The sequence below is a fragment of the Anolis carolinensis genome, chromosome 2 (assembly GCF_035594765.1).
Source record: "Anolis carolinensis isolate JA03-04 chromosome 2, rAnoCar3.1.pri, whole genome shotgun sequence".
In the NCBI taxonomy this organism is placed as follows: Eukaryota; Metazoa; Chordata; class Lepidosauria; order Squamata; family Dactyloidae; genus Anolis; species Anolis carolinensis.
This window is the reverse complement of record NC_085842.1, coordinates 228,856,015-228,928,103: the sequence shown is the minus strand read 5'-3', so window position 1 is coordinate 228,928,103 and position 72,089 is coordinate 228,856,015. Positions and strand designations below refer to the sequence as shown.

Sequence of the window (72,089 nt, the reverse complement as noted above, 5' to 3'; positions counted from 1 at the left end):
AGGTGGTTGATGGGTCTTCATGGGCCAGCTAGAAAAAAGGAGGTGCCAGTAAATGAACAAAAAGTATTTAAGGCACAGTTACATATGGAGGATTCACAGAGGAGGTCAAGATAGGTGTTATAGATGAAGCAACGTGCCCAGGATGAAGTTTTAGATAAAATCAGATAAATTTGGGAAACCTTTCTGTCTCTTCATGAGAAAACCCATTATTTGCCCTGGGATTTTTCCAGGACAATGTGAGAGGGATTATAATAATTACGAAGCCATTCCTCAAGATCCTAAGGTGAACAGTAATGGGAAACATTATAAAATATTCCAAGGAGATTCATAAAAGGTTACTAGCAGACAAGGAAAGGCCCAATGCATGCTGGCAGTATATCTCAATAGAGCCACAGATAATATTTCATAATTTGTGATCCAAGGCTTTGATGACAAAGGGAAGAAAAAAATTGAAGACAATTCTACAGCTAGGAGACAATGTGATCCTCCCAAATCTCCAGTACTTCTTATCTTCTAGTGAATAAATAACATGGCAGCAATCTCCAGGCATGTGGAGGTGGGGTGGGTGTTGTGCATCAAGATTTTTTTTCATGTCAGGAGTAACTTGAGAAACTGCAAGTTGCTTCTCGTGTGAGAGAACTGGCCGTCTGCAAGGACGTTGCCCAGGAGACGCCCAGATGTTTGATGTTTTACCATCCTTGTGGGAGGCATCTCTCATGTCCCTGCATGGAGCTCGAGTTGATAGAGGGAGCTCACCCACTCTCCCCAGATTCAAACCGGCAACCTGCCAGTCAGCAGTCCTGCCAGCACAAGGGTTTAATCCGTTGTGCCACTGGGGGCTCCATGCATCAAGCTACTGAGTATCCCTTTCTGCAATATTCAGAATGGGACTGTATCATCAACAAAACAACCACCATTAAATTTAGGACTCATGGCTTGTGTAAAATTGTAATTTAACCTGCCATCAAGAAGCAAAGTTTCAACTTAAGGTGTAATTGGACTGACTTTGGCAAACAAAAAGATTGCAAGCCACAACACAAAAGAGAAATGATATATAATTTGAAATGATGTGGCCGACTTAGTCTTAAGGACGTCTTGAGTAGGGAATAGTTCATATCAAAGCCTAACAATACCAATATTAATAATAATGACAATGCAGTGGCAGCACAAGTGGCAGTTTAGTGGTCTTTGTCCAGCTTTATGTATGTAGATGTAGGCATACTATTATTTTGATTCCTGCATCTGACACAACAATTTAGAACTCCCATTAAAGTATAATGGAGTCCATAAGAGAAGCAAGGATGATACGTGAAATTCCTCTGAAAATATATTCCAACTAAGTTTGGACTGCAATTGTCTTTTAACTGTTCTATAGGAATTAGAGAAAAACATAGAAGAAGACTTCAGTGATAAAAAAAGAAATAGTAGGTAGATTAGACATAGGCTAAAACCTAGCATCAGGTTTTCTTATTTATGCTACTGTCATAACTAGAATGCAAAGTTGGCATACCTTATCACTGGGTTAGTACTCTGACATTATTTATCATCCAGTGTAGGCTTCATGGGATCCCATGGCCTTTTGTGATGAATCATGTAGTATAAGGCTGTAATCAAACCCTCCCCATGCAAGGATCTACTACAAGTTGAATTATATATGCATGCAGACTATTACCCAGCCAGGCACATGAAAGATGCATATCATAGTGGACATTTAGTTAATAGGATCTTAACAATAGAACAACAGGCTGGGATACATGTAATCAGCTCCTTCTCTGTTTCCAGTTTGGTTTGCAGGGGCTTCTGTTCACATCACCTAAAGCTGTGGTTTTCAACCTGGGATCCCCAGATGTTTTTGACCTACAACTCCCAGAAATCTCAGTTAATCAGCTGTTAGGATTTCTGGGAGTTGAAGGCCAAAATCATCTGGGGACCCCAGGTTGAGGACCACTGACCTAAAGAAATTAGAGTATGAGTGTTCCAGTTGTACTGGCCCTCATTCTTTTTGGAACTGCCAACAAAGAAAGGCTCAGCAAGCTAATATAAAGACTATTAGGATGCAAGAGGCAAGAGTTTGATAACAATTTCCTAAAGGTGCCAGGTCCAATTTGATTAGTTCTGCTTCTACTATGATGCATATCTATTGTGGAATTTCAGATACCCATAATATGCATGATGGTTTCAAAACAGGCTTTAGTATTTATCTGTAGATTTTCCACATTACCCCTTTATATCTATGGAAACATGAAATCAGTTAAGCACCTGGAATCCATAATTCATAGATTAATAAGGAGGTTAACCAGGAAAGAGTTTATCAAACACTGGTTTAGTGGTGGAATTGCCAAAAGGTGACATAAAATTGGACTTTTGGTTTCTCTTAGTGCACAGCAAACATTTTGAACTACAGTAGAGTTTCACTTATCCAAGCTAAATGGATAAGCGAATATCTTGGATAATAAGGAGGGATTAAGGAACAGCCTATTAAACATCAAATTAGGTTATGATTTTACAAATTAAGCACCAAAACATCATGTTATACAACAAATTTGACAGAAAAAGTAGTTCAATACGCAGTAATGTTATGTTGTAATTACTGTATTTACGAATCTAGCACCAAAATATCATGATATATTGAAAATATTGACTACAAAAATGGCTTGGATAATCCAGAAACTTGGATAAATGAGTATTGGATAAGTGAGACTCTACTGTACTTGTCTTCTCACTGGATGGTGATTACTACATGGACCAGTCACTCCTATGGGATGTTTGGCCTCACATTCTGCTTTTGGAAAATTCAGTGCACCATCCAACTACTTTACCTGGTTATGTATAGAAACTGATGATCATTTAACAATATTGCCATCTCACAAATGGAAAATTGTAGACCTGAGGGAAAGTCACTCTACAAGAGTTGCAAGAAATTGTTAGTTATTTTAATTTTGCATACCCCTAGTGGAGCTTTCCTGCATTGTTTTTGTGATGCAAGGGCAGAGTTGCAACACAGACTTAAGGTTGTAGCTGAAGTGAGAGCCAACATGGAGATTTAAAGTGAGTTTCTACTCCGTTTTAATGAAGCTTCAGAAGACCTTCATGTCACTGGTACCAAAGTTGTTTGGTCTCAAGTATGTGAGATAGCTATCCGATTTTTTTTTAATATGCTTACAATTTGATTTTGAACTAAAGTCATAATTTGTCAGTCTGTTCTTGGTTACAATATGACCCCAGTCAGTGCCATAAATTTGCTCATTTCGAGATCTCCTCCTGCCCTCATGCTATGTGCTTGGACCAAGCCTTCATGGTTAGTGATTTCAAGTATGTCATTTCTGTGAGGTGTACAATTGGGGGTAAGCAGTTATTCACAATCAAATGGAGAATCAAACTGCTGGCCTTAATGGTCCAGTTATACAATCTTGAAATAGGAGGTGTCTAAAGAAACCAGGATAGATACATGACTTTCAATTGAGTTTGGAGTGTGGTGGAGTCTCCTTCTCTAGGGATTTTTAAACAGAGGCTGGTTCAGGTTGCTTTCCTTTCTTCTCTTTTTAAGGCTCAACACAAATTAAATAGGTCAAGTAAAATACCCCTTATTTAATCCAATTTTCTGTGTCTGGTCTTATTATTCCATGGTCATTAAAGGGATGGTCAGTAGAGAAAGTCTTTGACAGGGGAGTGAGATATGGGATGCTTGATAAACATTATTATTATTATTATTATTATTATTATTATTATTATTATTGAAACAACAACATTGTATGACACAGCAAACAAGATAGATATGCTGGATTTCGTATCACAAAATCACAAGTCGAACACTTCCCAAGTGTTTAGGACTGTGTGATGTATTTTCGGATGATGCACACAGATCCCAGTAGGGTGGCCTTTTGCAGTTGACAGATTGTAACTTTGTCAATGCCTATTGTTTCCAAATGCTGGCTGCGATCTTTTGGCACGGCACCCAATGTGCCGATCACCACCGGGACCACCTGTACTGGTTTCTGCCAGAGTCTTTGAAGTTCAATCTTGAGGTCCTGATAGCGGCTGAGTTTTTCCTGTTGTTTTGCATCAATTCGACTGTCACCTGGTATGGCGACATCAATGATCCAAATCTTTATCTTTTCCACAACTGTGATGTCTGGTGTGTTGTGTTCCAGAACTTTGTCAGTCTGGATTCTGGATATGGGGGGATTATTATTATTATTATTATTATTAATATTATTATTATTATTATTATTAGCTATGTTTTAGTTGGCTTTTCAACTGCATGTAGAAGATGTCTACTATTTCTGGTAAATCTGCTACATGGGCAGTTACAAGACTTAGATACTAAGTTGGCCTAGCCTTTGAGAATGTTTAATACCAGGTAATCCAAAATGTTTGTAGGCCTAGTGTCATCCCTTGGAGGTCCTGCTTTTCTCCAACATTTGCAACTCTTCAAATTTTCCTTGGCTGTCTTAATTCCTTAATGGCCTTTGGGCATGATCAATATGTTCAGCCTGTAATAAATCCCTCAGATTGTCTCTCTAGACAATGCACAAGAGACATAGGTACTTGAAATATAAGGAGGAGGAGGAGGGGGGGGGGAATGGTTAAGTACTGAGAGACAACATTGTAAACAGCTTTGCCCAAGGTACTGCTGGCTAGTGTCTTCCATATCAGAAATACAGCAAACCTCTTCAGGGTTTTATTCTACATGTTAAATGAATTGTCCATGGTACTAAACTTTAGCCCAATATAGCTTTAATACCTTGGATAGCTCCAAAGGAAAACCTAGTAATAATTTATGCTGCCCCTTACATAGATGCACCTGCCTCAACTGAGGACAAAAAAGAATGAAACATCAAACATCTCTTTTCAAACTATAAGCATACATATCACAAGACAATGTTGTCTGATAAAGCAAAACAAGATCCTTCTTGACTCCAAACAGGAACAGTTAAGCTATATTACAAACCACATTTCAAACAATACACATGAAATAAAAACCCAAGAAACAAGATGAAGCAAGATGTGCAATTGTATACACAAATCTGGTTTCTGAATTATCCTTGTCCAAATATGTTGTAGTGCTATAAAAATTACTCAGTGAAACACTACACCTCATCTGTAGTCAATACACTACATACTAGGAGATGAAGGAGAGAGAGAAAAAATCCCCACTGCCTTTTCATATCAATCACTTCATTTCTAAATATGGGATGTGCTTTAAAGTAAAGCAGATAATGCGAGAACAATAGCTGACTATGTCAAAGAAGCTGACGAGAAACAGACTGCTTCTCACCTTTCATAGGCAGTGATAAAGTGCATAATTAAATAGAAATCCTTGCAATTAGCAAGGGCAGCATAAAAGTGCCTGAACGTATATATAGTTACTGTTAATTCAATTAGTCAATTCACACTTATGATTCTTCATCATTTGGAGGCAGATCTTTATTATTTAAAAATCAAATTTTTAATTCTTTGTTCATTTGAAAAGTCAAGTTACATAGCTACTAGTTAGCGAATTTGTCGAGCAAGGGAGTGGGGCTGCTGGGGAGAGGCCGAAACTATGAATAATAAAGAAGTCTCTAGCTCCTGGAAACTCTTGGAGATAGGCAGCTTAGCTTTTAATAGTACACATCTACTGAAGATTTGACTTTAAAAAACAATTAAAGTTGGGGTTCTGAATAATATAGAAGGTGTAATTGTGCTTGACAAATAAATAGATTTCCCTGATAGGCTATTAAAATATAGAATGAGGAAATCTCTGTATATAATATGTATATATTGATACAATGCTGCAAACATAATAATACTAATACTAAGGTCCTGACTACACTGGTCAAAAGAAAAAAGAAAAAGTAGAGAGTGGTGTCAGTGACACAGAGAAGCCAGTGGAGCCTATGTAATCCTGGCCTATCTGGACATTGATCCCAGATTCAGCAAGTGTGTGCTTAATTTGTGGCTGTTCCAGGACAGATTTACATCGGCGTAACCTTCCCAATGTAACCATGTCCTAAGACAAAAATAAATCTTGATGTAGTTCCAAATGTGGTCCTATAAAACACTCCACCAATGACATCTCATTTTACGATACTATCTAGTGATGACTACTAAGGATTTTAGATAAATTAATGGAGATCAAGGCCATAAATGGCTCAAAGGAACATTTACCAGGAGAGGGCTGTTATGTCCATCTAATAATCTTCTCACAGACATCTATCTGGCCATGCAGAGTTGATAACAATGTCTTACAATATAAGACAATGTAAAAAAACCAATATAAGATATACATCGATGTGGGGAAGACTGAAGTCCGATCCCACAAAAGTATTGAATATATAACTGGAGTACTCCCAATAAGAGTAGTTGTCCTAACTATGTATACTTGGATACACACATCCATTATTTCCAATAGCTTCTATTACCCAAGTGAATGTGCTTAGGATGGAACAGACTGGTTATATACTTGTTCAAATACAAGGCCCACTTAGTTCAATGGTACCTATTTTTGAAGTCAGTGTATGTAGAAAATTGTGTCCTTAGTCTGTTATAACCTTCACTCAGATGTAGCCTGTCATCTGAATCAAATCCATTGACAAGGTTATGGCTGAAGGTTGAGTGATAAACACTTCAGAAGGAGGAGCTCTCCTCTGCCACTGTCCTTTCCTGAATAAAAGCCAACTTAATTAATCTGGATAAATGTTCTCCCTTTCTCACACAATAAGGCCTGGCCATGACACAGAAGATGAAAAGTACTGAAACAGAAAAGCCGATAACAAGGCAAGGACTTCAGATTCATTTACTCCATATATTTGCTACTTTTGATAGCTGTAACTATAAAGGAAAAGAGATTGTGATCAAAAGCAAGGTACATTTATTTCTGTATGAGAATAAATGCATCAACTTCACTGTCCAGCATCAAAGGATTCCTTGAAATGAGTGTATCTCAACTTCACAAACTGTAGTGTGCTTGTGAAGAATTTGAACACTGAATAAAGGTTGCTCTCATATCAGTGAATCTGTTCCAGGTTTGAGCGATGGAAACTGGACTACTTGAGGGGGATAGGTTTCAGCACCTTGGACAGCTCCTCAGAACTTCTCCTGATATGGGACCCATCAACCACCATTGAATTTGAGGCACACCTCTAGCCAATGACTCAGCTAATGTGACTAATAAAGACTAGAGTATCTGTGGATCTGGATGGTACCCTTCATTAATTAAGAATAAGTCCTACTGCACTTCGCTCCTGTAGTCACATCATATTGAATGAGAGCGTTAATGGGACTAGTAGAGCTTTCCATTGGAGGAATTCACCACTAGTAATCTATGCCCTTTGTGCTAGATTCTAAGGAAAATGAATGGGAGGATATAATCTCATTGTCAGATCCCTGGCTGCTGGGCACCAATAACCTTACACGGAGGCCAATCTCTATCTAATATCTTTATTAAGGAAATATATAAAAGCAATAAAAACAAGTGAAGAATATAGTTCAGAAGCAGACCTTTCAAATGAGGTCAAATATAGTCCAAAAATGTATTGTCCAATAAATGATATTAGAGTTCAAAGTTTTAATCCACTTGACCGAAACACACACTTTTGCCAAGCAATAGTGTGGGGAAATGTCAGAGTCTTAGAAGTCCAATGAAGCTTGACAACAAGGCAGGAAATAAACTTGGTTCTTGACTAGGTCCGTGACTAGAAACAAGGCAAAACGTGAAGCGTGGAACAGGGTCCGTGGTTAAACAGCAAGGCTAGGCAAAGGCTTGAATGCTTGATCCGGGAAGCAAGGAACTGGGGTTACGAAGTCCACACACGATCTCTCTCCTGAAGCTGATCAATTGACTCCGCAAAGAATCTCCCACGTCAAACACCTATATTGGGTCTCGTTTTCCCGCCAACAGATCTCTTTCCCTAGAGAACAAGAAGCGAAACCCAACTCTGTCCAGATGCAAGACTCCTTAGAATTTCCCAAGGGAAGCAGGCCTAATCAGCCTGTTGTTTGGCAGCGATCCGTAAAATTTGCTTCTCTGACTCCTCTGTCTCTAGAATAAGATTCTTTCCTGGGAAACGGAGGGGAGTAATGCCCAAGGCCTGTTTTACTGAATTCTTGAGGGCAAACATCAACATCCGGCAGGTGAACGGACTCCGACTCTTGTTGAACCGGCGAAAACCCCATGTTTTCATCTTCATCTGCCACGATGGCACTAGGAACAGGACTACAAGGCCCATGAGGCATCACACTATCCCCTCTCCCAAGGCCCCCCTCATTCAGGGCCCGTCCCCGAGAGTCGCAGGGCCGCGGCTTGGAAGGGTAGGCCTGATGGAAGCGGCGGACCAAATCAGGGGCGTGGACTGTGGAAGCGTCTTCCCAGGAGCATTCTTCTGGGTCAAAACCTACCCAGTCAATGAGATACTGAAGGTGGCGGTGGTGGAAGCGAGAATCCAAAATGTCCTGAACCTCGAATTCCTCCTCTCCGTCCACTAAAACAGGGGCGGGGGGCGGTCGACTCGCGTCGGGGCGTACACCATCCGCCGGAAGGAGCAGGGAACGGTGGAACACTGGATGAATGCGCATGGAGCGCGGAAGTTGGAGTTTGAAAGTCACAGGGTTAAGTTGCGCCACCACTGTCTAGGGACCAATGAAACGGGCATCTAACTTCCGGCAGGGACGGTGGGAGGGCAAAAAGCGAGTAGACAACAGAACCCGATCTCCTACCTTGATCTCGGGGCCAGGCTGGCGATGGCTGTCAGCGTGGCGTTTGTAGTCCTCCTTGGCTTGATCAAGTTGCTGGTGCAAGAGTTCTTGCACCGCTGTGAGTTCCTGCAGCCAATCCTCCGCTGCAGGGACTTCTGAGGTCTCTATGACAGAAGGAAAGAAACGAGGATGGAAACCGTAGTTTGCAAAGAACGGGGTTTCCTTAGTTGAATTCTGGACACCATTGTTGTATGCAAACTCTGATAGAGGTAATAGGGAAGCCCAATTGTCCTGTTGGTAGTTTACATAACAGCGAAGGTATTGTTCCAAAGTGGCATTGGTGCGCTCGGTTTGTCCATCTGTTTGGGGATGGTGAGCTGAAGATAAACGAGAGTCTATGCCCAATAGTTTTTGCAGGGCTTTCCAAAAACGAGAGGTGAATTGAGATCTACGGTCAGTGACCAAACTCTTGGGCAATCCATGTAGTCGGAATACATGTTGAAGGAATAAATCTGCGGTCTCCTTGGCCGTGGGGAGGCCATCGCAGGGAATGAAATGGGCCAACTTGGTGAAAAGGTCCACCACTACTAGAATCGTGGTGAATCCAAGGGAGGGTGGTAGATCAGTGATAAAATCCGCGGAAATTATCTCTCATGGGTGAGAAGGAGTGGGAAGGGGATGCAGTAGCCCTGACGGCTTCTCCCTTCGTGTCTTGGAACGCTGGCATACAGGGCAGGTATTGACATAATTCTCCACATCCTTGCGGATCTTGGGCCACCAGAAATCTCGCAGGATCAAGTGCATGGTTTTAAATAGCCCGAAATGTCCTGCTGACTTGCTGTCATGGCACAAATGAAGTGCCTTTTCTCTGCCGGGACCTGGAGGGATGTAAACATGGTTCCTGTAGCATAATAGATCGTTCTTGAGTGAGAAAGGGAAACGTAGTCCTTGGCGGATCTGTTCTTGAGCCCAGGCATCTGTCTGTTGACTGGCCCTAATCTCTTGAGTGAAAAGGGATTCTGGGTTAGGAGGAGCTGGCTCAATTGAAGTGGATTTGGTGTTTCCCACTGTGAGTGTGGCAAAGTTCTCGGGTTGCAGCAATCGAGATTCTGAGGTGTCTCTGCGCCCTGCTGCATATTCTGGTTTCCGTGATAGGGCATCTGCTTGCTTGGTCTGAGCCGGAGTCACATAATGGATCCGGAAGTCAAAACGTTCAAAGAACAAAGCCCAGCGCTGCTGCCTTTGGTTTACCTTCCGTGCGGTCCTTAGATGCTCCAAATTTCGATGGTCAGTATGGACTTCGATGGGAAATTTGGCCCCTTCTAACCAATGCCTCCAATTTTCAAAGGCTGCCTTTATGGCTAAGAGTTCTTTTTCCCAAATGGTATAATTTCTCTCTGGGGCTGTTAGTTGTCGTGAGTAATAGGCACAAGGATGGAGATGTTCTCCCACTGGTTGCATGAGCACAGCCCCAATTGCCACATCGGAGGCGTCAGCCTGCGCAACAAAAGGGGTTTTAGGATCTGTAGGGTGCTGTAGAATTGGCTGAGTCGTGAATAATTGCTTTAGCTGGTGGAACCCTTTCTCAGCTTGTTCTGTCCAGCGGAAAGACTGTTTCCCTTGGATGCAGCTGGTGATTGGGTCAGACCAGCGAGCGAATTCTGGAATGAATTTGCGGTAGTAGTTTGCAAACCCCAAGAAGCGTTGTACTTCCTTTTTGTTAGTTGGCGCCCGCCATTCCAATACGGCCGAAACCTTTGCCAGGTCCATGGAGAGTCCTAGTGGCGAGACGCGGTATCCCAGGAAGTCTACCTCTTGCAAATCAAAGGCGCATTTTTCTAACTTGGCATATAGTCCATGATCCCGCAATCGTTGTAGCACCATTCTGACGTGCTGATCGTGTTCCGTTTGTGATTTCGAAAACACCAAAAAGTCGTCCAAATATATGATCAAGAACTGATCTAGATAGTCTTGGAAAATATCGTTGACAAAATGCTGGAATGTTGCGGGGGCTCCAGATAATCCGAAATTCATGACTAGGGACTCGAATAATCCGAATTTGGTCTGGAAGGCGGTTTTCCATTCGTCCCCTTCTCTTATGCGAACTAGATTGTAAGCCCCGCGAAGATCCAGTTTGGTGTAAACCTTGGCCCCTCGGAGTCGGTCCAATAGGTCTGAGATCAATGGCAATGGGTAGCGGTTCCGCTTCGTGATGTTGTTCAGTGCCCGATAGTCCACAACCAAGCGTAGGTCCCCTGACTTCTTTTTCACAAACATCACTGGGGAAGCGGCTGGGGATTGAGAGGGTCTGATGAACCCCTTGCGAAGGTTTGACTCTATAAACTCCCTGAGAGCTTCTTGCTCTGGTTCAGTCAGGGAGTAGAGATGTCCTCGCGGAATTGGGGCCCCCTCCACCAGGTCAATGGCACAGTCATAGGGTCTATGTGGGGGTAGTTTCTCGGCTTCCTTTTCATTGAAAACATCCCAGAAGTCCGAATATTTCTTGGGCAAGGTGATGATGGGTTCTGCGTCTGTGGCATGGCAGACCTTGGCTACTAGACAATGATTTTGGCAATACATTGAGGCGAACTGCAGTTCTCTGTTGGACCAGGAGATGTTTGGGTCGTGGAGTGTCAGCCACGGGATACCCAAAATCACGGGGAAATGGGGAACCTCGGTAACGAAGAAGGAGATTTCTTCCATGTGTTCTCTTATCCACATTCTGGTGGGCTCGGTCCATTGGCTTACTGGACCTGTCTTCAGGGGTCGGCCGTCTATGGCTTGCACCACCCGGGCATTCTTGAAATCATGATACTGTAGTCCCAGAGAGTCAGCATAGTCTCTATCGATGAAGTTGTTTGTTGCCCCTGAGTCTATCATGGCATGGATCATGACGGGTCCTTTTTTCACTGACCACAGCGTGACCACCAGGAGAAATAGGACCCCCATTTGCGGCTCTTGAGTGGAGTTTTTGACCGGGTTGGCGAGCCCTTCTACGCCCGGTCGCTGGCTTCCCCCGCTGGCTTTGTTCCAGCCGCCTCGGTTGCCTCCGCCTCTGCGGAGGACGCCGCCGCCAGATGGGCGGTGGGCTTCTTTTTGGCTGGACATTCTCTGGCGAAATGGCCCCCATTTCCGCAGTACCAACACAGATTCAAGCGTTGGCGGCGGGCCTTTTCAGCAACATCTAGCCTGGGGCGCACATTGCCCAACTGCATCGGCTCCTCCTCGCTTCCCATGGGATTAGGGGCTGGCGGTGGGGGTCTCCATACTGGACGAGGCTGGACACTGGTAGAAGTGGGAGGCTTTACTCCGGCTCTTCCACTCTAGCCCCGGAGCCACTGTTTCTTGTTGGCAAGTAAGACTTCAGCCCGCAAACACTGGGCGATGAGTCTTTCAAGAGTCCCAGGGGGATCCACCTTAGAGATTTCTTCCTGCATCTCGATGTTGAGGGCTTCACGAAACTGTCCTCTGAGGGCTATATCGTTCCAGCCGGTGTTTTGAGCCAGCACCCGGAACTCGGCTATGTATCGGGACAACGGTCTGTCCCCTTGGAAGAGGCGTCGGAGTTTATGGCCGGCCACCTCTTCGTCGTCCTCGATCCCCCAGGTTTTCCGAAGGTGGTTCAAGAATTGCTGCGCGGTGTTTAGGTGCATGGACCCCGCGTCGTACAATGCCGTCGCCCAAGTGGCCGCAGGCCCATCTAGGAGACTGAATATCCACGCCACCTTGACGTCTTCTTGGGCAAACTCGGCTTGACGGGCTTCTAAGTACGCCTGGCACTGGCGATGGAAGACATGAACCTTGGAGGCTTCTCCAGAAAACTTGGTTGGTAGCGCTAGAGCAGGGAGACGGGCGCCTCGTTCCTTCAAGCCCCGTATCTCTCCCTCCTGCTCTCGGAGTGTGTCCCGGATCCGATTGAATTCATCTTGAGAAATGGTGTAACTGAGTGGTTGAGCTGGGGCGGCCGCTCCGGCTCCTGGTGTTGACATATTGGCCTTAGGTTATTTGGTGCTGTGGGCGGCGGAGTCAAACTGTCAGATCCCTGGCTGCTGGGCACCAATAACCTTACACGGAGGCCAATCTCTATCTAATATCTTTATTAAGGAAATATATAAAAGCAATAAAAACAAGTGAAGAATATAGTTCAGAAGCAGACCTTTCAAATGAGGTCAAATATAGTCCAAAAATGTATTGTCCAATAAATGATATTAGAGTTCAAAGTTTTAATCCACTTGACCGAAACACACACTTTTGCCAAGCAATAGTGTGGGGAAATGTCAGAGTCTTAGAAGTCCAATGAAGCTTGACAACAAGGCAGGAAATAAACTTGGTTCTTGACTAGGTCCGTGATTAGAAACAAGGCAAAACGTGAAGCGTGGAACAGGGTCCGTGGTTAAACAGCAAGGCTAGGCAAAGGCTTGAATGCTTGATCCGGGAAGCAAGGAACTGGGGTTACGAAGTCCACACACGATCTCTCTCCTGAAGCTGATCAATTGACTCCGCAAAGAATCTCCCGCGTCAAACACCTATATTGGGTCTCGTTTTCCCGCCAACAGATCTCTTTCCCTAGAGAACAAGAAGCGAAACCCAACTCTGTCCAGATGCAAGACTCCTTAGAATTTCCCAAGGGAAGCAGGCCTAATCAGCCTGTTGTTTGGCAGCGATCCGTAAACTCCTCCGATTTGCTTCTCTGACTCCTCTGTCTCTAGAATAAGATTCTTTCCTGGGAAACGGAGGGGAGTAATGCCCAAGGCCTGTTTTACTGAATTCTTGAGGGCAAACATCAACATCCGGCAGGTGAACGGACTCCGGCTCTTGTTGAACCGGCGAAAACCCCATGTTTTCATCTTCATCTGCCATGATGGCACTAGGAACAGGACTACAAGGCCCATGAGGCATCACACTCATTCATAACCTACTTGTGGGCTTCTCATGGACATTTGTTTGGACACTGAATAGAATATTGAACTAGATAGGTATTTGGACTGACTTAGTGAAGTCCATTCAATCTTTGGAGCCACACAACGTCTAAAGGAACTCCAAGTTGAAAAGTGCTATTTAAAGAAGTATATAGAAATATAAATACAACTGAAAAACCACGAGAACTGTGAGATGTTTGAAACTTCATCATTTTGTTCATGTGGATACTATTGATGACATGTCCTGTATGTGGGCTCTCCATGCAAATCTGGCTGTTGTGGGTTATTATTGTTGTGTATCTTTAGGTTACCTACAGCTTATGACAACCCTGTTATGGGGTTTTCTTTACAAATTTGTTCATTGTTTTGCTTTTGCCTTCATCTTAGACTGAGAGAGTGTGACTTACTCAAGATCACTGACTGTGCTTCCATTACCAAGCAAGGATTTGAACCGTGTTATCCTAAGTCATAGTCCAAAACTCAAACCACCAACACAGCACTGGCTCCTTACTGTGGGTACTTAAATCCTATAACTAGTTCCAATATGACTCAATGTTAACTTGAGACCAGTGCTTATAAGTGGGTCAGTGGGTCAGTGAAGACTTGCAATTTGATTTAGGCGAGAATGTTGGACTAGAAAAGGCTTCAAGTTTGACCTGCCAGGACTCTTATTGTCAGGGGTGTGTATCGGGAAAAATTAGGACAAGAAGTGGTTAGAAGAAGGTGGCACACAGGGTCTGGTTTACTGACTGATGGAAAAGTAATATCTTTGATCTTTTTCTACCTCATCTTTGTTGTTGCTAGTGTCCCTGACTAGTTTTTCAATTTTAGCATCGAAAATGACATAGCAGCAGGGGCTCTGAGGTGGTATTTCAGAAAATAATGCAAATGCAATAAGTTTAGTGTTTTGATCTAGACTCCCTTTAAATTAATTGTTCCTCTCACAGATCTGGCTCCTGGCTTACCTTTGGGGAAATTTCCCCTCATCTCTCTCACAGCAGGACATTTCAATATTGTGTCACTGTGTAGGTGAAGGGGCACCTCAGATGGGACCATTTACTTATTACAGGCCTACCAGCTTAATTTTCTGATTTATTTTCCCATTATTGATTGTACACTGCCTCTCATCCTACAGCCAGCTTTTCCCAATTTCTCTGCCAAAGATGTTGCCATGGCAACATCTGTGAGTAAAAGAGCTAAAAAAAAATCAGTTGAATTTTGCATTGTGCCAATGTGACACCATTTCCAAGCAGAACTGTACACATAAAATTAGATTATAAAGCATTCTTATGACACAGGGAGAGACACTTGGATGATACAGGGAGAGATGTTGTGTTCTTGCCTGAAATCTATTTGCAAATGCCTCCTGGAGGATCTCTTTACCTCTGATGGAGTGTATTACTTCAATTTATCTGGAGAGCACATTATTACAATAATGAATTTATATACTGCAGGGCTGCAGAGGTAGAGGCATGGCAGCAACTCAATGATTCTTAATAACCCTCTGACTCACTTATACAGCTGAGTTTTGATTTCCTTCATTTGTTCCTTCTAATGGCTAACTCTGGTGGTGAGAACCATTGAGAATGTAAGCAAAACAGGATCACTGAGAACTAAGAAGACCATCAGTGTGTATGAAATGATCCCAGGATTTAGAGAAAATTAAAATTAAGTCTAAGGAGGACTTACTTTACTTACTTAGGTGATCCCTCATAGCTCGAGGATGATGGTCCTCCAAGTGTAGTGTCTTGGCAGTGGATGCGTAGGTGGCTATGGAGACTTATTCTTGACCCGCATGTTCTTCCGCAGTGAAGGCATCAGTTTCCAGATGGAAAGCAGTTCTGGTCAAGGTTGGTTTCCTCTTGGTACATTTCTCCCTTAAGCCCTCCATTCGTGCCTCTTTGAATTCTGCAGCATTGCTGATCACAGCTGACCTCCAGTTAGAGCGCTCAAGGGCCAGGGCTTCCCAGTTCTTGGTGTCTATGCCACAATTTTAAACCTTTAAAATTGTGGCATAGACACCAAGAACTGGGAAGCCCTGGCCCCTTGGCTTTGAGCCCATCGTTAAATCTCTTTTCCTGTCCACCAACATTACATTTTCCATTCTTGAGTTGGGAGTATAGTAACTGCTTTAGGGGATAGTGATCAGGCATTCAGACAATGTGGCCAGTCCAGCAGAGTTGATGGCATAGGAACATCGTTTCAATGCTGGTGGTCTTTGCTTCTTCCAGCATGTGACATTCGTCCGCCTATCTTCCCAAGAGATTTGCAAGATTTTTCGGAAGCAATGCTCATGGAATCTTTCCAGGAGTTGAGTGTGATGTCTGTAGATAGTCCATGTTTTGCAGGCATATAGCAGGGTTGGGAGGTCAATAGCTTTATAAACAAGCACCTTGGTATCCCTACGGATGTCCTGATCGTCAAACACTCTCTGCTTCATTCAGAGAAATGCTGCACTCGCAGAGCTCAGGCGATGTTGTATTTCAGCATCAATATTGACTTTTGTGAGAGGTGGCTGTCAAGGTAGCAGAAATTGTCAACATTTTCTAATGTTACACCATTAAGCTGTATTTCTGGCATTGCAGAGGGATTGGCTGATGACTGCTGGAAGAGCACTTTGGTTTTCTCAATGTTCAATGAGAGGTCGAGCTTCTTGTACGTTTCTGAAAAGGTGTTTAGAGTGGCTTATAGATCTTCTTCTGAATGCGCACAGACTATGTTATCATCAACATATTGGAGTTCTATAACAGTTGTTGTTGTGGCCTTGGTCTTTTCTTTCAGTCTACTGATGTTAAACAGCTTGCCATCTGTCCAAAAGATGATTTCCACTCCAGTGGGAAGCTTTCCATCAACAAGATGAAGTATCATAGCAATGAAGATGGAAAATAAGATTGGGGCAATAACACATCCCTGTTTCTAAGGAGGAAATGGGGCCTTATACGGTGTCAGTTCATTGGTTATGGAATCTTAGCATCATAGAGTTCGAGTCATCATAAGAGCCATCTACTCCAACCCACTGTCATGCAGGATGATGATGATTATCAGTGTACTTGGAAAGATATTGGAAAGTATATTTTTTGCTTTACATCCTTCTGAATTCCCAAGTTAGGATGGTTTGAAGGCTATAAATGTAACTAATTAATTAATCCATCAAGATCTACTAATAGTTGTATGGGTGATTTGCAATCGCTGCCTGGGGGTTTCAGAGAGTTTCAATATTTTAAGTAGAGTTGCAAGAGGAAAAAAATTACCATGTTCTACCTCATTGTAATTGGCTATCTCTATGTCTCCTGAGAGTAAGACACAATAGGAGTAGTATTTGGTTGAATGTTGTGTGAGAATCCATCACTCACAAATTGATTATATACCCCAGTATATTTCATAGGCAGAGATAGATAACTGACTTTGTCTTGAGTCTTTGAGGTGGGGAGATGGCTCTCTTTGGTAGATCTCAGTAGTGAGTGGGTGTAGATTTCATGTCATTCAAACAATGAATCCGCTCAGTCTTGTATTGTGTTGACTTCTAATTAAAGTGTTAAAAGAGCTATCCAAAGTGCTGAATACTGTGTCCAAGATAATGTCAGCACCTTTGACAGTTCTTTTAAAATATGTATTAAAATCTGGAAAAGATTCCCTGCTCCATCTGTATGGAAAACTCTGGCTTACTCTGAAAAGAATAAATATTGAGTCCTACCTAATATCTGGATATTAGGCTTGATTGATCCATGAAAAATTTGATTCTAAACTCGTTTCAAAACTAGAGGGGGCAGTTTTTCGTTTTTGTTGCTATTTACGAATTTTGTCCCCAAAATTTTTCAAAATTAACGAAAATTCGTTATTTTCGAAATTAATTCGTTAATGGCGGACGCGCATGCGCAATTCCCAAAAACAGCACAGAGGGAGAGGATTTTACAGGACTCTCCCACCCTCATTTTTTGAGTGATCTTCTTCCAACTTGGTACAGTGGTAGAACACATTTAACACTGATAGCTCACCAAAATTTGGAACGTTTCCCTTATCCTCTGATTTTTGGCGAATTTTCATAGCTTTTATAATAAACCATTTTTTAATAATTGCAGAAATCTGTTCCTGGTTTGAAAGTCTTATTTCCTGTTAAATTGGGTTGTCTTTACTGTGAAAGTCATTGTTCTACTTCAGAAACTTTGTTTTTGTGGCTGAAACTTTGTTAAATTGGTGTGTGTGTGATATATACTGTGTAATATATATATAGTCCCTGCATAATGTGTGTGTGTGTGTGTGTGTGTGTGTGTGTGTGTGTGTATAGGTAAAGGTAAAGGTATCCCTTGACGTTAAGTTCAGTCATGTCTGACTCTGGGGGTTGGTGCTCATCTCCATTTCTAAGCCCAAGAGCCAGTGTTGTCCATAGACACCTCCAAGGTCATGTGGCCGGCATGACTACATGGAGTGCCATTACCTTCCCGCCAGAGCGGTACCTATTGATCTACTCACATTGGCATGTTTTCAAGCTGCTAGGTTGGCAGAAGCTGGAGCTAACAGCGGGCACTCACTCTGCTCCCGGGATTTGAACCTGGGACCTTTCGGTCTGCAAGTTCAGCAGCTCAGTGCTTTAACACACTTCGCCATCGGGGCTCATGTATATATAATATACATACACATACACACAATGTGGAGAATATGTGGAAAGGTAGATAGATAAGTTGGGAGCCACAGCGAAGGCACCTTCCTGGGAGCAAGGTCTAATAATAATAATAATAATAATAATAATAATAATAATAATAATAATAATAATAATAATAAATCCCTTACAATATCCAAGATGGCTCACTGCTACAGAATCTTGGGAGGTTTAGTTTGATATGGTACCATTATTGGCAGAGAAAGCTAAGCTGTAGGAGTTGAAATCCGATCATTTATCCTCCCTATAGAATCAATTTTATATGCATTTTTAGCTACAGAAAAGCTAAAATCAGGACAGTAAAAGAACAACACCCAGAAAATGGGAATTCCAGACAGGAAACAATCAGGGCCAGCTAATACCTCCCAACAAAGGATTCCCCCAGGTAGGAAGCAGCCAGGCTTTGAAGCTGCAAGGCTATTCAATGCTAATCAAGGTGACCAATTGCAACATTCACACTTGCCTCCCACAGACAAGAGTTCTTTCTCCCACCCTGGACCTTCCACAGATTATTATTATTATTGCTAATTGAGAGACCATGAAGGCCAGTCATATAGAAAAGGAGGGTGACTTTGTTTTTGCCGTCCTTTTTCCCTTGGCGCCTGGCCAATGGCCTTTTCAACCGGTACCGTGGACTTCATCTCCCAGAATCCCTGGTCTTTGAACCATCCACGAGGGTTTCTGGGAGTTGGAGTCCCGAACGCCATCCATTGGCATTGCTGGAAACCGCTTGGGTCTTCAACTCCCAGAATTCATAGCCATTGAAGAAGCTTGCAAGCGTTTCTGGGAGTTGGAGTCCAGAATGTTTTGCTGGCTGAGGTCGGAGCACAGCCACAGAGGGTGGTTTTCCTCTGTCGCCATCCTGCTGCCTTGGGCTTCCGAGCGGCTGCCCTTTGCAGGAGGGAAAGGTGGAGGAAGGGTTTGGCTGGGCCTGCTGCCTGAGAAGGGAGGCGAGGCCTAGCCAGGCGCCAAGCACTGGCCTCACATAGGACGCCGTCCCAGGAAAGAGATGCCCTCCCGGGAAGGGGCGAGGAGGTAGCGGAGGAGGGCGGGTGTACATGGATATGGAGATGTGTGTGTGTGTGTGCGTGTGTATGTATGTCGGCTGTTGGGGAAGGGCGGAAATTGAGGCCTGGATGTGCAGCGGCCGCCTGGAGCCTCCGCGGCCTTTCCGGCTGCCGGGGAAGGCGGCAAAGTGTATGGGTCCGTGGGGGGCACCTGGAGGCCTGCAGAGAGTAGCCACCTTTCGGGTGGCTTTTTTTTTTTTGCAAAAGCTTTTTTTCCTAACGAAAAAAACGACGACATAACGAAAAACGGCCTCTCGCGATTCGAAACCGCGATATCCAGACGTGTGGACAACCAATGCTTCAAAATTGCTTCAAAACAAACGAAAATAACGAATTAATAACGGTTAACGGGAAAAACGAATTATTTGAGCAAGCCTACTGGATATACCAGGAAGTGATCATGTGATTATTTCAAATTCATCTCACACAGCATAGTTGTGAAGGTTATTTGTGTTATTTAGGAAAGAGAAAGAAAATACAGATGACTCTCATTTCCTTCATGAAAAGAGATTTGTAAAAGGTAGCATGCCTGACATTTCATTACTGCTGAGACTGCAAGATTACCAGCAATTGAGAATCACTGTTCAGATTGCAATAGCTTTGTTTTTCAATTTATCCTCCTTGCTTCCAACCCTGTCAATATCTTGATAGAGAAACCTATGCATCCCAACAGGGGAGGGAGAAAGTCAGCTTGGCTTATTGCATTGATTCTTAATCCTGAGAGGGAACATCTAAACATTTCCTTTGCTGTGTGCCTGTCACTCTTCTGGCAGGAGCTCCTGCATGGCTGAAGTACTTCTTAAATGACTTGGGCAGGGTCAACAGTAGGGACCTTTCCTTCAGTCACTATTTCCTGGCAAGATGTTGGTTTTATGATCAGGAGTTATATTTCAGACCATAGCCTTGAGTTATATACATGTTATTTTACGACATGGTTGTAAGTAAAGTAAAGATTTTCTGTATGCATTTCAGATTTCAATATTAATGTCAAAATATGTAGTATGATTTTACATAGGATTTGTGCTACATTAGAACAGTAAAGACAAATATCACTTAAGTAAAATAAACATTAAATATTAAATAACAAAAAAAAAAATAAGGTGTAAACACTAAGATAATCTGGGAATCTGTTATTGCAACACATCCAATTAAGTGGTTTAAAACCAGTATAAAAAAGATTAGGACTAAGTCTACTTGGAATACACAAAGCTCATTCCAGAAGCGTGTTTAAGATCTGGTCCAAGAGTCCAGAACAGCCTTGACTCCCAGTGTGACCATCATCCCATTTTCTTTGCTAGTTAACTTGCACCCAGTGTGCTTTATTATTATGCCAATTGTTTTCCTTAGATAGTTGAGCAAATAGTTTTCATGGTTGCCTCTTGCTAACATTGGGTAATATTTAAAGCCCTCTGCTCCTGTATGTGTATCTGCCTTCAAATTGGTTGTTGACTTAGGATGACACCATTAATTCAAGAGAGTTTCCTTAGGCAAGAAATGCCCAGAGGTGTTTTGGCCTGTTCCTTTCCCTGAAATATAGACCACAGTACCTCTTATTAACCATCGGTTCCCTTCCAAGTACTAATAGGGACTTACCCTGCTTAGCTTTCAACATCAGACAGGATCTAGTGCCTATATAGTTTCAGCTTCCCCACCCTTTTCTGGTTAATTTGCAATTTTATTTCAATATGGTGCTGTTCTGCTTTTGTATGATAACATTTTCTTTTCTTTTTAAAAATAGTTTTACAATATTTTCCAAAAGGAAAAAAAAAGAGACTACCGAGCATTATCCTCAACTTTACCTATAGCCCCACTCTACATTTGATGGTGCTAAATAAATGAGTAATAAACTTGCACCTTTTGTGTTTAACAGCCATTGGTACTGACTCTACAATATATAGGCATGCTTCAAGGGGATGTCACATAAAGTTCCACCAGGCAAAAAAAACCACACGACCTGTTTCTCTTTCCTGAAAATCCACTTTTTTGTAATCTCTCCCCACTCCCCACAACATGGCCGGTTGGTGGAAAATTTGGCTAAGTAGATATAGCCAGATGTCCATGAAAGATGCATATTATCTACCCAGCAATTGAATGTGTTAGAGGTCACACTTGTCAGAAAGCTAACAACATTTTATTTATATTTCTCCCATCTCCCCAAGGAGACTCAGAGCGGATTACATCATATAAACAGATACAGGCAAACATTCAATGCCTTGTTACAATGAAATACAATGAGACACAAATACACAGAGAAAGGCAAAGGCTTCTCCTTTCATTTCTGGCTCTGGAGGCAGTGCTCAACTGTGGCTCTGGGGGAGATACTCTTCTCCATTTCCAAGCCAAGGAGCCTGCATTGTCCATAGACACCTCCTGATCTGTGGATGATATGACTGCTTGGAGCATCTTTTGGCCTTTTTTCCACTGAAGCGGTACTTGTTTATCTACTCACATTTGCATGCTTTTGAACTGCTAGGTTGACAGGATCCTTTCTCCCTTCAAATAGCTCCTTAGACCAGGTACTTAGACCTCAAGGTAATCTCCATAGGGAGCAGTGAATGTGTTTTGTTCAGTTGATTCATGGTAGTGTTATGAATAACTTTTCAATAACTATAAAGCATAGGTTCTTTTTATTGCAATTTCAGCGTGAGAGGTATATCAGAACTTTTACAGAACAACAAAGAAAGAATTAGACATACAGACATACAGATTCACAAACAACCTACAGTTACATTGGCTAACAAACAAACAAAGGGGGGGGGGGTGTTACATTTTCAATCAGCATTCACACACAACATGCATCCATCTTCATGCATACAAATATTCCCATATCCTTTCTCCCTCCTTGGAGAAGCACTTGCTTAGGCCAGGCCCAGCTTCCACTGCAGCCTGCCAACACATAGTTCCAAAACGCCAAAACTTCAAAACTCCAAAATTCATTTTTTCCCCTAAGAACAATGCCAAGGATCAGACCCCTGTTTCCATACAGCAGAACTGACTCCCTGCAATGTAAAATGACTCCAAAAGCACTCTTTCCTCTTCCCTTGAGAAAAGAAGGCCCAGTGATCAGACTTTTGCCCTGCAAATCTGCCATTTTCCCATACACCATCTCCACTGAACATGGCGGGTGAACAGCATTGCTGTCTGTCACACTTTCTGGATCATCACAAGATCACTTATATAGCAATATTTTGCTGATGTTGTCCCAAAGTTATAAATGAATTATAGATGTCTTCCATCCCGGCTCCATCTCAGTTTCCTGGACCAGATATCGACTCTTCTGGATTACTAGTGTTAGCTTTGTGTTGACTTCCTTCTTAACAGTGGTAAACATTTCCTTAACTTGATTTAAACATTTCTCTTATCACTGTCACAGTTCTTATCACAGTTTACCAGGCAAGTCAACTATTTCAGGTCCCATTAGCAGGTTTTAATTACAATTCAGCAAGCAGGTAGTTTGTCATTCCAAACCTTAATATTTTTTAATGGTATCTCCAAAATTATTAGGCTTCATTCATTCATCTTCCATACAGTTCCATTCAAACCATATATCATATTTTTGTCACAGTAATAAGGGTGACTATGTTCTCTATCAAAACATATCCAAGCCAGCCAGACCCAGCTGGAAAAAGAATAAGCAAGTAAAAGTGTATTAAAACACAATTAGATCATACATGAACATTTGAGCTATATAATCCTTCACACTTCTTACAAACCCTCTTCAGTTCTTCGCCATGGCTGACTGTCCTATTTCTATTAACCCTTTTTATTTATCTATGTCATCATTTTTCTTCTCTCTCTGCAATCTTTTCCTTAGTTCTATGGCATATTTTCCTATTCTCCTTCTATGAGAAATAATCCTCAATTTTATATCCTTTCTTGCTCCTTAAGTCCCCTCACACAGCATTGCCTGAGCTGCGATTGGCTGGCACCAATTTCTGCAGAGGAGCTTCCCCTTGCGTTAACAGTGTATTTTTCACAAATACTGACATGTCTCTCCAAATAGTGGACATTGGGTGCATCTACACACTCAGATATATGATATGTATATATTTTAAACTGTTTGATATTTATACTGATGGGTATAACGGCTACAAGCTGTATTAACTGTTTAACTATGTTTATTGTTTTATCCTTAATTTATTTTGTTTTATTTTTGATTTACAACTTTTTGTTTGATATCATGTATATTGTTTTTGTGTTTTGAGCCTCCCCAAGTCCCTTTGGGGAGGGGGGATATTAATAAAGATGGTGGTGGTGGTGATGATGATGATGATGATGATGAATAAAACCCTCCTTCCCATAAAACTTCTTCTTTTTTTCTAGATAAATGTATAATCACATGTTTCTTCTGTATGCCTTCCAGCAAATACACTCTTCTCGGAAGTCTCAGTGCCTGTAATGAGCAGGATAAAGACGTCAGAGCTATTTTGGAACTAATTTTGTCCCTGCCTACTTGACATTTTAACCAAGGATTCCACAACACCAAAATGCCCACATAACAACCGACATTGTCACCTCCTCTGTCTTGAATAGCGGGGTGTTTAGCTGATGAAAAAGAGGATTATCTGAAGTGCTAGAATTGAAATCTTAGTTGTGGCATGCACATTAACCAATTAATTGTGATGTTTATATCAGTTGCATCTCATATGTGCTTCACTGAGTTATATCCTTGGCAATGTTTGCCTCAGTGAGGCTTGAACTTTGCGACATATATCCTCATTATCTTGACATTGTTTGAAGCATTTTTGAACGGAAAAGGAGAAAATTCTCAATACATTTGAGGGAAAAGTTGAAAATATAGTCAGATCACCACATTTGCAGGTTTGACTTTTGCAGATTTGGTTGTTCTTGGATTTGATTAAAATAATCTAACTAGGAATCTCTAGCTCCATTTTGATTCAATTGTCAACTTCTTTTGGTGGTTGACCATAGCATTGTACTTGAGGTCCTGGAGTTTTATAGAGAGGTGTTTTCTCAGGTAAAAAATAGGGCTTTTTATGAACAGTTTTTCCAGTTTCATTGTGGTCTTGTATCCATAACCCTAGTGAAAGAAGAGGGTCAGTCCCACCATTAGGCTTAAAGAGGTGTTTATTTCTGTTGGCTGATGCAAGGGGATATGGAGTGAACAACAGCAGCCTCTCAGCTGCCTATTTAATTCCCTTGGTGGTTAGAGCTTTGTGTTCAGATCTCTCTCTTGTGTGTCTCTATGCAGGACCATAGCCAGGAAAAAAATTGGGGAGGGGGGTTGAAACTTTTTTTTTAGCAAATCATGTAGAGTAGTTCCATAATGCAAAATAATTTAGAAATCAGACTCCATCAATAAACTTCAGTGGACACTCAAAACAGATAAACTTCAGTGGACACTCATGAGAATTTGGTTAATCAGTTAAAATTCATGAGTAAACCAGGTTTTTTTTAAAATCTGAAAAATTTCAGGGTGGGGGCTTGAACCCCTCAACCACCCACCCAGCCACAGCCCTGTCTACACATAAACTACAGTATCTGCAGAACTGTTATTCACAGTTTCATTTATCCATGTCTAACAATATATAATCTCTAGGCATTTTCTATCCTCTAGCATGATTCTTGAGACAGACTCCTTCATTTCAATAGGGTTGATAATTATCTGTGGTTCTGCATATCCACACAAAATCCAGGAAACATATCCCCCATGTATACAGGGGCTACACTATATGGAGTTTGGTCGTGTCCTCAGTTCTGAAGCAAGATTTCTGACTTCATCACAAAGGCTTCGCCAGCAGACAGAGGGGGGAGCAGGGTGAATCTGTTACCCTGCACAGCTCCCTCGCGACGACACAGTCCCCATCACATGTGGGAAGCGTCACCCTCCTGGAAAGGAGCCATCTCAACATGGACATATTCCCATGTTGGGAGAGAAGCATCCAAGGATGCTTTCACTCTGGTTGGGTGAAGGCCTCCGTCAGAAAGCACACAGCATTGTGTGATGGCCGGCGTGGGGCTCCATCCCCAAAACAAGGTAGAAGTGTCCTAGGATGCTAAAATTGCCCCATCTAATGAGGCCCCTAGCTCGGCTCCTAGTCTGAGCTAGGGGCATTCAGACAATGTGACCAGTCTAGCAGAGTTGATGGCATAGGAGCATCGTTTCAATGCTGGTGGTCTTTGCTTCTTCCAGCATGCTGACATTCGTCCGCCTATCTTCCCAAGAAATTTGCAAGATTTTTCTGAGGCAATGCTCATAGAATCTTTCCAGGAGTTAAGTGTGATGTCTGTAGAAAGTCCATGTTTTGCAGGCATATAGCAGGGTTGGGAGGTCAATAGCTTTATAAACAATCACTTTGGTATCCCTATGGATGTCCTGATCGTCAAACACTCTCTGCTTCATTCAGAGAAATGCTGCACTCGCAGAGCTCAGGCGATGTTGTATTTCAGCGTCAATGTTGACTTTTGTGAGAGGTGGCTGTCAAGGTAGCAGAAATTGTCAACATTGTCTAATGTTACACCATTAAGCTGTATTTCTGGCACTGCAGGGGGATTGGCTGATGACTTCTGGAAGAGCACTTTGGTTTTCTTGATGTTCAATGTGTCTGTTAATGGAATGGGAGTTGGAAACCATCTTGCGCCTCAACCCAAGAAGTGGACCGGCACCGTCTCTTTTTAGCAGGTGTAGGTGTCTTATTTGTGAAGTTCAGGACAACATATGCTCCTGTGGCAGAAACAACAGAATGAAATTGCATATTCCTTTTGTTGGAAATCCTCAAAAGGCAGGCTGTGTGATTACTCTTCCATGTGTTTATCCGGTCCTCCTTGTTACGCATCAGCTCTGCCTGGGTTATGAAGTTTAATACATTATTAATTGAGTTTGTGTGGCTCTTTGGCATGCCAAGCAAGGAACCTATGCGATAAGTTGCAACCAAAACACAAAGGCTGAATCTTTATGAGAAAACTCTGAACCATTACAAACTTGCGGGTTCCATCTGCCAGGAATTTGCTGCCAGGAAATAATAATTAGACAGACAATTAAGTTTTAAAACAAGGCCATGTTTAAAAGAAAGGTAACATTTTTCTCCTCTTCCTCCTCTCACCTTGTCTCTGAATTTGATGTTGAAATTGATGGTCCCATCATTCCCCTTTCTATCCAACTTAAGATTCCTAAAAATGTTAAAGCCAGTTGAGCTAAAATTCCATATCACGAAAAGATAAAAAGTTGAAATATAATTGAATTGTAAACAGAACTGAAAGCAATTTAAAGGCATGCAGATTTTCTAAAACAAGCAATGCACACAAAGGATACCCATGACAGGTGCCACTGTAGACTCTCTAGGAAAGGATTTTAGGGTCTGGGTAGCCGCCACCAGAAAGGACCTGTCCCATGTTCCTACCAATGTATTTAGCTATTTTATAGATTTGAATTACATGCCACTTTTCTTTCAAAATGGAAGCAAAATGGAAGCTATATAAGTTAAACAGATAAATCTGTCAGTGTGGGTGATTGATGGGAGAAGCGACCTTCCATTTAGATGTCAAGACACAAAAAGGTTTGAGTGCTGGACTACAACTCTGGAGGTCAGGGCTTGATTTCCCATTCAACCATAGAAACCCACTGTGTGACCCAGGTGAGTCACACACATCCAGCCCCAGAAATTCCCATGATAGGTTCATTCTAATGTTGCCAAATATGATGCGAAGGTAGACAACAACAAAGTAGTCTAGCCGCAGCTTTTTGAACCAGATTAAATTTTCAAATTATTACTAAAATTACTGTTGCAAATATTCACCGAAGAAGGTAAGATAAGTTACATTTTAAAAAGCTGATCATATTTTTGGTAAAGGCAGCTAGAGCAATTATTACTTTAAAATAGCTTGAATATACTGGGGAAATGAATGAATGAAGTGTGTTGTTTGAGACGTATGTTCAAATGTGAGAATATATATTTTATCATTCTGGATATCCAAAAGATCACAGAAATGTAATGTACCTCTGACAGGATTAGTTGTCAAACTCTATGTTGACAGCTTGCTGTCTGAATTTCTGTGTGTCATTGGCAGGGACAGGATTCAAATGAAGGCAGCAATTATATTTTTCTAGAGTCTTTGATACTAAGTCTTAATAATGGAAAAGGTCAAGAATTTTGCTACTTGGTGGATAAAAACTTCTTTGTTATTTTATCTCCTTATAGAACCGATATCACCTTTCAGACTCCTACATAAGTGAAAAGTATATTTCTGTACAAATGGAATGAATATATAGTTTACAATGGTTAGGAATGGATTGAATGGAGTCATGTTAAGAGTGAATTGTTTTGTCCTGTGGAATCAGTATGTAAAGTAAGGCCTAATTAAGAAACCGCATGCTATAACTGGAATGAATGCAGAGCTTTTGGCTTAGTGCACAGTCACTGATGAGCAGATTAATCAATTTGTTATGAAATGCACATCCAATAACTATCTCTTTCCATGTTCATTCACTTATCAGAGTGATACTCTGGTTTCCCCTTTATATACATGCGTTGTCAAAGAAGAAGAAGGAGAAAGAGGAAAACAAATCCTGTGTCAAGGTATGTACATGCATTGTGGACTTTATCCCATGATACCCCGATCCCATGCCATTCATGTGTTTAGGAGTAGTGGTGACTTACAAGTAGGGTGACTGTCATCTCGAGATGCTTCGAAATGTACCGGTGAGGCTTGTGATCTGTGGTCTTGTTACTACACTTCCAATTAGCAGCAAAAGTGTACCCACTTCCCTCCAGTTCTATGGTTCCAAATTATTTTTTCCTTATATTGTCAAAGCAAGTTCACAATGTCAGCAAAATTAGGGAAAAGTGAAAGTGGAAGAGCAGGACAATTCCACCTAAGACATTATTTCTGCACTGGCATGTTGATACAGAAGTGAATCTGTGTCCTGTAGAATAATGTGATCCATATGTTTTTAGATAATATATCCTGTTTTCCCGAAACATACCCTGTTTACCCAGTTCATTTTATTTTATCTACTTGGGTGCCAAATCCATGTTTTTACCATGATTGTCTTTTATACATATATGTATTTTTATTATGTTTAGAGTGTTAATTTACTTTCTGTCTGTATTTTCTGATGTTATTGTATGTTGTTTGCTGTTTTATCCAGGCTTGGCCCCATGTAAGCTGCCCCGAGTCCCTTCGGGGAGATGGAGGTGGGGTAAACAAAAAAAAGTATTATTATTATTAAAATAAGACATCCCTGAAAATAAGACCTAGTAGAGGTTTTACTGAATTACTGAATATAAGGCCTCCCCTGAAAGTAAGACCTAGCAAAGTTTTTGTTTGGAAGCATGCCCGCCAAACAGAACACCAGAGCATGCAGGATCAGTAAATGCACGTACCATAGATTATTATAAATAGAAATAATGGTAGTAACAAGCAATTCTTGATAGGATTCACAGTTTGTCTGGTTATGCTGGTTTGTGATGACAACTACTGTACAGTATATAATAAATGTCTATTTTTTGTTCAATAATAAATGTGAATTCTTTTTCATGGAAAAATAAGACATCACCTGAAAATGAGACCTAGTGCAAAAATTAATATATGACACTGTCTTATTTTCAGGGAATCACGGTAGCTAATTTTGCATTGCTCTTGTTAATGCATTAAAAGGAATCATATTTGTATTTTTTAGTGTCACCCCCTGAGGAAGGTCAACTCTAATACTGGCAAAAACATGCTGCACTTATAAAAACAAATAAAATGTATTACCTTTGTGCTTTTAAAAACAACTAAATCTGTGAGCACATTGAGTTTTGTCACCTGATTTGCTTGAACCTTAAATTCCAATCCAAACTTGACTGGGGAATATAACATTTCTGCCTCCATCCCCATGTTCTATATGTCTGCCTCCATCCCTATATGATTTACTCTTTCTGTTAATTTTAGAAAGTCCCCCCTGCCCCCAAAATATAAACCACACAAAATTCTCAACTATCTCCATCCTTTTTGCCACTGAAACAGACTACCATACAAACACAATTCCATGCTCTTGAATTCACAAGGAACCCCATCAATTTTTCTGCAAATTCAAACCTTCAGAAGTCCATTGATAGTCTTCATTGCTCTTTTCCCAATGCCATCTTTAGCTGGTGACACATTGGATGTCTTCCAGTGGTGTCTGGAGATGAGAATGGATGAGAATTGGGAAAGTGAGGTCCAGTTTGGGCAAGATTGAGGTCCTTTTTGATGTTTCATTCCTCTGACCAAATGCGGGATGTTCAGTCTGTTCCAGATGGTGTGCAACTCCCCTCAATTTCAGAGAAATCTGAACAAAATATTACTATATCTGGACATTTTCACCAAATAGGAACATATGTGAAATTTATATCCAATCCATATTTTAAAAATGTAGGAGTAAGATAAGTGTGACTGATAAGTGTGACATCATTTGTGATGAGAAGAAGCTACAGATTTAAAGGCCACTTTCTGAGTTTTTTCCCCCGGTATCAAAATTGGTGTGTGTTTTAAATGCATTTACAGATGTATTTGTACAATTTAATAATTTATCAAAATCCTCTCTTGCAGGAGGATATTTCTGCAGAGTTTTATAAAACACATTTTAGTCATTTGCATTCTAAAATATGTGCAAAACGACTTCAAAAACTTCACAAATGTGCTGATGCTTGATGTGGAAGTTTTTTCCCCTTGAAATAAATGTTGGGAGGTGTAAAAATGTCTCTATGCCATTAGATCAGTTGTTTACTTATTAGAACAGGCCAACTGTTTGCTTTTACCCAAACTGTGATGAGGTCCCAAATTTACTCAATGGTTGGGGCATTTTTGTCCCCCTTTCCTCTTTTTGCCATTGTGTTTCCAAACATAGCATTGTACCTGAAGAGACTGCTAGTAAATATCGTTCTACTGATAATAGACTCTTATATGCTGCTAGTAACATTTTTTAGGGGAAGGCAATGAATCATTGCCTAAGGGGTAACTATAGGATCATACAGTGTCCCCTTTTTGGACTTGATCAATGAACATTTGCCATTTTTTTATTGTGTCAGACGCAACTTGATAACATACTGCAAATCGCTGGATGTGTTGCCATCCTGTTGGGAGGCTTCTCTCTTGCCCCTGCAAGCTGGAGCTGACAGACGGGAGCTCAACCTTTCTCGTGGATTCAAACTGCCAACCTTCAGGTCAGCAACCCAACATCCAGGTCAACAGTCCAGCCGACACAAGGGTTTAACCCACTGTGCCATGATATGGTGATGCCTTTATTGTTTTTTCTGGTCCCTTTCAAAAGATGTTGCCCCATATTGTTGGGTTTTTAAAAAAATTATTACAGTTTCACACAGTAATGGGAAGAAAAAAAGATGTGAGGTTGTACGAAACTGTGGGATTACAATCATGCTTCTGCCTTTTTGTGTCTGTGCCAAATTCTTGCTTTTAACTACACCTTTCTTGAAATGTCAACCATTTATTTATAGGATCTGATCTGATGCCAATTTAGGCCTGTGATTTCTATCTCTTGAGAATCTCCCTACAGGGAATCATCGCCCCCACAATACTATCTCAGTTAGGAACATGTTAATAAATGATTTGATGGACGACCCTGATATCCATCAGAGCAGAAAACAAACAAAAGAGGATATCTAGGTGATATCGTTCACTGCCCTTTGCTTAAAGCTGGTTATCTTAGTTCCAGAGAAATTGGAGCACAGAATAGTTGACATTAAATGATGGGAAATCTTTAAGCACAGAGAAGGCACAGAAAGGTAGACGGGAGAAGGCGGGGAACCCTTAGCAGTTACAATGTTTGGTATGCCATTTTCTGCAGAAAGCTGAGCTGGAAAAAAAATCTAATCTCAGTTTTCCATCATACTCTCTAAGGAAATATGCGCAGATGGTAGCTAAATTTACATGTCACGGGAAAAAAACATTTCTACTGCTGCAGTGTATATAAACAAAGATAAATGTGTTTGATATACTACACATTTTTATTTTTGAACATGCATCCATGCTCTCTTTATTTGTTTGTTATTCTGTATCTTTAAATGCTGATTTGAAAGATCATGAAATACAAACAATCACAAATTAGTGATGGGTAAAACATAAATATGCCACATGCAATCTCTCTCTGTGTGTTTGTGTGTGTGTGTGTTTGTGTGTGTGCAGGTGTTACAGTAATAATACCCAGGGGAGAGTGTTATGCATACACAGCAATTCTCTGCTACCACATTCTAACAATTCTTATTCCAAAATGTCTATTGAAGACCGCTTCCCATATGTCTGCTCTGTATCTATACACAGCATTTCTCCCAAAATTGGATCTCAAGGCCTTCTGGTGTACGTCAGTCAACCATGTGTTCTAGGGATAATAGAGATACTGCATATTGCATTTATGCACGGTTTTCTATTGCATGTTTTATAATTGTTGAATGCCACCTTGAGCTCTGTAGAGGTAAATTTATAAATGTTATCACAGAAATAAAACTAAAATGTAGCTAATGATACTACCATTATAGGTTGAGCATCCTTTTGCTGGAATTTTATAAGATGGACTATTCTGAAATCTAAAATTATCCACATAGGTGGCTGAAATAATGATATATTTGATTTCTGATTATTCAATGTACACAAATTTTGCACACATTTTTTTTAAAAAAAATAACATTACCTTCAAGTTGTATGTGTAACGTGTATATGAAACATAAACGAATTTCATATTTTGACATGACTTCAATCTCCAAGATCCCATTATGTGTGTATATATGAAAATGCAGGTATCCAAAATACTTCTAGTTCCAAGCATTTCCGTTAAGGGTTACTGAATTTGTATTGTATTAGAATTGTATTGTTCATGCAGATGCATACCAAGGCGTATACTCTTGACCTAGTCTTGACTAAAGAAATTTGATCTAAGGAAATATTACGTTCCAACTGGTTTGATTTTGCAGGATCAGTCCTGATCAATCATCTGTCACCTCACTATTTCAGCTGCTTTAAAAATGTCCCAGTTTCTCCCTCCCTGTTCCAGTTTTACTTGTCCCCAGTTTATTTCAATTGCAACAAAATCAGTTCAAAGTGCAAAAGTAGTTTACATTCACTTCTTTCAGTAAAAGGGTAAGGAGAGGAGGCAGATTCTTGCCCTTCCCAGTAGGCTCAGACAAATGCTAGTTGCTTCAGGTTCTCCTAAATTGTGCATTTTTCTTCATTTGGCCTTTTGGTGTTACTTGGCCATACATGTCTCAATTTCCATTTGTGAATTCAGCCAAGACGTGGATAGGAACACTAGCAGCCACTGGCTGCTCCTGAACTCCTTGGACAAATATTTTCAGTGATGCATATAGTGCAAGGTGCCTTCCTAATGCCAGTGCCCAGATAGGATTTGTGATTCTGCACATTGAATGGGTGATGAATCATTCTTTCCTTACCTCAGGTAGCAAAATATCTTGAGCTCAATTTTCTTTATTGTTTTATTAGGCTATTGTGTGACGATACAACAAATTGGAAACCTATGGCCTAATCTCCAACTGTGGACCAGAATAGGAAATGAAGAAGGATCAGAGTTTAATGGTTTGACTGTGGACCTGTGTGGAACTCATCACATGGAAGCAGGGAAACGCAGAGGGAGCCATTCCATGTCCTTTCTCCGCTTTCACCCGGCTTCTCTCCAGCTTCTCCTATTGAGAGTTGCATAGCACCCGACTCCTGCATCATGTGATGGCCTTTACAGTAGGATTGTGGGCAAACCATGACCAATTTCATGTACCAGCTTTCACTCAGGGCCCAGCCCATTTTTTGGGAGCTTCCCGAAATTTGGGAGGCAGATATCTGTTTCCACTCTGTGCCAAAAGATCTGTTTTTTAATGAGCCATTATGGGGGTGCTTCCCAACCAGTGTCCTCTTCCTGGCATGTGCTTTAAGGAGGCTTCTTCTTACCTGCTGTTTCTAGGCTAGCAGAGGCACTCGACTGCAGGCCCAGACAGGCGCGGATGCTCCTGCGCACCACACACACACACTCCTTGGAAATAGAGTGTGTGTGTGGTGTGCAGGCCCAGAGTGCCCATGCCTGATAGGGCCTGAAGAGTAACCTCTAGAGTAAGAGGCACTCAGCTGCAGGCCCTGGCAGCTGCGGGCACTCCTGAATGCCACACAAGCACTCTCTTTCCAAGGAGAGTGCATATGTGGCATGTAGGAGCACCTGCACCTTCCAGGGCTGCAGCCAAGCCCCTCTTACTCTGTAATGCCAAAAAGGAGGCCAAAAGCCAAGACCTGCAACTACTTTGCTTTCGTGTCAAGCTGATTTCTGTTGTAGGAGGGGCCTTCCTGTTCCATGTTCCCAAAGAAACGAAAGAAATGAATGAAAAAGGAGAAATGAATTCTGTGTACAACAATACTCTACAGGACTCTGTTTCAGCAGTGCAGAAAAACAGGGGAAGGCTGTGTGGGATGAGGTCCTATGACTTTGAAGACCAGGATTCTATGCCCTAATTGGCCATGGAAACCCACTGAGTGATCTCGGAAAATTCTCACACTCTCCGCTCCTGAAAATCCTGTAATAGATTCATCTTGGAGGCACCATGAACCAGAATCACTTAAAAGGCACACAAGCAACAAGGATAAGATTCTATTTTTTCTGATCATTACATCTATACTTTTCCAGTTTTTAACTCATTGGTTTGCAAATATCCTGTTTTAGAAGATTTTTCCATATCAGCTTCTAAAACAATGGTGTGAGGAATTCTTATACACTGCAGTGAGGCTGATGGGAGTGATAGTGCCTAGAGAGTGTATCTCATGTCCATCATTAATTCAAACATGAGCCATTTCTTATTGTTTATTTTAAGAATTACAAGGCACCATTTTGCATGGGTAACTCTTGTAGAAGTGGCAATATGTGTTGCAGATATACATGTATTTCTCTCTAATATTGAAAGTGTGGGAAAAACATTGAAAGTGTGTGTGTGTGTGTGTGGAGGGCGGAGGGAGGAAAACAATAACTCCAAAAAGTCTAAATGGAAAATAATGTTTTGCCTCCAACTTTTCATAGTAGGTTTCAGGGATAGGAGTTTTGATGAGGACATAAATGATATAGATATGATATAGATGTTGCATTGGAGGGTAGCAATAGAGAACATCTACCATGAAACTTGCTTCAGAAGGCACCACTGAGGGAGGTAAAGCCACAGTGGTGATCAAGGTAAATGTTGGTGACTGCAAGTCTTTAAAATACGAAAGTATACCTTAGATTCCACCCACATTTCTCCTATCCTTGCATCCACCATGAAAAAGATAAGCGAACAGTTTTCAAGGAATAGTTTCCATCACCATCAATCTGCTCATTGGAGAATGTCCAACCAACTTTCAAGTGAAAACAACCCTAGGTTCACTAACAAACTTTTGAAGAGCATTGGCATTTTCTGACTCATTTTTAAAAAACCGGTGCAAATTAGCATCTGGTAATTGAGATGGAAGAAGGTATACTCTGCATTAGTCATAGCAATTTGGATATGAATGTGCATGTCTGCTTTTAAAAAAGAAGGAAATAGTAAACTTAAATTGACTACAGAAAGAAATTAAGCTATTTCATAAGTTTAATGGTGTGTGTATGAATCTGATGTACATGACTGCATTACCAATAATGATACTTTGATTGGTTTATTCACTTCTAAGTCAAAATCACCAGATGAAGCAAGAAATTACTGCTGGATGAAATGATATGTGCAAGAAGCACAGCGTTTGTAACAGTGCCACCCACACAATGGAAATTCTTCAGCAAAATAAAGGCCACAGTTCTAGGATTCAGCCATTCAGCCGAATCAAATGCTGGATAGCAAGTCAACACTTGGGTAAATCTCACTGGTTCATAGTCTCTGTTCTAGTCAGAAATAAGAGTAAGGTTTAGGTCTTGCTTTTGAAGGTAAACTGTTATGAACAAAATACTCTGTTTTCTACAGCACCATTAATAAAAAAATATGATGGTTGAATGAAAAGTAATGCCTTCATTACTTGGGTTTGGATGGGAATATTTAAATAAATCAAACGCAGAAATAATCCTTAGAATGTGCTCTTTAACTACCACTATTCACTTTTCCACATAATCACCAGACATTTGGATACATTTCTGCCAACGATGATCAAGTTTTCTGAAGCCGTCACGGAAGAAGTTGTCACTCTGTTTCCACAATCAGCATCTCACAGTATCCATTGTGCACAGCAATAATGTGACCCACGCGTTCTTGTGAAATACTGATTATGCTTGAAATTTCTCTCTGAGTGATACAACGATCATCCTGAATCAATCTGTCAACCTTTTGCTTGTGAAACTCAGTAGTTGCTGTCACAGGACGTTCAACTCTTTGTTTGTCATGCAAGTCAGATGTTCCCACCTCAACATCTTTAAACTTACTTGCCCAACGATGCACAGGACTCACATCAACACAATCACCATAAATAGACTGTGTTGTCGAAGGCTTTCATGGCCGGGATCACAGGGTTGTTGTATGTTTTCCAGGCTGTATGGCCATGTTCTAGAAGTATTCTCTCCTGACGCTTCGCCCACATCTATGGCAGGCATCCTCAGAGGTTGTGAGGTATGGCAAAACTAAGCAGGGAAGGTTTATATATATATGTGAAAAATCCAGGGTGAGAGAAGAACTGGCCTCCAACTGACAAGAATTCTTCTCTCACCCTGGACTTTCCACAGATATATATATATATATATATATATATATATATATATATATATATATACCTTTTGCGCAGGGTTCCATACTTCGCACTTTAACAACACAACCATTCAATGCTAAGGCTTCCTGCCAAATGGAACTGTAGAGGAGAGTCTACTGAACAAGCCAGTACCTGCCACATACCAGTACTGCCATCTGTTGAGGGGTTACAAAGGTAGAGGCATTACTTTTCATTCAACCCTTTTAAGTATTTTTGTACATTTTTTTTGTAAAGAGGTCCTAAAGTGTAATAAATCATCAAATAAAATGCACCAAGTATCTCATAATCTCAGCCAGTAGGAAGGAAACTGTTTAAACCAAGAAATAAGTACAATATGACCACTGTTTCCACGGGGGAAATGTTTTGGACTTTGCATGGGAATGAGTGGGAAGTAAAAGCAAAATTTCAGAAGTAAAAGCAAAAGTTCACTTAAAAGTTAACTGAAAGGTGTTTTGGTGAAAACAGAATTTAAAAGGCAACAAGAAAAGACAAATTATTGGTTGCTCTCAAAACCTCTTTGTTTCCTGTATTTGCAGGTTGTTCCGGTCTGCAAAACTATTCTCGAATGCCTGATTGTTGAAAGGACGTATTCTTCAAGCCTAGCGGCTGCCTGGATTTCCTGGCGAATTTAGTTTCTTCAAAGGATGGATGCTCTCTTTCCTCTGCCTGAAGTCACCTCTGTTCCAAGATGATTGTACAGGTATAAATAAAACAAATGACACTCAGCACACAGTGAGGCACTGCAGCAGGGCTTTTGTTTTTGCCAAGAACCTAACCTGCCTTACATTATACACTCACTACAACTCAGTGAAGGTACACCAAAGATATTTATAAGCTGACACATTGAAAAACATGTGTTGCATCAGAAAAAATAGGCACCTTTTACCTGAACCTTTTTGTTTTTGTTCACTACCATTATTCTATGCAAGGGAGAGTGTTTTCTTTTGCTTGCCATGCCGTTTCAGTACAAAATGTCAAGGAACCAAGTGTGCCTGACTTGCCTTCTGCTGTATTCTGTTGGAGTCAAACATTTCAGATTCATATCATCAAAAGGTGGGGCGTGAGGAAGATCCTTAACCTGGAATCAGTCTTCTGGAAAACACTGCTTAATTCAGACAACTATTTTCCTCTGCTGTCTAAAGTGAATGAAGAAATGCAGTGGTTTAATGTCAACTGTGACCTGGAACCCCCAGTGGAGTAATGAGTTAAACTCTTGTGCAGGCAGGACTGCTGAATGACGGGTTGGTGGTTCGGATCCAGGGAGAGTGGGTGAGCTCCCCCTGTCAGCTTCAGCTCCCCATGTGGGTGCATGAAAGAAGCCTTCCACAAGGATGGTAAAACATCAAATATCCCCTGGGCAACGTCCTTGTAGATGGCCACACCAGAAGTGATTTGTAGTTTCTCAAGTTGCTCCTGACATGAAAAAAAACTGTGATCTAATCAGATATAATATGACACATATATTCTGCTAATGGTGGCTTCATATCAGTGGTGTGATGAACCATGGAAATAAGGATTTCAAAGACAAAATATTAAAATGAATTCTGCTGGGAAATGTGAGAGATAATAACTGCTCCCTTATGCAGGGCAATCAAATTGCCAAGGCAGAAGCTGAACAACAACCCAGGGCTGTAGCCAAGGGGGTGGGGTGTTAGGGGTTCAACCCCTCCGAAAATTTTTAAGGTTTTTTTTTAAACAATTGGTTTATTCATGAATTTTCACTGATTAACCAAATCCCCATGAGTATCCACTGAAGTTTATCTGTCTTGTGTGTCCACTGCAGTTTATCAACTGAGCCTGATTTCTAAATTATTTTGCGTTATGAAACTACTTTACGTGATTTGCTAAGAAATGTTTCAACCCCTCCCCACAAATTCTTTTTCTGGCTATGGTCCTGCAACAACCAGTTCCAAATCTGCACACAGGACCTAGTAGAGAAAATTAATCTGTGGCCATTTTCTCTTCCTTCTCTCGCCTCCGTAAGATTATAGATTTGACTATGAACTAAGTATTGCAAGTTAAACTACTTTATGTTTGACAAAAACAAAAACAAAAACCAAGCACCTTAGAGTTATACAAGAATAGAGAATGGTAGTAAAACAAACAAAAAGGAAGTCACCCTAAATCAAAGTAGCAAATACTTTTCCCCACCCTGGACCTTCCACAGATATATAAACCTTACTAGCCTAGTTTCCAGTATACCTCACAACCTCTGAGAATGCCTGCCATAGATGTGGGTGAAAATGTGGGAGAGAATGCTTCTGGAATATGGCCATACAGCCCAGAAAACAGTTATTGAAAACTGGCTCAGGTGTATAGAAAACATGGGCTTTTGGGTGTTAACTAAGAATGCTGGATTTAGATAAGTATTGAATTTTGGAGGGCATTACAAAATGTTTCAAAACTATTTGTATCAGGCTTGTGATAAATCAGACAATATTAGATTTTTTGATGTTTACATTTGAAAGAATCTAACTCCATTTTGGGGGTGCTGCTAAATGTTCACAAGATCAGAGGATGATAGGAAATCTCAAATTTCAAGACTCATTGTTTTGTTTTGTTTTGTTTGTTTTTTAAATGAAAGACTAGCCAACAACTTTATGGGTTGCTGTGAGTCTTCCAGGCTGTGTGGCCATGGTCTAGAACAGGGGTCCCCAAACTAAGGCCCGGGGGCCGGATGCGGCCCTCCAAGGTCATTTACCTGGCCCCCACCCTCAGTTTTAGACTTCGCCTCATCCAAAGTCTGAAATGACTTGAAGGCACACAATATCAACAATCCTACTTAACTTGACCATCTCATTGGTCAGAAGCAGGCCCACATTTCCCACTGAAATACTGATAGGTTTATGTTGGTTATAATTGTTTTTATTTTTAAATATTGTATTGTTCTTTCATTTACTAATATTGTGCTATGGTAATGATTGAATATATTGTGTATACATATAATATTGATACAGTAGAGTCTCACTTATCCAACACTCGCTTATCCAACGTTCTGGATTATCCAACGCATTTTTGTAGTCAATGTTTTCAATATATCTTGATATTGTGGTGCTAAATTCATAAATACAGTAATTACAACATAACATTACTGCGTATTAAACTACTTTTTCTGTCAAATTTGTTGTATAACATGATGTTTTGGTGCTTAATTTGTAAAATCATAACCTAATTTGATGTTTAAAAGACTTTTCCTTGATCTCTCCTTATTATCCAACATATTCGCTTATCCAACATTCTGCCAGCCCGTTTACGTTGGATAAGCGAGACTCTACTGTACTAATATTATAATGTAATACAATACAATACTAATAATTATACAATATAATAATATTAATTATACATTATATATTCAATGTAATATTACTAATAATATAATAATAACTAATAATAATATAGTAATATATAATGCCAATAATATAATATATTGTATGTACATACAACTTGTAAGCCGCTCTGAGTCCCCTTCAGGGTGAGAGAGGGTGGGGTATAAATTTAGTAAATAAATAAATAAACAGTTGGGGGGGGGGTGTTGCACTATAAATAAGACATGTGCAGTGTGCATATGAATTTGTTCGTTGTTTTTTTTTTCAAATGATAATTCGGCCCCTCAACAGCCTGAGAGACCATGAACCGGCCCTCCACTTAAAACGTTTGGGGACCCCTAGTCTAGAACATGGCCATATAGCCCAGAAGACTCACAGCAACCCAGTGATTCCGGCCATGAAAACTTTCAACAACACAATGGCATTGATTAAGTCAAAATGAACAGAAGGGAGATTGCTGGCAGATTTTTGGGTGATTTCCAAGAGACTGGATAAAGTTTCTGATACCTAAAGAGTTATCAAATAAAAGTGCAAAAAAAAAACTTGGAGAGAGTTGGCAAGATACAGTAGTTTGATTGCTAGATGTGGACCCTAGGAGATCCCCATGCAGCTATGGAAATTGATTGGGTGATCTTGGGAAAGTCACACTCTCTCAGCTTCAGACAAAGGTAGTGGCATCCCCAACACCCACCACCACCTTGAACCAAATATTTCCAGGAAAACCTAATAATAATAATATGACACCCCATCTTTTAGCCCACATGCAGAAGAAGAGATGGGGCTAGAATCCCACACTCCATCCATTTTCCATCATATTAATGCCTGAATTAAGTTGGAGTCACAAAATCAATGTGGACAGAGTTGTTGGTAACAAAGGATCCACCCTTTGAGAGAATTTATTTCAGCATCTATACCATTTCCTCTTATTCGGGGATAACCTGAGTCAATCTTACACTTCATTTGAATAAAAACTGTATGTATATGCCAATTAATTCAGCTGCATAATCTAATTAGAGTGCATTTTGCAATTTGTGCGTTCTGCTAAGCATGTGAACACCCTGCTTTTAATCCTGAAAATCCATGGGGTTTTATTTGCATGGAGATATTTATCCACGGAATGAAAGACTTCATGATTATATGGGTTTTATATTAATGTGAAATAGTTGTGATTACAGCACCTTCAACACATCATTAGCAACACACAGGAAGGACCTGATTTCCCCCCAAAATAAACAGATTTTGAAATAAGTGTATTTCAAAACATGCACTCAGGCAAGCAATTGAAAGGAAATTATAATATTTAGTAAAGATGTATGCCTGTAAATGTTGAAAATGTGGAATTATTTGGCATCAAGCTGCTGTTGATTTGCTGCAAGTCTTGAAGTGCAGGGTTGATGTTTCAGCAATATGTTGAAATGATATCTATTTTTTAAAAATGAGATGTGCATTGCATTTCTTAACTACCTTTCAAAAGTCAAATATCTATAGCATAGTAACTGGAATTTGGAACACTGCTTTAAAACCTGAAAAAGAGGAAAGAAATAAAAAATGGATCTTGTTAATGTATGACATTGCATACATGAAACACTCAAGGTAAAGGTAAAGGTTTTCTCCTGACATTTAAGTCCAATCGTGTCTGACTCTGGGGGTTGGTGTGCATCTCCATTTCTAAGCCGAAGAGCCGACATTGTCCATAGACACCTCCAAGGTCATGTGGCCAGCATGACTGCATGGAGCGCCGTTACCTTCCCGCCGGAGCTGTACCTATTGATCTACTCACATTTGCATGTTTTCGAACTGCTAGGTTGGCAGAAGCTGGGGCTAGCAATAGGCACTCATTCTGCTCCCCGGATTCAAACCTGCGACCTTTCTGTCCGCAAGTTCAGCAGCTCAGCGCTTTAACATGCTGCACCATCAGGGGCCCTTGAAGCACTCAAATCACATACTATTTTACTAGTTTGCTGGAGACTTGTGTAGCCATTTCCTTAATTCAGACAAAACCAAAGACTTCAGAGTGACAATGGATGGAGCCGTCGGCTACATTTTCTCCTCCTTTCCCATTTCTCTAAGTTCAGTAAATTCCTAAAAAATCACATTTCTTTCACATCTTTGCACCAGAATGTTTGGGATGTGATCCATCACCTATGAGAATCATTTTAACTACTCAAGATGCACTATATTCTTACTATAGGATTGATGTTTGGGAGGGTTGTAGCTCATTTGCAGTCTCCTTTCCTTTACATCCTCTGTGTTATTCATTACTGAAGGTACCCGAATGCCTTTCATTCTCAGAACATTTGAGGCCACCTTTAATGAACAACAGTCAAAAGATTTTATTAGCATTACTTACATGTCCCAGGAGAAGGTTAAATACCGGCCTGATCTTTAAAATCCTATGTGACAGGGGAAAGATACAGGTTTTTGAATAATCTATTTCCATGACAATCCATCAAGTGGAAACTTCTGGGATTTCTTCAGACAATTATTTTATTACCGCTCCAAAAACTCCAGCTTCAAAGGTTTCTTTCTTTAAAAAAAAAAAAACCATGTAGATATCAGTGCTGGTATCTAGCAGACTGATTTGAATGGTGAAAAGGATTTACGCTGTCACTGTGTCTAAGGATCTTATAACAACTGTTTAGTCAAAAAGATGGAACAAAAGAGAGAGGAGCATCAGTATGATGAGGTCCATATGAGATATTCATACTGCCGAATTCCAGCACTCCATCTTACTGGGAATACTAGGATTTTCAGTTTAGAAAGAGCAATTCCGGATTCTCAACCAAAGAGCTTCAGTGCTTCACTAAACTAGAACACCAATGATTTCAAAGGATGTAACCAAGGCTGGATCTCCACTGCCCTCTATCCCAGCTTCTGATCCCAGATTATCTGATTTGAACTGGATTATATGAGTCTAGGGCCATGGTGGTGCAGTGGGTTAAACTGCTAAGCTACAAAACTTGCTGGTCAGAAGGTTGGGAGTTTGAATCTGCAGACGGGGTGAGCTTCTGTTAGCCCCAGGTTCTGCCAACCTAGCAGTTTGAAACATGCAAATGTGAGTAGATCAATAGGTACCGCTCTGGTGGGAAGGTAACTGCGCTCTATGAAATTATGCCAGCCACATGACCTAGGAGGTGTCTATGGACAATACTGGCTCTTTGGCTTAGAAATGGAGATGAGCAACAGCCCCAGCATCAGACACGATTAGACTTAATGTCAAGGGAAAACCTTAACCTTCTATATGAGTCTACACTGCTAGATAATCTGGGATAAAAAGATCATCTGGGATCAGATCCTGGGATATAGGGCAGTGTAGATCCAGTCTAATCATTTTATGTAGAAACTTGTTTTGTTTTTTTGTTTTGTTTTGTTTTGGATTAAAGGTGCAGGGAGGCATTTTCAAGCTGTGTATAATTAAGCAAAACTCATAATAGGGCATACTGTAATGGCCTTATAGAGCCCATAGTCCCATCCTCTGCAAATCCTGCCCACATCACCATTGCCACACCTGATCAGTCTTGTCCATAAGTATTCTACTTTGAGAAGGCAGAATTGGACTCTGCTTGGAGATTTGAATTGAAGTTCTTCCAAAGTCCTAGCCCTACACTCAAACTACTACGTAGTAAAGGTTTTCCCCTGACATTAAGTCTAGTCGTGTCCAATTCTTGGGGTTGGTGCTCATCTCCATTTCTAAGCTGAAGAGCCGGCATTGTCCGTAGACATCTCCAAGATCATGTGGCCAGAATGACTGCACAGAGTGTTGTTACCTTCCTGATGGAGGTGTACCTATTGATCTGCTCACAAATGCATGTTTTCGAACTGCTGGGTTGGAAGAAGCTGGGGCTAACAGCGGGAGCTCACTCTGCTCCCTGGATTCAAACCACCAAACTTTTGGTCAGCAAGTTCAGAAGCTCAGTGGTTTAACCCGCTGCACCACCAGAGGCTCTGGTGTCAAACTACAACATATTCAATAAAAAATAATAGTATGTGATATGAAATGTAAGCCCTGGAGATGGAATACTTCATGCCTGCATTTTACATAATGGGCACGATCATATTGCTACAATATATTTTGAGTAGCAGGCATGATGATGATAGTACAATATGCTCTAATGTTTCTGTCAGGGCATAGTGTAATTTTCCATTCCAAAAGGGCAAGAAAGTGGTTGGAGAAATAATCCTAGCAGAGGCATAATGCATTGAGTATCAAGGAAAAATAGCTCATTACTGGACAGCAATCTGCCCATTAATTTGTCAGGATAAAAGGTTATTCAAGCCAGCATAATGTTCAATAAATTCTCCCTGCATGCAGAGCAGCATGGAGTGATGGGACACATGTTGAGGTAACAGCCGAGAACTTTCCTAATTCTTTCTCTCAGAAAAAAAAACTAGCCAGCATTTTTCAATTGATTTTTGTCATGGACAATCTAAGTTACAATCAAAGTAATATGCAATCAAAGAAATAGAAGAAATGAAAAAAGAAAAATAAATGATATATATCTATAACTCCCCTTCACCTGATTGTAATGAAAATATATAAATTATTTTACCATTACAGATCAAATAACTAATCCTACTAAAATTACTAATAACAATGGAGCCCCCTGTGGTGCAATGGGTAAACCTTGGTGCTGGCAGAACTGCTGGCTGACAGGTTCGAATCTGGGAGAGCGGGTGAGCTCCCTCTGTCAGCTCCAGCTCCCCATACAGGGACATGAGAGAAGCCTTCCAAAAGGATGGAAAAACATCAAACATCTGGATGTCCCCTGGTAAATGACCTTGCAGACAGCCAATTCTCTCACACCAGAAGTGACTTGCAGTCACTCATGACATGAAAAAACCCTAACAAGTAGCAAAGATTATTACATTTTACATTTATTTTTTCTCAAAAAAATTCTATAAATTGTTTCCAATCTTTCAAAAAGTTTTCAATTTACTTATTTTTAATTGTTTTTCATTTAATTTTATCCATTTAGTCCGACCCAACAACCTTAACAGCCTATTCTTATATTGTGGGTGTTTCAGTCCCATTTCAAGTTTATGCAAACAATATTTTTGCGGCTTATGTCATACATTGAAGAAATAATCCATATTTACTCTCTAATTCTTTATCATAATATTCAACATAAACATTTCTAGTAACTTTTTAAAATTTACCTTAACTTTTTTTAGTTGAATCAACATATAAATCTTTGAGCAGCAACTTTTCACCTTTTTACAAGTCTACCGAATGTGAAAAAAGAGTCTTCCTTATTTTGACATTCCCAAAGTTGGTTTGAAGGATTATAGGACACTTTTACAGTTTATTTAAGGATTTTGCCATATATAAATAATATTGTATAGTTTTTTTTTCTTTTAAATTACTGCATAAAGTACATTTTCTATGTTTGGATCACATTTTCCCCATGTAGACATTACGTGCAATATGTCTACTCTATTGTGTACTCTTTTAAAGGCTCATCTTCTGTTCCTAGCTTCAAAAGTCATTTATAAATTTTAAAATCTTCATTAAAGCTCTCCTTAAATTGTATATAAGCAAACCAATTAAGATCATTGCCTTCCTTAAGAATAATCTTTTTGGATTTATCTTCCAGCTACCTTGTTCAAAATATTTTAAAAAATCATCATAAACCAACCATCTCAAGATTTTTAGCTTCCTATGATGAGATAGCTACTATTTTATTGGGAAAGGGTCTCTGTTTCTAGTTCTACCAAGCCTATAGGACAGTCTTTCTACTACAATGATTTCAAAATTCAGCATGGCCCTTGCCTTTATCATACAATATATATTTATGCCAACTAAATCATAAAATTATGGCTTTCAAGTTACAAGAGTCTCACATCACTAAGCAATATTAGTTCCTACAACATTAAAAAACACAACAGACCACATAATACAATTTGATATTGGGAACTCCCAAGCTGCCCCTTTTCTCAGCATTGTGCAATGTATTACATTTTATTTTGGGATTTTTTTTGCCTATTAACAAATCTGGGAATCTCTTACTGCCATTACACAAAATTTATTCTATTACTTATAATTACCAGAGTGGTAATTTATAGGACTTGGAACACAACCAGATTTCAGTGTGAGGCCATTAAGAGATAAACATTCTTTGTGGCTCTGGCATTTGACCAGTTTATTCCTGACTGAATGAAATTCAATCTTCATTCCAATCAGATTATATTTTCCCCAAGAGCACACAAAATAGGTTACCATGGCTGAACACTTAGACTCAAATAAGAAATAAAAAAATCAGTAGAGATTGCTGCATCAAGGTCAACTGTTTGTAAGAAAGAGAAACCCATCACACCTCCATCCATACTGAATCCAAGAGTATGGGTTTAATCCATTAGTGTGGACTCTAGCTTGCAACATCTTCCTTAGTGTCATCATGGCTTGACTGCTGCAAACATCTCTTATGTAATGGATGCTTAAAGAGCATCCAGAAATTTCAGTTGATAAAAATGTGCCAGTTAGCCTACTAACTAGTGCAGAGTATTGGAAGATTGCCCTACATGAACATCACCATGAGTAACATCATTATTATAACCATTTTAATTGATTTCATAGAATCATAGAATCATAGAATAGTAGAGTTGGAAGAGACCTCAAGGGCCATCTAGTCCAACCCCCCGCTAAGAAGCAGGAAATCGCATTCAAAGCACCCCCGACAGATGGCCATCCAGCCTCTGCTTAAAAGCTTCCAAAGAAGGTGCCTCCACCACATTCCGGGGGAGAGAGTTCCACTGCCGAACAGCCCTCACAGTGAGGAAGTTCTTCCTGATGTTCAGGTGGAATCTCCTTTCCTGTAGTTTGAAGCCATTGTTCCGTGTCCTAGTCTGCAGGGCAGCAGAAAATAAGCTTGCTCCCTCCTCCCTATGACTTCCCCTCACATATTTGTACATGGCTATCATGTCTCCTCTCAGCCTTCTCTTCTGCAGGCTAAACATGCCCAGCTCTTTAAGCCTCTCCTCATAGGGCTTGTTCTCCAGACCCTTAATCATTTTAGTTGCCCTCCTCTGGACGCTTTCCAGCTTGTCAGCATCTCCCTTCATCTGCGGTGCCCAAAACTGGACACAGTATTCCAGGTGTGGTCTGACCAAGGCAGAATAGAGGGGGAGCATGACTTCCCTGGATCTAGACGCTATTCCCCTATTGATACAGGCCAAAATCCCATTGGCTTTTTTAGCTGCCGCATCACATTGTAGGCTCATGTTTAACTTGTTGTCCACGAGGACTCCAAGATCTTTTTCGCACACACTGCTGTCAAGCCAGGCGTCCCCCATTCTGTATCTTTGATTTCCATTTTTTCTGCCGAAGTGAAGTATTTTGCATTTGTCCCTGTTGAACTTCATTTTGTTAGTTTCGGCCCATCTCTCTAGTCTGTCAAGATCGTTTTGAATTCTGCTCCTGTCTTCTGGAGTGTTAGCTATCCCTCCGAGTTTGGTGTCATCTGCAAACTTGATGATCGTGCCTTCTAACCCTTCGTCTAAGTCGTTAATAAAGATGTTGAACAGAACCGGGCCCAGGACGGAGCCCTGCGGCACTCCACTTGTCACTTCTTTCCATGATGAAGACGACGCATTGGTGAGCACCCTTTGGGTTCGTTCGCTTAGCCAATTACAGATCCACCTAACCGTAGTTTCATTTGATTTCTGCTTTTTGACCCAAAATCATGCCTTAGAAAGGATATGCCCCTGTCACTGTTGGATAACATCCCCCAGTATTCCTCCCCATCTATATATATAAAAGAGTGATGGCATCACGGCGACCCACAAAACAACAAAACGACAGGCCCCCCAACCTCGAAATTTGATGACACAACCCATCATCCACGCCTCTAGGTTGATACAACAAAAAGAAAAGAAAAATAAAGTCCTAATTAGAGGGAGAGCAATAATTGTTTTTATCCAATTGCTGCCACTTAGAAGGCTAAGCTCCGCCCACTTGGTCTCCTAGCAACCCACTCAGCCCAGTGTTAATAAAAGAATTAAAAATAAAATAAATACAAATAATACAATAAAAATAATTAAAAACACTAAATAATTAATACAATAAAATACTATAACAAAATAACTAAAAATAATACAACAAAATAATAAAATATAATAAATAAAAAAGATAAGTCACAATAAAATTAATTAAAAAATACAAATAATGTCAAATAAAAATTCCACACCAACTTCTAACCAATACCACCACCACTTTGCCACAGCAACACATGGCTGGGCACAGCTAGTTTATTATATAGTGGCTTGGGCTTCTGTAAGATGCTGTTGGGACAGCATAGAGATGGCCACATAATTCCAGTCTCTACTGTAAAGCCTTAAATGTCTCAAGACATGGGAATTTAAGGGACCAACTGTCTCATTATGAAGCTACTCAGACATTAAGATCTACAGGAAATCCTTTAAAGAACAGTCTTACTTTCACACAGGAGAATCCTAGAGGCATGTTGGAAAGGGCTTTCTCCTGTCTCATTCACACACTATAAGATTATCTCCCAGTCTGTCTCTATTCTTGCTGTATTTAGAGAAGATATTAACATTCAATTCTTTAACTGGGCCATTTATGCTATGCAGTGCTAATATTTTACTTTTTTTAGTATTTTGCTGAGCATAGTGTTTTATGTGTCTGTCTTAAGTGTCTTCATAGAATGGCAAAATAAACATCTAAATGAACACATGTTATAAATAAATGTTACTCGTTCAGCTAGCTGAGACTCTTTAATAGAAAACTGAGACTGAGGTCATATGCATGCATGCAAAATAAGTGTGTTACCCATGAGCTATCAATCTTCCTACTTGTGATGACTCATGGGCCATGTAGTCCCGTTCCTAGCGCTGTTGAGACAGATGAAGAGGAAAACTTGGGTTTTCCACCGTTTCAGCCAGAATTGGAACTTTCCCAGCCAGAATTGGAGCCCTTGCACCTGCAGGAGGTTTGTCTTCCAGAAATCTGCCAAACAAGCCCTGAGTCAGAATCTGCCCCATTTTCTCGCCGTAGTTATTATCAACAACAAAAAGGAGTTCAACAGGCTAATCGCAGAAGCCTGAGAATCGCAGCCAGGCATTCAGCTGATTAAGACTGCTTCCATGAGAAATTCTAGGGAGTCATGCATCTGGACACAGAGATTGACTTTCGGTTCTGGTTCCCCAGAGAAGTGTTCTTTGGTGGGAAAACGAGACCCTATTTAGGTTCCTTGCCCCGTAGGAATCTTGCGGAGTCAATTCGTCAGCTACCGGAGTAGGTTGTGTGTGGACAGCGCTACTCCCGTTTCCAAGCCTTCGTTCCCGTTTCCAAGCCTTCGTTCCTGTTTCCAGCCTTGTTTTGTTTCACGGACCTTGCCTTGCTACCTAGGACTCAGCCTTGCTTTCCAGGACCTTGCCTTGTTTCCCGGACCTTGCCAAGTATTTACCACGGATCTTGTCCCTGTTCCTCGTTCCTTGTTGCCTTGAATCAAGCTTTGTGTACCAAGAATCAAGCTATTTCCTTGCCTTGCCTAAGTTTCATGGACTAAAGGACCTTGTCATCTCCCCTCACTTTGCTTGGCAAAGTGAGTGTTTCGGTTACTGGATTACAACTTTGGACCTTACTATTTCATATTGGACATTGTTTTCCTGGACTATATTTGACCTTTCCTGAATGGTCATCTTCTGAACTATATTCTACACTTATTTTTATTGCCTTTACTTATTTCCTTAATAAAGATATTAGATAGATTCTGGCCTCTGTGTATGGTTATTGGTGCTCTGCAGCCTGGGTCGTGACACTACTCAAGACTGAAAATATATATTTATATTTTTCTGAATTTTTCCAGATTTAGCATGTGGGTGTTCTTTTTATATAGTTATTTCAATTAACTCCAAGGGAGTGAAAAATACTTTCTATCAAGGAAAGTGTACTCTCCTCATTCCCATATATATTTCACACTCAGTGAAAAAGCCAGCATGTCCAGGTACTCTCTCAAATTTCTGTATCTGAAAGATTTGTGGAACAAATGAAAAACTGGAAAGGATATCCTTTACAGTATACAATTTTACTAGGATGAAGCTTTTGGGCTGCCACCTAGTGACTGAAAATGGTTTTACAGATAGTTAAAATTATTTAAATTTAATCCATTAGAAATAAAACCCAAAATATTTAGAGGTCTATATCACTAGGTTCTCCTTGTTAAGAATGCCAAGCTACAGATGTTTGGGCTTTATAGTCATGCAACTAGTAACAATTGTACAGATGCATCTACAAGGCCACAAAATCAGGGCTGGTTCAAAGCATTGCTAGTTCAGCCATGGGGCTTAAACCACTTTGCTTCCAAACTGTATCAGCAGTGGGAGAGGAATTCTCATTGTCCATTCAGGCTGCACATGGTTGGGGCCCACTGGACAGTCAAACTTCCCTTTACCTTTTTATGTCACCAATTTCAAATCAGAATTGGCCAAGCTGTTCACCTACCCATCCCAAAGTGCAAAGAAGCTCCAGAGCATTATATATATATATATATATATATATATATATATATATATATATATATATATATGAAGTTTTACCTTATAAGATAGAGTAAATTAACATCGAAAGAGTGAGAACATTTGATTGTATAGAAAGTGGGAAAACTGAGATTTAAAAAGGATCAAAAAGGGAGAGAGAAAAAACCAAAAACTGAAAACAAAGCTAAAATGTCCATATTTATATAAAAAAGAAAAAAAACTGAACAAATGGCAAAAAGCATTCTTAATGTGCAGCAAAACTATGTTAGGCAGTTATGCCCTCTGTTTGGATCGAGATGGCCCTTTGTATCATCTAAACACCACAGAGTGAATTTCCACATGTATATAACCTATGTAGCTAGGCCCTGAGCGTGTAATCTAGTAGAGTCATTATGCTGATATAAAAATTGTGGATGTGGTTTCTCAGAAAATGTGCAGTGTAGTCATATGTATTGCTAATCTTCCTGAAAACACCCATACAAATGTCACATTTTTGAATGGGTGAACAAGGAATTAATTGTAGGTTGTGTAACAAGTGATCTAAAGGTCACAATATCTGTTCTGCAGATGTGGAGTCCAGCACAGCTCAGAGTGAATACCCTGTTTCCCTGAAAATAAGACATCCCCAGAAAATAAGACCTAGTAGAGGTTTTGCTGAATTGCTAAATATAAGAGGACTTCCGGCTGGCGTGAGCCGAGGCAGGCTGCTTCGGCAGAGCGCTCCTGCTTTTAATTTTATTTACTTGTTTTTATTCGCCAAGTAGTTTATTGCCCTAGTCTTTTATCAGTCAGGGAATGTGTTTGTGCTAAATATAAGACCTCCCCCAAAAGTAAGACCTAGTAAAGTTTTTGTTTGGAAGCACGCCTGCCAAACAGAACACCACAGCATGCAGGATCGATAAATGTATGTACCATAGATAGTTGTATATGGTAGTAACAATAATGGTAGTAACAAGAAATTCTTGAAAGGATTCACAGTTTGTCTGGTTATGCTGGTTTGAGATGACAACTACTGTACAGTATATGATAAATTTTCATTTTTTATTCAACAATAAATGTGAATTCTTCTTCATGGAAAAATAAGACATCCCCTGAAAATAAGACCTAGCACATCTTTGGGAGCAAAAATTAATATAAGACACTGTCTTATTTTCGGGGAAACAGGGTATGTTCTTGTCCAGATATATCCAAAATGCTCCTTTATTGCAGTGGATAATTTTATTCTATTAGCAACCTTTGCAGTCTAGCTGAAAAAGATAGAATAGAAATTCTTCATACTATTAATAAGAAAGGAACTCTTCAATCATACCATGTTCTCTACAAAGAGATGCATGTGATATATTTTGAAAAACTTTTCTCTGATGTGAACATCTTGCAAATGAAATAAAAGTACTTGACATCTAATCCTAGCAAAGTCGATAGTTGCAGTTGCAAATGAACAGTTGCAAAGGTTCATTCTCATGGGACTGCTCAGTGTCGGCCTACTCTATATTAGCTGTGAATAAAGAAGGGACCACTAGATACCTTGAGGCAAAATAAGATAATGATGCAGAAGGTCAGAGATCATTGTGCCTCTTAACAATAAAATTCCAGCTAGTTACCCCAAAGCATGGGAAAGTCAGAAGATCAGAGATGGTGATGAAAAATCAATTACCACTGGGAATTGTTTCTGGCCTGGCTGTGCAAACTAGTGGGCATTTTATAAATGCAAGACCTAGATGTAGGCCTTGGGTTTGCTCATAAAATGGTTGCCTTTGCTATTAGCCTCCCTCTCCCCCGATTGTAGCTATGAATATAATTAGTAATGCATATAATTTCAGCCAGAATGATGCATATTTTTAGTACATTTGGACCCAAACTGCCTCTTGCAGAGTGGTAAAATACACATACAAACATATTATATTACTTGCTAATGCAGGTGGGTCATGAGTCTGAAAATCTTCTGTCCAACAAGGATCCTATTCCCAATTTTGGAAAATGTTTCTGGTTACTTCAATGAAATCTAATGAAAATGATATAAATTCTTTAATTATAATAATTCTGTATCAACTTGTTAATACTGGAGAGGCTCATAGAGCACTTGTAAATACAGTAGAGTCTCACTTATCCAACATAAACGGGCCGGCAGAATGTTGGATAAGTGAATATGTGGGATAATAAGGAGGGATTAAGGAAAAGCCTTAACATCAAAAAACATCAAATTTGGTTATGATTTTACAAATTAAGCACCAAAACATTTGTTATACAACAAATTTGACAGAAAAAGTAATGCTATGTAGTAATTACTGTATTTATGAATTTAGTACCAAAATATCACGATGTATTGAAAACATTGACTACAAAAATGTGTTGGATAATCTAGAAGGTTGGATAAGTGAGACTCTACTGTAATCACAACTATACACATACCATGCACACATTTTGGTAGATGGAGGGAGAGAGAGATGTCAGTGACTAGATGGATTTTGAAATCTTATTCTGTCATCTAAGGATCAGTCTAGCTAAATATGAACTCATCACCAGGATACCCACTATGTGACAAATTCATTACAGCAGTTATGTATATGAAATGGATGTGGCTTGCATTTGTAGATTATATACTCAAATCGACTCAATATATATAGAAGGAAATAAATGTGTGTAAACATATTTGCCCCACTCCACAACCTCTGGATTTGGGTTAAGTATTTCTACCCCCTGTCCTAGTTTTGGTTGAAGTATAGCTTGAGAGCGCTTTTCCGATCTTATTATGAACAACATGTTGAGGTCAGAGATACGTGAATGAGTTCATTTTCATCAAGTATTCGTATGACATTTGATGTGTGTTGTAGTGGTACCATGAATACTAAAAAACTCACAAGTTATCTAGTGATTGTGAGGACAAGAAAGGAGGAAGAAATACTGATAGAAGAGCAAAGGCAAGCAATTCAAATAAGCTTTTTTAAAAAAATCTAAGTTTTTATTCTTAAATTTAGAAAAAATAAATTGCGCTCTTCCTGTGATAAAACTCACCAGCCAGTAAACAATAACCAGACATAATCAGACATCAACGAACTATAGTTTGTGGTACTATCATCAAGTAATTCTTGCCTTGATAGCCACTTATTAGATTTTCCATATGATACCAAAAACATGGACTTTGAGATGAAGCTTCATATCTGGAAAAGCTTATATAGAAGCAAAGAGTTGATAGAAAATTTAGTGTAACTCTGAGAATTATCTAGTGTAGTTTCAATTTCAGGTCACTCTGTAAACTTCACAAAGACTTGGTGATTTATAAGCTTCATATGAGTCTTGAGGCTACTCTTCTCGGTCATTTTATTTATATAGATTTTCCCCCTTCATTTTGTTGCCCTGAGACTTCTGTGGGCAGTTTGCAGCAGACTTTATAAAACAGAAATGCACCTTAGACAACAAATTAAATTCAGGTATAGTTAAATAGAAAGTATAATTTGCAATGCATACAATGACTTAATTTCAATTTGCTAATTGCAATCAGAATACAGTAGAGTCTCAACACTCGCTTATCCAACGTTCTGGATTATCCAATGCATTTTTGTAGTCAATGATTTCAATACATCATGATATTTTGGCGCTAAATTCGTAAATACAGTAATTACTACATAGCATTACTTCGTATTGAACTACTTTTTCTGTCAAATTTGTTTTATAACATGATGTTTTGGTGCTTAATTTGTAAAATCATAACCTAATTTGATGTTTAATAGGCTTTTCCTTAATCCCTCCTTATTATCCAACATATTCGCTTATCCAACATTCTGCCAGCCCGTTTATGTTGGATAAGTGAGACTCTACTGTATATCCACTGAGTCAAGGGGAACTTTGTATATCAACACCTATGAGACTCCTAGTGATACAGTAGATAATCTCCAGTTGTGACTTAAAATTGGATCTGAACATACAACTTCAATCCAAAATTGAAGTTGCTTGCTAGTAAAGTGGCAAATTTCAGTAAGGAAGTTTGCGAGGGCTGGAGAATAGGATAGAGATATTAAGATAGAGTTGTTATTTACACAGAACCAAAACACGATGGATGCATTACCTAACAAGAAGTGGAAAATAATGTACAATTAGTATAATATGCAAGTTTGTGTGTGAAAGTTTAGAAATAATTAATCAAATCCAAATAAAAACATAATTTAGTTGAGACCAAGTGATATGTGTGCCTGCTCTCAATTCTGCTATTCAGATGCTAAGTGCAGGTTGGCCAATTCAACTACATACATAATATATATTCTACATCCCCCCACCCCCAGCTCGAGGGCTCAAGGTAGCTTAGAAAAGTTAAAAATGATAAGACTAAAAGTACACAGAACCAAAAAGGTTAAAATATAATTACATTATTAATAAAATTTAAAAAACAATTAGAAGTGTGCATCTTATAGTAGAAAAAGTAGCAAATACAGATGATATAGCACATTATTAAAGGCCGGTTTCATACGAGCAAGCAGTTTCCAAGGACCCGCTGAAACAAGCAGACAAACAACCCCTTATCTTTTCCTCCCAAGAGAAGTGTGGTGATTTTACCTAGGACCACAGTTGAGAGATCTGTGCCCGGTGAGCATCTGCTAAACCAGAGCAGAGAAACAAGTTCCCCAGGTTGAAGGCAATGCAGTTAGAGGTTTATTATGATTTGGTCAAAAACAATACAAGTACAAGCAATTTGTTTCAAAAGGTATAAGCATAAACTCACAGAGAAATACATGCCATTTTATACAGTTCTGACAGCTATTTAGACTTCCTGCTCCCTCCCCTGATTGGCTGAAAAAGAGACAGATTGGATCTGCACTCAGATTGGCCAAGGACTCTCTTGACATCACAGCCTGCAGGAGGAGATTTCCATGGTGGGAGGAATGACAGCTGGTGTTTGATCAATTCAAAGAATCAATCCACTGCAGAAACACCCCCTGAGAGGGCACAGTCCATGAGAAAATAATGGTGCAGATATGCTGACAAGTCTCTGATTAACTCAGTGTTCATTTCCATGTGAGACAAAGGGCTGTGGCGCTGTGATGCCTCATGGGCCTTGTAGTCCTGTTCCTAGTACTATTGTGGCAGATGAAGACGAAAACATGGGGTTTTCGCCGGTTCAACAAGAGCCGGAGTTTCTTCACCTGCCGGATGTTGATGTTTGCCCTCAAGAATTCAGTAAAACAGGCCTTGGGCATTACTCCCCTCCGTTTCCCAGGAAGGAATTTTATTCTAGAGACAGAGGAGTTAGAGAGGCCCAACGGAGGAGTTCACGGATCGCTGCCAAACAACAAGCTGATTAGGACTGCTTCCCTTGGGAAATTCTAAGGAGTCTTGCATCTGGACAGAATTGGGTTTCGCTTCTTGTTCTCTAGGGAAAGAGATTTGTTGGCGGGAAAACAAGACCCAATATAGGTGTTTGGCGCGAGAGATTCTTTGCGGAGTCAATTGATCAGTTTCAGGAGAGAGATCGTGTGTGGACTTCGTAACCCCAGTTCCTTGCTTCCCGGATCAAGCTTTCAAGCCTTTGCCTTGCCTTGCTGTGTAACCACGGACCCTGCTCCACGTTTCATGTTTTGCCTTGTTTCCAGTCACGGACCTAGCCAAGAACCAAGTTTATTTCCAGCCTTGTTGTCAAGCTTCATTGGACTCAAAGACTCTGACATTTCCCCACACTATTGCTTGGCAAAAGTGTGTGTTTCGGTCAAGTGGATTAAAACTTTGAACTCTAATATCATTTATTGGACAATACATTTTTGGACTATATTTGACCTCATTTGAAAGGTCTGCTTCTGAACTATATTCTTCACTTGTTTTTATTGCTTTTATATATTTCCTTAATAAAGTTATTAGATAGAGATTGGCCTCCGTGTACGGTTATTGGTGCCCAGCAGCCAGGGGTCTGACAGGCGCAGGCTGGAGAGCAGCTGCAATGAATCACTGCAATGAATCACTCTGACCAGGAGGTCATGAGTTCGAGGCCCGCTCTGAGCCTATGTTTGTTTGTCTTTGTTCTATGTTAAAAGACATTGAATGTTTGCCTATATGTGTAATGTTATCCGCCCTAAGTCCCCTTGGGGTGAGAAGGGCAGAATATAAATGCTGTAAATAAAACAAAGGTGGTGATTGTAAACAATCAAGGGCTTGGCTGCTGGCATAGAGAGTTAATGCATTCATATTTGCTGAGCTCCCTCTTCTACGGGAATGGCAGACTCTCAGCCTCAAGCTGAATGAACAAACATCCTGAGCTTACCCTGGTGACAAAGAGGATTATCTATCTACACATGCACAAAGATTCTTATAGTTATCTAGCTTGGAAAATAGCTGGAGGGATCCTGCCCATCATCTCCTTTCCCAAGGGATTATGTAAATCGAGGGCACAGAGAGGTGGCTGCCTTCAAAAAAATATTTTGATACAGTCAATTGATACAGTTTATACTTTTAGGGATTGTCACAGTACATAAAAGATACAAGTTACACAGAAATCATCAAATTGATACATTTTATTAAAGGGTTAGATATAAGAGTTTGTAGAGTACAGCTGCTGCTATGTCTGTCCAAGAGCCTCTAGCACTTTGGCAACCAGTGGAACTGATGCAACAAGGGAGATGTAGTCAGCTTCAGTTAACAATCTAGCTAAAACTCAGTTTCAAGTCCTCCAACACTTCTTATGGTTCTTTGTTTTAAACTCAGGTTTTCACTGGACAAGCTTTGAGATAAATGATGCTTTCAAATCTCCTCTTTAAAAAGACACATAACCCAGCTGAGTTAAATATTCAGAATGGTTGGGTGTTTGGATTTGTATGGACAATAAAATCTGTTTGGACAGTAAAATCTGTGATCCTCAAAATATTGTTGGACTGTAGCTCCTCACTGTGGTTTAAGCTGGACAGGATTAATGAGAGTTTAAACATCTGGAGTAGCCATTCATAACCTACAACTTTAAAGACAAGGAATTGGGACAGAATAATTAAGTACAGTAGAGTCTCGCTTATCCAACCTTTGCTTATCCAACATTCTGTATTATCCAACACGGTATGCCTTTTAGTAGTCAATGTTTTTGTGGTCAATGTTTTCAATACATTGTGATATTTTGGTGCTAAATTTGTAAATACAGTAATTACTACATAGCATTACCATGTATTGAACTGCTTTTTCTGTCAATTTGTTGTAAAACGTGATGTTTTGGTGCTTAATTTGTAAAATCATAACCTAATTTGATGTTTAATAGGCTTTTCCTTAATCCCTCCTTATTATTCAGCATTTTAGCTTATCCAACATTCTGCTGGCCCGTTTATGTTGGATAAGTGAGACTCTACTGTAATTACTTAAGCCATGAGGAAAGACAGGTAAAATACATCATCATCATCATCATCCTGTGATCTGCAAAACAGATTCTAACCAATATAGCTGTGTTGGGAATTATGTGGCCTTCCAGAGGTTACTGGAGTTAAACTCCTTTGTTCTGTTTTTCAGTTTTCCTTTCCATTCTCTCTCCAGTCATGCAATTCTTGGTGTTCCTTTTAAATGTTATGTTAATATAATGTATTATGCACACTCTGCTTGAAGTGTGATGGTAGATTACATTATCTCCTTTCTCCTGATAAGGACTTCACCAGTGAGGAATGAAGGTAGACTTGTGCAATGACCCCCCCCCCAAAAAAAAAGAAATGTGGCTGCCCCATTTAACAATCAAGGCTTGCTATGGCTTTGAATATTCCATATTATATGAGAGTAACCCCATTGAATACCACAGGGCATCTGTAGGAATACTAGGTGCGTCTATACTGAAGAATTAATGCAGTTTGGCACCATTTATCTACTATGGCTCAATATTATGTGTATTGTAGTTTTATAATGTCTTTTAACCATCTCATTCTCTTCCAAAGAATGCTTCACCGAATTGCAACTCCTGTGATTCCACGGCATTCAGCCATGGTTGTTAAGATGGTTCAAACTGTATAGATGTACCTCTAATGTTTCTGTTAGGGAAACTTTCCCCAAAACAGCAAAAGCATTAAGAAACAAAGAAAACACTTAGTAGAGCATCTTAGCTCACAGCAAGTGGAAAGCAATAGTGTGACTGTTAAGAATTCTTGAGATTAAGGAAATGGGATGCAGAGCTAAATCTTTAAAGTTTCAAAAGGTTTATTAAAACCTAACAACTACATTTCTTGATAGAAAAGGGTTGGGTCTAAGCAGGGTCACAGCCAGAAAAAAAATCGGTGTGGGGTTGAAACTTTATTTTTAGTGAATCACGAAAAGTAGTTCCATAACGCAAAATAAGAAATCAGGATCCATCAATAAACTTCAGTGCACACTCAAGATAGATAAACTTCAGTGGACACTCATGGGGATCTGGTTAATCAGTTAAAATTCATGAGTAAACCAGGTTTATAAAAAAAAACCTGAAAATTTTCAGGGGGGGGGGTTGAACCCCTAACACCCCCCTCCCCTTGGCTACAGCCCTGGAAGCTTTCTCACTAGCTCCATTGTATCTAAATTCAAACAAAAGGAAAAATCTGTAAATAATGCATTTTCTCATTCAGACACAACTAGAGAGAGAGAGAGACTGAAAAGAACAGCATGAATGAAAAGGAGTGAATGACCACAAGGGTTTTTAATAAATGGAACATGCATCCTGAAGAAATTCCATTCTGACACCAACAACAACGACAACAAAAACAACAACATACTTTATTTATAGTAAAAGTAAATGTTTCCCCTGATGTTAAGTCCAGTCATGTCTGACTCTGGGGGTTGGTGCTCATCTCCATTTCTAAGCCGAAGAGCTGGCATTGTCCGTAGATATCTCCAAAGTCATGTGGCGGGCATGACTGCATGGAGCACCGTTACCTTCCCGTCAGAGCGGTACCTATTGATCTACTCACATTGGCATGTTTTCGAACTGCTAGGTTGGCAGAAGCTGGAGCTAACAGCGGCTGCTCACGCTGCTCCCGGGGTTTGAACCTGGGACCTTTCGGTCTGCAAGTTCAGCAGCTCAGTGCTTTAACACACTTCGCCACCGGGGCTCCTTGTTTATTTATATTCCCCTCTATTTCCCCCAGGGAACTCAGAATGGATTACAGAATACATATATGGCAAACATTCACTGTCATTATACAATTAAAAACAAAGACAGACAGTACATAGACAAGAGGCAAGGCTTCTCTCTTTTTTCATCTCTGACAAATGGAGGTTGTGCTCTACTTGGCCATGGGGAGGTGATGTTGTTCCATTTTTCTACACCAAGGAGCCTGTTGTTCATGGATGCCTTTCTTATCGAATTGCCAGCATGTCTTCAGGGGTGCCTTTTACCTCCCCACCAAAGTGGTACCTATTTATCTACTCACATTGCTGATTTTGAACTGCAAGGTAAGCAGAAGCTAGGCCTATCAACAGGAGCTCACCCCAACCTTCTGGTTGGCAAGATTTTCTGTAGCTGGCTATTTAACCTGCTGTGCTATCCACGGCCCCAGTTAGGATGACAGAAGAAAGGATAGAGAGTGAGAGAAAACAGACATGACAACAGGCATTCAGAAATAAGGGGGAAAGGATTTCCTCAGCCTGGCTTAATTCTATCTGCTTCTCATTGTGACTACAGCCTTGAGCGGTGTGAGGTTGAATTCCAACAGTATCTGCCTGCCCCAGCTATGGAAACTGGCAGATACAATGGCTTCAGTTAAATCAATTGCATCAATAGGATTTACCTAAGTGTTGGCTCGCCATTCAGCAGTTGATTCAGTGCACTGATTCAGTAATGTTCAATTGCAGTAACCCCAGCCGTATGGAGTATTCTGCCAAGGTCTTAAAGCTGTTTCTTCATCATCTCCTATTAGTCAACACTTCAAGTTAGAGCAAAATACAGTTACCTAGCTGTTGACCCTTACTTATGCTAATAATACCAATTTCTAGGAAGTCCTCAAAAAACACTGTTGCCCCTAAGGTGCTCTTGAGAAAGATTTGGGCTTTCTGCCAACAGGTTTATTTCTTGCCTAAATCACAGTTTTCTAAAACTGTCTTATCCTCAGTGAGCTGTGTGCTCCAGGAGCTCAGCAATTTCTTTCTCAATTGAAGAGTTTGATGGCAGTGTGTTTGTGTGCATTATAGACAAACTGCTGGCCCTACATGGGAGGCTACTCCAACCAACAATCAGGTCCTCAATCTCATCTCCACATCCTCTTGAAGAAGAAATGGATGTCACACCGGGATGCCCCCAGGGGTTCCACTTTCCCAGGGCATGTCAATTTTTATTTATATTATCGGCCCAAAGGCAGCTGCTGCCTTGGCTCTTTTGTCCTTTCTCGCACAGCCTCATCTTCAAAAGAGCCCTACTGTTCCAGAAATAAGAAACACGTATTGTGGCTCAGATTGAAAGAAGGCAGGCCATTTACTCCTGGAAAAGGCAGGGCGGACACAAGAGTAAATGTGAAAAGAGGAGTACAGGTTGAATATGCCTTATCTGAAATGCTTGGGACCAGCCGTGTTCTGGTTTTTTTTTTCTTCATGGGTTTTGGAATGAGATATCTTGGAGATGGAACCCAAGTCTAATTCATCAATGTTTTATACACATAGCCCAAAGGTTCTTTCATGTTGTTTATTCATTCAATTGCTTCTGACTCTTTGTGACTTCATGGACCAGCCCACACCAGAGCTCCCTGTTGGCCATCACCACCAGGCCTGTAGTGAGGGGGGCGGGGGTTAGGGGTTCAACCCCCCCCCCCCCCGAAATTTTTCAGATTAAAAAAAACCTGGTTTACTCATGAATTTTAACTGGTTAACCAAATCCCCATGCTAAGTCTATGAGACGTAAAATATTAAGAGTCCCTCCAGGCACTATTTCAAGCAGATATTGATAGGTCTGAACCCGGGGGGCGGGTGGGTCAGGGGTTCAACCCCTCCCTCCCCCCCCCGAAATTTTCAAAACCCCTTCCAAATTTTTTTCTGGCTATGGCCCTGATCACCACCCCCAGTTCCTTCAAGGTCAAGCCAGTCACTTCAAGGATACCATCCATCCATCTTGCATTTGGTTGGCCCCTCTTCCTTTTTCCTTCCATTTTCTTCAACATCATTGTCTTCTCCAAGCTTTCTTGTCTTCTCATTATGTGGCCAAAGTACTTCTTCTTTGCCTCTAATATCCTTCCCTCCAGTAAGCAGTCGGGCATTATTTCCTGGAGGATGGATTGGTTTGATCCTGTTGATCCAAGGTACTCTCAGGATTTTCCTCCAACACCACAGTTCAGAAGCATATATCTTCCTTAGCCTTCCTTATGGTCCAGCTCTCACATCCATAGGTCGCTATGAGGAATACGATTGCTTTAACTATGCAGACCTTCGTTGTCAGTGTGATGTCTCTACTCTTCATTATTTCATCGAGATTGGTTATTGCTCTCCTCCCAAGAAGTAAACGTCTCCTGATTTCGTGGCTGCAGTCTGCGTCTGCAGTAATCTTTACGCCTAGAAATACAAAATGTGTCACTGCCTCCACATTTCCTCCTTCTATTTGCCAATTATCAATCAATCTGGTTGGGGTAATCTTGGTTTCCTTGATGTTTTACTGCAACCCAGCTTTTGCACTTTCTTCTTTCACTGTGGTGATAAGGTTCTTCAGTGCCTCCTCGCTTTCAGCCATCATAGTGGTATCATCTGAGTATCTAAGGTTGTTAATGTTTCTTCCAGAAATTTTAACTCTAACCTTGGATTCGTCAAGCCCCGGACTTCACATGATGTGTTCTGTGTACAAGTTGAATAGGTAGGTTGAGAGGATACAGCCCTGCCATACTCCCTTCCCAATCTTGGACCAGTCTGTTGTTCCATGGTCTGCTCTTACTATTGCTACTTGGTCATTACACTTTAAATAGTTTTGTGTGTTAAACAAGTTTGGATACATTGCAAACAAGTCTGCATTCACCATCAGAAAACAAAGAGTTTATTTCGTGACAGGAGCAACTTCAGCAACTGAAAATAGCTTCTGGTGTGAGAGAACTGACTGTCTACAAGGACATTGCTCAGGGGACGCCTGGATGTTTTTGATGTTTTGCCATCCTTGTGGGAGGCTTCTCTCACATCCCAGTATGGAGTTGGAGCTGACAGAGGAAGCTCATCCGAGCTCTCTCCGGGTTGGATTTGAACTGGCAACCTTCAGGTCAGCAACTCAACCTTCAAGTCAGTAGTCTGCCGGCACAAGAGTTTAACCCATTTTCCCTATCTTAGACACCCACATTGACAATTTTGGATTTTGGATAAAGGATGCTCAACCTGTCTCAGGTCATTGAGCTGACACATAACTGGATTGGGGCATTTTAGAGTGCAGCATGTTAAACCTTTTCGCTTCCTTCTTGAATAAATCCATCTTTAAATGAGGAATTTCTCATATTGCATTTGGTGTAGTGGTGTGAGGTTTGGCGCTCAGCCAAAAAATTCTCAAGGTGACTTCTTCCCTTCTCCTATCTGCAAAAATGGGGGAAATGTTTACTCCTTGTTGTGAGGATTAGATATTGTGTTTGAGGGGATTATGTATTTAGGTGTTGATTTCATTGGCCTATATGTAATTTCGGGCCTGTTTGCTGCCAATGCTAGTGTCATTCTTATGCCAAGAAAAAATACGGCTTTTTATTAACATTTTCAGGGCCTATTTGATTTTATTCAAATCTGCATTACCCATAATTTGAACTTGTTTTAAATTTTTTGTTTTGTTTTTTTTATAAAAAAATAATTTTCATGTTTTAACTTGTCATACTTTTTAAAATCATTTTTATTGAGAAAGCTATACATGAAATAAAAAATTGAATAAAGCATACAACACCAACCAACTACAAACTACAACAACAACACACAACTGGCAAATAATAAATATAAAAGAAATAAAAAAGAAAGGAATGTAGCAAATTTATTATTTTTATTCATTGTGTCAGAAGCGAATTGAGAATACAGTTATAATGTATAGAAAAACCACAAGCAAAGTTAAAAACTTGGCATGATACTAAATTTCCTTTGACCAGAAGCTGCCATTTGGAGTGCCTCTTGGGTCGCTGTGAGAAGGCCAAGCTCAGACTGCATTGTATAAATGGTCTGTGGTTTGCTCTTCTCCACACTTGCATGTTGCAGACTCCACTTTGGAGCCCCATTTCTTAAAGTTAGCTTTGCATCTCATGTGCCAGAGAGCAGTCTGTTCAGTGCCTTCCAAATCGCCCAGTCTTCCGTGTACCCAACAAATATAACAAATCAACAAATCTAAATACAGAATAAAATGGACCTACAAAATAAAGAAAAAATATGACCTCCAGCTAATTATTCTGTGGTTATTTCGTAACTCCTACACTCTCTTTTCTGTTTATTTTTTACCAGAAGTTACACTTCATCTGTACATTTGACTCGCATTAATGAACAAAATCAAGTCATCAAATCACAATCACTCCTTGCTCTAACAAAAAAAGTCAGAGGTTTACAATCTTACAAGAATGTAACTAATATTTTCCTTAAATAAAAACTTGCAATTTTCTGCTAAATTATATAATTTTAATAGTCAAGCTTCTTCAGTAGGGACTAATGAATGTCATAAGGTTTTTTGAGCCAAGGAATCCTCAGAAGTGGTTTTGCCAGTTCCTTCCTCTGAAATATACCCTGGTGCCTCCTCTCAGGCCCCTTCCACACTGCCCTATATCCCAGGATCTGATTCCAGATTAACATTTTATCCTAGATTATTTGGCAGTACAGACTCATATAATCTAGTTTAAAGTAGATAACTTGGGATCGGATCCTGGGATATAGGGCAGTGCAGAAGGGCCTTGGGTTCCATCTACACAGTCATATACTGCAACTCAGTTTCTGAGTCCAGATTATCTGCTTTGAACTGAATTATGTGGCAGTATAGACTCATATGATCCAGTTCAAAGCAGATAATCTGGGAACAGATACTGGATTATATGCAGAGGCGGTTCAACCACCAGGCGAGGTACGCTTTTGCCTGTGGCACCATTGTCCCGGGGGCGCCATCGAGGCCCTGGGAGGATGGCGCCACCCCTGTCTCCTTCTCCTCCTTTCTGGACCTTCCCGCGGGGGGCGGGGCTGCACGGGAGGCGGGACTGCATGGGGCGGGGCTGCACAGAGGTGGGGCTGTGCAGTGCGGGGGGCGGGGCTGCATGGGGGCAGCCCGCATGGCCTGGCCGCATCCCCCGCACAGCAGAGCCTGGCCCCGCCCCCCATGCTGCGCGGCCCCGCCTCACATGCGGGGGGTGGCGCCATCCTCCTGGGGCCTTGACAGCGCCCCTGGGATGATGGCGCCACAGGCAAAAGCCTACCTCGCCTGGTGGTTGGACCGCCTCTGCGCCGGATCTCACTAATTGCTTGTCGGGTCTCGGTATCCACATGCTGGGTCTCGCTATCCACACTCTGTGGTCCAGATTTCACTATCCACGGTCCAGATCTCACTATCTGCGACTGCTCTAAATTGCTTGATTTCATTATTATTATTTTTACCCCCTTAGGTAGACATGGCATCCATCAGGGGAAAATGTTGTGATCTTATTTGCATGTGGTGGTTTTGCTGTACAACTATTTGTTTAGTTTATAGAAATGCAATTTAATCTGGCCAGATGGCAGCACTATGAATGAAGACAACACTCTGGAGAATTCAAAGCCCTTGGCTATAGAACCACATGGGTTATTTTGGGATAGTTTGCCTTTAAATGTGGTGTCCAAACATGATGCAAAAGAGGCCTTATTGGTATTCTTTTGTATTTTGGGGAGCAACATTATACTTCCAGCTCATGATTTTTAAATGCTGGCTTCCAGCCAATGTTTGCTGTGATTATTTCATTAAAGTTGATGGCCTACTTATGTCAAGTGGTTGTAGGGAGAGGAGCTCATTGAAGCTTTGTTCTCTGAATACATTTCCAAAATCCTTTGAAAATGAAGAGGTGGTATTTCCCATCATCTGTGCTTAGAGTTTTTGCTGAATATGAGGGGCTCTTCTACATGAAATGTTTTGTTAAAATATGAATTTATCTCTGTCACAGTCTCTCTCTTTTTGGATATTCAGAAATACACTTTCTGCACAGGCATACAAGCAAAAGCTGAGCTGAAACCTGAAATGTCTGTTATGATTTAGAACAGTTTCAAGCAGGAGTTTTTATATAACCTGCCTTTGGATTTTAATGTTATGTGTCACTGCATACATTTATTGAAGGAGAACAGAAAAGGGAGGGTTCTCATCATAATGTTAAAATTCTGTAAGATAGTTTAAAACAAACTTTCAATTTTTGATAAATAACATTATGTAACACATTTTTTGTTCCTGGGTTATATATGTCATTTCCTAATTGGTTCTGTCATAAAAACATGAAAAAAGTTTATTAAACTGCAAATACTTTGTTGTTGCGGGACATTTTGCTCTAGTTTGTCAATTAATATCTCATATTCTCAACCAATTCAACATAGTTTGTGGCAGCCACAAAAATGAAGCTTCTGGAGTGTAACAACTACTTTCAAAATAAGTAGTATGACATAATTAAACAGGAAATAACACTTTTAAACCAGAAATAGAAAAATGTTCAAATTTTGTTATATAGTGTAATTTGCTGTTTTTCAGAATTGTGCAGTTCTGGAATGAAATCATTGTTTATAAACACATGCACACCTTGTCCCATCCTCCTGTTCTGCAGGGGTTTGATAAAGATTCCGGTCCAGTTTCACTTTCTCTGATTTGTAGCATGTCATTAGGTATGAACGAGGAATTTTGGTTTTAAATGAATTCTGGTTTTGTTATAGAAGCCAAGGAAGAAATCTAAAATACATTGCTGGCTTACCAGTTGACTAAGAGTTTGTTTTAAACCATGATTCTGCTGTGTACATAACAAGAAGCCAGGAATTGCAGAAAGCAAAAGTGAGTATTAGGTTCTTTCTAAGGGTTTTGGGGGGGGGGGGGAGTGGGAAAAGAGAGTCAACTTCTACATGTAACATTTTGTTCAAATATAGTTATTGGTGTATCAAGACAGTTAAGGAGCCCTCAGTGGCACAATCGATTAAACCCTTGTGCCAGCAGGACTGCTGACTGAAAGGTTGGTGGTTCTAATCTGGGGAGCGAACTGAGCTTCTGTCTGTCAGCTCCAGCTTCTCATGAAGGGGCATGAGACAAGTCTCCCACAGGATGGTATACCACCCAGGCATCCCCTGGGCAATATCCTTGCAAACAGCCAATTCTCTCACACCAGAAGCAACTTGCATTTTCTCAAGTCGCTCCTGACATTAAAAAAAAAATTCAAGATAGTTTCCACTCTGAGATTGCAAATGGTGGGAGCACACAAAAATACGACCAATAACTTTAGTTGATTCCTGCTAGATGTAAATTTCTCCAACAAACAGGCTCCCTCTGCCCCTTTGATTAAATACAACTCCAAAGTATTGCAAGCCTACTACTCAGAAAAAATGGGGGGGGGGGGCATTTTCCTTGTTTTTTCTTTTCTTTTCTTTTCTTTCAAGAAAGTTGGTTTTCCAGCTTCTAGATTCCCTGGCAATCTAACAGAATATGGGTTTCATGGGAGTCGTGGCCACTCATGGACCCTATGTGTGTGAAAGGGTGTGTGTGAACTTACTCCCATTCAGTCCATAAAATACCTATGCTTAATACTTCATAGTAATAGTGTAAGCATACAGATATTCCCTGTGTGCTAGACCAGATTAGAAATGATGAGAGCTATAGGAATTGCTGGTAGTAATTGAACACAACATAGAGTTAGATGGATAAGATTGTGTTCTGTGTAATGAGCCAGTGAAAGTCAGCAGGATCACCCATGCAGGAAACTTCTTTTTAGATGCATACATGTAGGAAAGTATACATTGTAGAGCCCTTGTGAGCTGTTGTCCAAAAACTGGGCTTATGAGATAAGCAAAGTATTTTGCTGTGTTAGCTCAGCTATTTTACAGCTGGCTACATATAAGCAAGTCACAACAAAACCATGAGGTCTCTTTGAAAATCAATCAGGTTGCAGAGCTCAAAAACATTCAGCTCTTTTCTAAGCTAATGTCCATTCATTCCCCAAAAACAAGTTAAGCATCCCTTATGCTTGGTATTTAGGAATATTTACACATGCATCATGAGGTATCTTGGATATGAACTTCATCCATATTTCATATACAGTGTTCCCTCACTTATCGCTGGAGTTAGGTTCCAGGACCACCCGCAATAAGTGAAAATCCGTGAAGTAGGGATGCTATATTTATTTTAATATTTATACATTATTTTAGTAGTTATACACTATTTTAAGTCTTTATCAACCAATCTTGGGTTGACAAATCGCCTACTTCTCCTCCTGTTGCCACTTGTGCTCCTTTTCTCTCCTTTTGGCTTCTTCTTCCTCCCTTCCTTAGGTTGTAAATTGTAATTTTTTATGATTTATAATAGTCTTTTAGAGTTTACTGAAAAACCGCAAAACAGTGAACCACGAAGTAGTGAGGGAACACTGTACACCTTATGCACATAGCCTGAATGCGATTTTATATACAATATTTAAAATAATTGTGTGCATGAAACAAAGTTTGTGTGCATTGAACTGTCAGAAAGCAAAGGTGTAGGCTATTTTGGATTCTCAAGGATTTTGAATTTTGGATTTCTAGCTCAAGGATGTTCAGCATTTTTGCTGATAAGAATGGACTCTTTCTTTCTTTGGCCACATCAAGCTAGTAAAGGTGCTCCCACCCCCCCTTATACAACATTATGTTTTGCTACTAAGTGGCCTTGTTCTTGTTCTCAATGATTTTATAATGATTCTTACCTTCTGCATAATGCGGCAAGAGCTCTGCAAAGTGCAGTGTAACTGAAATACTACTGGCATTTACTGGAAGCACAATATTAACTAGATATTTTAAAACCTATGTTTTGACCTACAGGCTGTCTGTTGTAAATCGAGCAATTGAGACACAAGGCATGAAAGATTCACTGAACTGACTGCACGAGGAAATGAAGCAAAATCATGAGGACTTTGCCTCAGTAGGATACACAAAATGTTCTTTATGGGTGGCTGTTCCAGGTTATAAAATAAAGCTGTGATGATTATAAAACAAAACTATCAGACTGTGATCTAATGTCTGTGGGGGCATTTAATATTTCCTAAAGGCTACACTTTAAAAACTCTGCTTCAATTTTCCGAAATGTAAATCTGAAATAACTTTATTGATTTTAACCAAGACATTTCAGATCTATTCCAGTAGAAGAGGAAAAAGACATGGGTATTCCTTGATTCTGGTAAAAGTATTCACTACAGCTGTTATACTAAATGCAGTTAATCATTGATTTGAGTCACTTTGCCCTATTTCTCCCATTTATTTCCAAAATGATAGAATATTTCATTTTTAATGAAACATATGTTAACAAGCTAATTTTGCTCAACAATAGAAATGTGTGATGAGATGCATTAATTACCCTAAGATAGTTAAAGTTAATCACCCTGGGGCTGAAATTGTATCAGGACAGATGTGAGACATTCTTGCTTTGTGTGTAACAAAGTTGTCTTGTGACCACTGAGGAGCTTGTCTTAGGGTAGCCACTGACCTTGGATGTTGAAAAAACCTAAGGAGATACTCAGCAGGATATCTTATAATCTGAGGAGGCATAATGTCAGTGTGCAGCATGTATCTGGAATGCAAATGGTTCCTATACCCTGCTGAACATTTATTTATTTACGACATTTCTACCCCACCTTTCTCACTCCGGAGAAAAATAATCACATAAAATATACTCTGCTGAACATCAGTTACAAATGCATGTATTAACAGCATATATAGGTTGAGTACTTCTTATCTGAAATGCTTGGGATCACAAGTGTTTTTTATTTTGAACCCCTCCCTAATATTTGCCTTTGCGAAAATGTGTATAATTGGATACCATGGAGATGAAACCCAAGTGTAAACAATTCATTTACATTTCATATACACCTTATGCAAATAGACTGAAGGTAATTTCATACATTTAAAAATAATTTTGTGAACAGAACAATGGTTGTTACACTGAACCATCAGAAAGTTTCAACCACCCACGTGGTAAATTTTGGATTTTGGAATTCCAGATGAGGGATGCTCAACCTGTAGTTTGAAGCATTGTTGTCTACAGATGTGCAAAGAAAATAATTATGTTTAGAAGTGATTATACTTTTTTCTGAAAGCATCAGAAGACCCACATTATCTTATTAAGCCATTGGTTCCATTGCCAAACCTCTCTTGCTGTCAAGATGTTCCTTCTGATGTTCAAATGAAATCTACTCTCCTGTAACTTCAATCAGTGCAGAAGATAATGCAAGTATTACATTCTTTAACTTAGAAACTGTGTTTTTAGTAGTGCAGATTAAGTTCTCATATTCCTTCTTTGCTGCAGCATTGCACCACTGACTTAACTTCAATTTATGATCAACAACAACCCCAAGGCCCCTTTTAAGCACATTGTATGGCTGAGCCATGTATACCCCATCCTATACCTGTGTATTTGGATTTGTGGTTTAAACATAGAATTCTACATTTTTCTCTACTGAAATTCATTCTGTTCATTTTAAACTGGCTTCAGAGCAGGATATAGAGCTGAGACTGCTATAGTCACCTTACCACCTCATCAGGCAGACTAGTTTCCCTGTCATATGCCACTTATGCAAAGATGTTTAATTGAAGACGGAACCATTACACAATGCACATGCACTTCCAGCTGGGCTCTGTCGTGAAAGGGGAGAGTATGCCACTTCCACAGCAACATGGGAGGCTTCCTGTGCCTTCAGGACAATTGGTGGGGGGGAGCGGGATGGCAACACTTCCCCCTGTGGGATGAGGGTCAGGATAAGTCATGTAATGTGGGGTATGGAGTGATGGGTTCTCCACAACCCCCCACCCACCCACTGGGACTCAATGGATTTGCCACAATGCATGGCAAATCCATGGACCTTTCTGATTAAACCATTGGGAGAAATGATCTGGAGCATGGGGCAGAATGCAATATACCAGTGAGACTTTAATAAATTTATCTATGCCTCTAGTTATGGAATCAGCTAAAGATAGATCTCTTTTGAATGAATGCCTGGAGGAAGGAAATGGGTCATATGATTCAAAACAAATTGAAACCTATGGTGATGCTTACTGTTAAGGGTCCTAACCCAGGTATGGTGGTGTCAGCCAGTCTTGGATGGGGTTGCAGTCCCCCTAAAAGACTCCAAATGAGAGCCCAGATAGATGTGATGGACAGGAGTGGTTAACAGCTTTGGTTGTCATGCTAACTGAGCCCTTCTTAGAGCTGGAGAATCTTAATGTACCTGCTGGTTTTTTGTGTGTGTGTCAGGAGCAACCGGAGTTGCTTCTGGAGTGAGAGAATTGGCCATCTGCAAGGACATTGCCTAGGGGACTCCCAGATGCTTTGATGTTTTACCATCCTTGTGGGAGGCTTCTCTCATGTCCCCGCATGGATCTGGAGCTGATAGAGGAAGCTCATCTGCACTCTCCCCGGGTGGGATTCGAACCTGGCAGCCTTCAGGTCAGCAACCCAACCTTCAAGTCACAAGGCTTTTATCCCCTAGGCCACCGGAGGCTCCTATGTACATGCTGGTAATGCACATGCTGGTAACTTGAAGGATGGACTTCTGGACCGAGTTTGGTGACTTCGGTAAGTTCAAAACATGGTAACCAAACATGTTACAGTTACATCGAGGAGTGATGATATTACACCAATATTAAATCATTCAATTGGTTGCCAGTTAGTTTCTGGGTAAAATACAAATTTAATTGTTGCGAATTTTGAGGAAGTTTTACTTTAAATGCCCACCTTTTATAATTCCATGTCCCTAAAATGGCACAGCCTTTTATTCCTGTGAATGTCCTTTTATGAAAGAGTGTGCGAGAGATTATAGTGATGCTCCTTGCCCAGGTTAAGTAGCTAGATTTGTAGAAGGATCTGTGATTACTTTGAGAAAGTGTCATTTCTCTCTATCATGCACACATACACACCTTACACCAGTATTCTATTGTTTTTTTAAAGTGACAAATTATTATTAATATGATAAATAATGTTGGCTTTCCATTTAGGATGACTGAAGTCTTTCACAAATGTCACCATTTGTAATGTTATGCATACAGGCTGCAATGAATGTTTGCTGGAGGTGAAGAAGGTAATGTACTTTTTGGAAAACAAGCCAGCCTTGAACTAACTTTATGAGGGCGCTGGTCTAGGAAGGAGATGACGGCATTATTGGATATATTTCTTGCTTGTCTGCCTCACTTGGGCACTGGGCCATTGTAAAGATAAAAGTGCCAGCAGACTGGATAGCAATCTTAATAATAGCATTTGGGTGCAGTTCAACATTCCCATTTACATTTGGCAAATATCCTCAATCAGTCTCTCTAGAGCAAGTAACCTTTGAATAATATGTTCCCTTGAATACCATTGAGAGGGTATTTACTCTAACAAATTGGTCCAGTAATTCAATATGGTGGCTGTACCTTATGAAGCTAAGCTTGAGTGTGTGGACGAAAACTGCTTTGCCTTGCCCAGGGCAATGGAATAAGCAGCAACTATTCAACTGATATGCTCCAAGTTAATGAACTAGACTGTGGGATGCTATATGGAAGCAGGGATCAAGCATCGGGGCAGGAGAACTGTGATGGGTGGGATGAATACATTTTTAGTAGACTAAGATTGCAGTTACATTCCCTCCACTTTTTAATTACAGGGAAGTTGAGGCTAAATAATAGGTTATGCTTATATTTGCTTATTTCGTTTCATTTTTGATTTAATCTTGGATATTCAAAATCTACACAATCCTTTGGAGTTCACTATAACAATGTTGAAGTAATGTTGGACAGCAATCAACGCACTGAGTAGTTTTTGGCTCAGACCCCTCTTTTGTAATAGAGAAAGAGAAATTAAAAATTCTGTCAATGCACAGACTATCCATCCATCTATCTATTTCAGGATATCATGCAGTAAAATTAATTAAAAACCATTTTAAACCTTAAAAGACTAAAAGCATACTAAACCGCTCAACACTTAAAACAATTTAAGACCAGTCAAAGCAGTTCAAACCAATACAAACCATTGCACAAGAGTAGATTTGGATATAATCAGTTAGAATCTAAAAGTTAAAAGCCATGTATTGACTTTGCAATGGAATGACACTTATGTTGAGGTTAATCGGGTCTCTGAGATGAACATACAGACAGTTACAGACAAGAAAGTTTCTGTAGGTTTGTTTTGAAGCTGGATTTGTTTTCAAGTCAGAACAAGCACATTTTGAAAGTGTAACTTCGTGTG

At 40.2% G+C, this 72,089-nt stretch overlaps 1 long non-coding RNA gene across 2 annotated transcripts; it reads left to right on the top strand.

Annotated features, from left to right (window-relative positions):
* Positions 1–20,313: 20,313 nt before the first annotated feature.
* On the top strand, positions 20,314–55,671 carry LOC134296579 (uncharacterized). 2 transcript variants are annotated; one of them, XR_010003375.1, is made up of 5 exons: positions 20,314–25,964; positions 27,775–27,856; positions 30,332–30,466; positions 36,539–36,702; positions 54,563–55,671. It is a non-coding gene; the product is annotated as an uncharacterized LOC134296579 (long non-coding RNA). The 2 variants fall into 2 exon arrangements; XR_010003374.1 differs by having other exon boundaries at positions 20,317–27,856.
* Positions 55,672–72,089: the final 16,418 nt, after the last annotated feature.